A 72,089-nucleotide genomic window follows, 5' to 3' on the forward strand; every position below is an offset into this window, starting at 1 on the left:
TATTTATTTAACCCTGTGAATATTTCCAACGATTCACGAACCGTTGTTGTAAATAAGTGTGTGTGTGTGTATATATATATATATATATATATATATATATATATATATATATATATATATATATATATATATATATATATATATATATATATATATATATATGATTATAAGTGTGTAGATTAAATTACGTTAATATAATACAAATAAATCATTCAAATTGAATTAAAGATTTAAAGTGATGAATAAAATAATTAAATGAATATATTATATAATTAGAAAATATAAAATAAATAGTAATTATGTACAAGTTAAAATATAGTTGTTATAATTACTTTTAGTATTATTATAAAAATAAACATAATAATATTAACCTCAGTGTTAATAATTGTATGATATAAATATGAAACCAAATAGGTATGAATTATTAGATTATTGTTAGTATTATTATTATTATTATCATTCAATAATATCCATATTATTAAAATTAGTATTATTATTAGTGTTACTAATAATGTTATAATTATCCTTATTGTTATTATTAATATCATTACATTGTTATTATATTTACTTTTATTAGTTATATAAATATTTCTATATTTATTATTATGATTAATCTATTTCTATAATTAATAATAAATATTTTAAATATAATATTTATTAAAATAAGATTATTATTATTACTTATATATATAATTATTAATAATATTGCTCATATATTTTAGAAACACAGATACAAACCAATAATTACAGATAAACATATACAGATAAATACAGATAAACAGATAAATTAATTGAGCCAGATAAATAACAGATAAAGAATTAATTACGGTTATATTAGGTATATATATATAACAGATACATAAAATTATATAGCAGTTAAATAACTAAATCTAAAAAAATAAAAAATAAATATATATATACATACAGATATAAAGGTAAAGATATAAAGATATATATACAGATATATATATATATATATATATATATATATATATATATATATATATATATATATATACGTACAGATATATGCACGTACACATAATTACAGGAAATTAGTATTTTGTTTTCCATCGTTTTGAAAAACTGTAAGTGATTGATCTTTGTTAAAATTAATCGTACGAATCTGTGATTAAACACAAGTGTGATTCCAAAATCTGTTTAGCGTCAATGTCAGGTATTCTATTTTATATTTTTTTCTGTACGAAGGAATCAACCTGTCGAACCATTATCACTATAATTCAAAGGAGTTACTCAAGGATATGGACACATATAATTGACTTAACATCCTCATTCTCAATTATCACCATCATTCATTTTTATTTAATTGAATTAAACAGAAAAAGCACACCCACAGCTCGTTCATCTCTGTTCTTGAACACAAAAATCAAAAACTCAATTTCTGAATGTTTTTCAAAATCTATTAATACAAAAGTGTTAGGAATCTTATGCTCAATCTTTCTGAAAAGTTTCAAATTACAATTGTTAGAATCAAGTAAGAATTTCGAAGTCAAAGATTATTTTTCAAAAAGTCAAACCTGTGTTCTTGAATCAAATTGAGGTTTTGCAAATTGTTTCTGTTGAAATTGATAGTACGTGAAGTTTCTATAGATCTTTTAAAACCTTTTTCATGTTATGTTCGTAGCCTAAAACACCCTAGAATTCAAAATCAAATATTTAGTTGATTTATTTACGCGAACAGTTACAGGTATATATATATATTTATTTTTTTCTTTCTTCCTCATTTTTTTATTTTTAGTTCAACCAGTCAACTAAAACGTTTCTGTTTTATTTGTACACTCAAAAACCAAATCAAAGTCTTGTGGAAATAATGAGTTACCTCTGGTCGAATTATTTAGTGAAGAAGAAGGAAAAGAGAAACAGAACTAATTGGGTTAAATATTAATAAGGTGGGAATTAGAACAGAAAAGGGGTGGTAGCCCAGATGGTCTAGATGTTATGTCGGGTTTCAAGTGGTCTCGGGTTCAATCCTTGCTGAGGTCAATTCTTTTTAAGAGGTAGTTTAATTATAATTTATTATTTTTATTATTAATACTATTACTATTATAGTTATTATTATTATTGTTAATATTATTAGAATTATAATTATTATCATTATGATTTTAAATTATTATTATTATTATTATTAGTATCATAATTATATTATTATTATTACTAGTAGAAGTATTAGATATCAAATATTCTTATTATTATAAATATAGTTCAAATATAATTACTATTATGATTATTATTATTAGTAGTATAGTAATTATTATTAATATCATAGTTGCAAGTATTATAAGTATTACTAATGTTATTATTATTACGTTTATTATAAATTGTCACGAATATTATTATTATTATTATTAATACAATCATTAGGTATTAGAATTATAATTATTATTAGTATTATTATGATTATGTATTACGAATATTAGTTATTGTTATTAGTATTATCATTATTACTAATACAAGTATTAGTAACATTTATAAATTTTATTATTATTATTATTAACAAAAGTATTATTATTAAAATTACCACTAGTAATAAGATTATTATAATTTTTATTATTATCACTAAGTATTAGGTATTATTATCAAAATTATTATTTTCATCACCATTACTATTAAATTATTTATTTTATTAAAAAGTACTAATATTAATATTATTATGAAAATTATTATAAAAACTATTGTTAATATTATCATTTATAGAATTATTAATCTTATTATCATTATTATTAATATTAGTACTATCATTATTATTATTATTATCATTTAAAATATTATCTTAGCATTGATAAACAAATGATATTTATATATTAATACATATAACATAACAAATATTTAATATTTTTATGAACAAAATGAATATACGAAACATATATATATATATATATATATATATATATATATATATATATATATATATATATATATATATATATATATATATATATATATATATATATATATATATATATATATATATATATATATATATATATAAGTGTTCGATTACAATTATATGTGTTAATATATATACAAATGATATAGGTTCGTGAATCCAAGGCCAACCCTGCTTTATTCAGTTGTTTAATGTCGTCATATGTATTTTTACTACAAAATACATTAGGTGAGTTTCATTAATCCCTTTTTAAATGCTTTTGCAATATATATTTTTGGGACTGAGAATACATGCGCTGTTTTTATAACTGTTTTATGAAATAGACACAAGTAATCAAAACTACATTATATGGTTGAATGATCGAAATCGAATATGCCCCTTTTTATTAAGTCTGGTAATCTAAGAATTAGGGAACAGACACCCTAATTGACGCGAACTCTAAAGATAGATCTATCGGGCCCAACAAGCCCCATCCAAAGTACCGGATGCTTTAGTACTTTGAAATTTATATCATGTCCGAAGGAGGATACCGGAATGATGGGGATATTCTTATATGCATATTGTGAATGTCGGTTACTAGGTGTTCAATCCATATGAATGATATTTTTGTCTCTATGCATGGGACGTATATTTATGAGAAATGCAAATCTTGTGGTCTATTAAATGATGGAAATGATTATTTATGTTAAACTAATGAACTCACTAACCTTTTGGTTGACACTTTAAAGCATGTTTATTCTCAGGTATGAAAGAAATCTTCCGCTGTGCATTTGCTCATCTTAGAGATATTACTTGGAGTCATTTATGACATATTTCAAAAGACGTTGCATTCGAGTCGTTGAGTTCATCAAGGTTATTATTAAGTCAATTATAGTAGATATATTATGAAATGGTATGCATGCTGTCAACTTTCGATGTAATGAAAGATTGTCTTTTCAAAAACGAATGCAATGTTTGTAAAATGTATCATATAGAGGTCAAGTACCTCGCGATGTAATCAACTGTTGTGAATTGTTTATAATCGATATGGACTTCGGCCGGATGGATTAGGACGGGTCCATTCAGTTGGTATCAGAGCTGTGGTCTTAGTGAATCGGGTCTGCATTAGTGTGTCTAACTGATAAGTCGTTAGGATGCATTAGTGAGTCTAGACTTCGACCATGTCTGCATGTCAAAAGTTTTGCTTATCATTTTTGTCGAAAATCATTTGCTTATCATCCTTAGTAAATTACCTGCTTATTATTCTTAGTCTAGACACATCTTATTGCATTGACTGTATGAATAGTGTATAGGTAAAAATTCATATCTTAGCGTATTTGTTATTGTTATCTTTGTCTGATAGCTTCCGTAGATTTCTCTGTAACTTATGGGATTTTAGTAATATATATGCATATGTAAATTATGTATTGCAGGGTACTAATCTACATCCTATAATCTATTTCTTATTGAAAATCCTTCTTCCAATCGTACGAGATGAATCCCTCAACCAGTTTGAATTCCTCGAATTCTGACAGATATTCCGATATGGAGTTCCACCTATCAGCGTCACCAGAATGAATCAACCAATCAGTCATCCCCAATTCATTTGATGAGTTCGTAGTCGACTTAAATAATGGAGACGCGAATAAGGCGATCCCTTCCACCAACCGAATTCACCTCTTGACAAAGAACCTGAAGCGTTTACCGGCGAACCTGTTCGAGACACCATTTTCAGTCTCATTTCCAGGGCAACTCGACAAGATTATATTCTATCCATAATTCTGAACCTTATTCATCCGCTCGTTCTGACCGACAATCATCCTGGAGTAATAAGTCAACGAACTTCGCGATCGAAAAATCAATTCGGAGAATATGGGGCAAAATGTACCAGCTTCAGCAACATCGCCGGCACCAACAGTACCATCAGTAACAGCACCAGTACCATCAACAATCAATGTCTCAACATCTCATTCTATACCTTGAGTACAATTATCATTCTACATATCGTTCTACATCATTTATCTTCGTTCGACATGGCGATTATGTAATCTCTAATGTTTTAGAGATTATATATTCTTGTTCCAATGGTAAATCAAATGAGTTTAATATCATATTGACTCATTAAATCTGAAGAAAATATATATGTATATATATTTTCATAAAGATTGTAATTAAAAATTCTTGTGTACAAACTATTAATGGTGAAAATATTTTAACGGGTAGGTAATAACCGAAGAATATTTAGATTTTACATTAATAAGTTACACTGTACATTCTTCGAATCTGATTCAACAGTCATTTACTATCCTACTTACAACCACCGACATATGTATCCGTTCATCGCAGAATAACCATTTTCACACAATTTCATATTTGGATTTTGACCTATCAGAATCCAACAAGTGACATAATGAAGAAAACATTTGACGAAATAAAAATATGATAGAAACAAACAAATTAACTACGAAAAACTTTGTTAAGAATCCACGCTAACTGTTCCAGCTAACTGTTCCTAGTTAACTGATTACATTTATTTATCGCAATTTATTTATTTATCGCATTTTAATTATCGCAATTTACATTCTCGCAATTTTATTTATCGTCATTTAATTTCTGTTATTTACTTTACACACTTTATTTATCGTTATTTAATTCTGTTATTTATTTTACGCACTTTAAATATCGGGACATGTATACAAGGTTTTGACATATCATATCGATGCATTTATATATATTATTTGGAATAACCATAGACACTCTATATGCAGTAATGATCGAGATCTCTATACAGGGTTGAGGTTGATTCTACAATAATATATATACTTTGAGTTGTGATCGAGTCTGAGACATGTACACGGGTCACGATACATATTAATTAATTTGAATATTATATAATTATTGAACTGATAACTGTGGACTATCAACTATGGACTACCATTATTGGACAATTAAAATGAATTAAAATATTGATTATAACATATAAAACTAAATAATTCTTCAAGTTTGCCACTTGATTTCATCTTAAACCTCATTTATATCTTAACGATTACAATCTACGTTCAAACCTTTCATGATTCTTGAAAACACCTCAATCGAGAGGATGAACCAGCCGCACTTCATCTACGAAAGAAAAGATCGATGCATATAGTTACGCACCTGAAAGCATTCGGAACTTGAGTAAATGTTTAACACGTGTCTGTGTTAGCTCCTTTGGAATTGTTATTATCGAAAATAACATTGCAACTCTTTTTCAAATTAGCCAATTTTATCACAGCTTCAACAAATCAACTTCAACTTCTATTCGAATCAGCCTTATTATAACCACGATATATAAGTTTGCTTGTCGTCATCGTTACCAGAGAACCGTTTATATTTCACCACATTAGCAGTAAAATTACCAGCAACTTCAATGAATTTGGACTTTCCGAAAAATCATTATATTCATTGAAACCCCATCTTGAATTCATCTATACCCTGTAACAATAATTGCCATACTAATTACCGAGAATCAGCAATCAGTATCTCGAATCTCGTAGCATTTCTACATCAATAGTTATATGTATACATATAACAATTATCTCCTAGAATTACGATCTTCAATTCTGAAATTCTGAAAAGGCACTCAGTTTACGAATTGATACTCTGAATGTTGAAAAAGCTGAATGAAGCAGCAGAAACTGTAGGCAACCGTAAACGATCTTAGTCGTCGGAAGTTTGATGATAAAGAATAATATATTGGAAAAGCTCAGAAATGTTGGAACTGGAAAACGGATAGAGTTAACCATGAAGGAGACCAAAGACAAATACAAGGACCATACCCTATATTCAAAGAATCCAGATAACTCTGGATCCATTGAAATCTTTAGAGAATATCTTGCTCCGAAGTCATGTTAAAATTTTACGGAAAAATCTTTCTCTATCAACCATCGAACTTAGAAATTCCAAAATATCATCATCAATATCTTCGATATTTCTGAGGATATTTTCATAAATATTCTCGTCTGAAATTATATACCTCTTCGTGCTTCCTATGTATCATTATATTGGAAACATTCAATAGAAAATCTAGTACCGAAAAGCGGATTATGCGAAACTATGAAGGAAGCCGTGGACAAATCACAAAGAATAAGTTTGACTTCAAAGAATCCAAATGATTCTGTTTCTGATGAAATCTTTAGCGAATACCTTGCTTCTGAATCTAAACCCTTATGGATAAATCTTCTTCATCATCCTTCGATATTAGAAATTCCAATATATCATCGTATCTTTCATTATAAATATCCTCCATATTTCTGAAGATATTTTCATAACTATTCTTATTTGAAAACATTAATCTCTTCGTGCTATCAGTATTACATCATATAGAAAGTGTTAGTTTCTATATTCTGTAAACTTTCCAGCTTAAAATATGAATGTTATTGAAGTAATGTTGGGAACTGATGCATGAGTTAGTATAATATAATGACACTTGACCAACATGATTATATTACAGTAAGTCATGCTGAGTTTCTAAGGAAACGTGATGATGGTTCACAGTAGATCATACCATCATCATGTGCCATGTTACATAACTCTTTCATTATGTTTAACTTCTATACATATCAAGAAAGTATATTCTTGATAGTTCTATTCTCAGTGATTCTGGTAATTTGACGAATCAAATCGTGCTATTACGTTCTTTCTCGTTTAGAACATTAAGTTCATTCGAAACTCCATACCTATGAATTCTGGACCATTATTTGCAAAAAGAAAACAAAAGCATGAGGCTCCAAAATAGAAAGGGGGTATAAATTGCAGCAAAAAGAGAGAGCATTAACTGTGAATGACGATGATTATAGAAGACGGAAGGGGGGACATCGAAATAAAAGGGAAGATATAAAACCTAACAACAACGTAGAAATTACAAACCGTGTATATCAATGTTTATCACAACATAAAGACACGGGAAAATTAGAAACATTATAACCCCAAGGGCGAAGTTGAAGAAAGCAGATTCCTCTGGTGGAAGTTGGAAAAGGAGAATGATTGTTGCGATAGTAAGGATGTGGACAAGGATCAGACCTGGATTAAGCATTTTTTTTACAATCATTTGAATGTATGAACTAAGAAAGAAAGTATAGGAATGATGAGAATAATGGAACGGAAGAGTTTAAATTAATATGGAAATACCAGACAGAGTAATCAAGGCAGATCTCCGCATTTAATTAGAGAGATCCTGATTTCCTTATTTGCCGAAGAATCAAATCTTATAGATTCGAAGATTATCTTTAAATCCCTTGAATTCCGGAATTCAACCCTGACTCTGTCAAAAGTTAAGACGAATCTTTACTTTTCCTATTTCAATCTTTTGCGATAGCTTCTCTCATACGCTTCAAGTAATCGAATTATTTTATCATTATTATTCAATGATGATAAACCTCTAATTATCAACTCATATTGGTCATGAAAATATTTTTATTGTTAACCATGACCACCTCACTCAAATTTCGGGACGAAATTTCTTTAACGGGTAGGTACTGTGATGACCCGGGAATTTCCGACCAAATTTAAACTTTAATCTTTATATGTTTCCGACACAATAAGCAAAGTATGTAACGTTGAGTCTCAAAAACTTTGAACTGTGTACATGAAACCAATTTGACCTTTGAACTATTTATTTAACCCTGTGAATATTTCCAACGATTCACGAACCGTTGTTGTAAATAAGTGTGTGTATATATATATATATATATATATATATATATATATATATATATATATATATATATATATATATATATAAGTGTATAGATTAAATTACGTTAATATAATACAAATAAATCATTCAAATTGAATAAAAGATTTAAAGTGATGAATAAAATAATTAAATGAATATATTATATAATTAGAAAATATAAAATAAATAGTAATGTATAATATTATGTACAAGTTAAAATATAGTTGTTATATTTACTTTTAGTATTATTATAAAAATAAACATAATAATGTTAACCTCAGTGTTAATAATTGTATGATATAAATATGAAACCAAATAAGTATGAATTATTAGATTAATATTAGTATTATTATTATTATTATCATTCAATAATATCCATATTATTAAAAATAGTATTATTATTAGTGTTACTAATAATGTTATAATTATCCTTATTGTTATTATTAATATCATTACATTGTTATTATATTTACTTTTATTAGTTATATAAATATTTCTATAGTTATTATTATTATTAATCTATTTCTATAATTAATAATAAATATTGTAAATATAATCTTTATTAAAATAAGATTATTATTATTACTTATATATATAATTATTAATAATATTGCTAATATATTTTAGAAACACAGATACAAACCAATAATTACAGATAAATATATACAGATAAATACAGATAAACAGATAAACAGATAAATTAATTGAGCCAGATAAATAACAGATAAAGAATTAATTACGGTTATATTAGGTATATATATATAACAGATACATAAAATTATATAGCAGTTAAATAACTAAATCTAATATATATATATATATATATATATATATATATATATATATACAGATATAAAGGTAAAGATATAAAGATATATATACAGATATATATATATACGTACAGATATATACACGTACACATAATTACCGGAAATTAGTATTTTGTTTTCCATCGTTTTCAAAAACTGTAGGTGATTGATCTTTGTTAAATTGATCGTACGAATCTTTGATTAAACACAAGTGTGATTCCAAAATCTGTTTAGCGTCAATGTCAGGTATTCTATTTTATATTTTTTTCTGTACGAAGGAATCAACCTGTCGAACCATTATCACTATAATTCAAAGGAGTTACTCAAGGATATGGACACATATAATTGACTTAACATCCTCATTCTCAATTATCACCATCATTCGTTTTTATTTAATTGAATTAAACAGAAAAAGCACACCCACAGCTCGTTCATCTCTGTTCTTGAACACAAAAATCAAAAAACTCAATTTCTTAATGTTTTTCAAAATCTATTAATACAAAAGTGTTAGGAATCTTATGCTCAATCTTTCTGAAAAGTTTCAAATTACAATTGTTAGAATCAAGTAAGAATTTCAAAGTCAAAGATTATTTTTCAAAAAGTCAAACCTGTGTTCTTGAATCAAATTGAGGTTTTGCAAATTGTTTCTGTTGAAATTGATAGTACGTGAAGTTTCTATAGATCTTTTAAATCCTTTTTCATGTTATGTTCATAGCCTAAAACACCCTAGAATTCAAAATCAAATATTTAGTTGATTTATTTACGCGAACAGTTACAGGTATATATATATATATTTATTTTTTTTCTTTCTTCCTCGTTTTTTTATTTTTAGTTCAACCAGTCAACTAAAACGTTTCTGTTTTATTTGTACACTCAAAAACCAAATCAAAGTCTTGTGGAAATAATGAGTTACCTCTGGTCGAATTATTTAGTGAAGAAGAAGGAAAAGAGAAACAGAACTAATTGGGTTAAATATTAATAAGGTGGGAATTAGAACAGAAAAGGGGCAGTAGCCCAGATGGTCTAGATGTTATGTCGGGTTTCGAGTGGTCTCGGGTTCAATCCTTGCTGAGGTCAATTCTTTTTAAGAGGTAGTTTAATTATCATTTATTATTTTTATTATTAATACTATTACTATTATAGTTATTATTATTATTGTTAATATTATTAGAATTATAATTATTATCATTATGATTTTAAATTATTATTTTTATTATTATTAGTATCATAATTATATTATTATTATTACTAGTAGAAGTATTAGATATCAAATATTCTTATTATTATAAATATAGTTCAAATATAATTACTATTATGATTATTATTATTAGTAGTATAGTAATTATTATTAATATCATAGTTGCAAGTATTATAAGTATTACTAATGTTATTATTATTATTACGTTTATTATAAATTGTCACGAATATTATTATTATTATTATTATTAATACAATCATTAGGTATTAGAATTATAATTATTATTAGTATTATTATGATTATGTATTACGAATATTAGTTATTGGTATTAGTATTATCATTATTACTAATACAAGTATTAGTAACATTTATAAATTTTATTATTATTATTATTAACAAAAGTATTATTATTAAGATTACCACTAGTAATAAGATTATTATAATTTTTATTATTATCACTAAGTATTAGGTATTATTATCAAAATTATTATTTTCATCACCATTACTATTAAATTATTTATTTTATTAAAAAGTACTAATATTAATATTATTATGAAAATTATTATAAAAAATATTGTTAATATTATCATTTATAGAATTATTAATCTTATTATCATTATTATTAATATTAGTACTATCATTATTATTATTATTATCACTTAAAATATTATCTTAGCATTGATAAACAAATGATATTTATATATTAATACATATAACATAACAAATATTTAATATTTTTATGAACAAAATGAATATACGAAACATATATATATTATTAAAATAAAAATGATATAACTAATTAAGTTATATATATATATATATATATATATATATATATATATATATATATATATATATATATATATATATATATATATATATATATATATATATATATATATAAGTGTTCGATTACAATTATATGTGTTAATATATATACAAATGATATAGCTTCGTGAATCCAAGGCCAACCCTGCTTTATTCAGTTGTTTAATGTCGTCATATGTATTTTTACTACAAAATACATTAGGTGAGTTTCATTAATCCCTTTTTAAATGCTTTTGCAATATATATTTTTGGGACTGAGAATACATGCGCTGTTTTTATAACTGTTTTACGAAATAGACACAAGTAATCAAAACTACATTATATGGTTGAATGATCGAAATAGAATATGCCCCTTTTTATTAAGTCTGGTAATCTAAGAATTAGGGAACAGACACCCTAATTGACGCGAACTCTAAAGATAGATCTATCGGGCCAAACAAGCCCCATCCAAAGTACCGGATGCTTTAGTACTTCGAAATTTATATCATGTCCGAAGGAGGATCCCGGAATGATGGGGATATTCTTATATGCATATTGTGAATGTCGGTTACCAGGTGTTCAATCCATATGAATGATATTTTTGTCTCTATGCATGGGACGTATATTTATGAGAAATGCAAATCTTGTGGTCTATTAAATGATGAAAATGATTATTTATGTTAAACTAATGAACTCACCAACCTTTTGGTTGACACTTTAAAGCATGTTTATTCTCAGGTATGAAAGAAATCTTCTGCTGTGCATTTGCTCATCTTAGAGATATTACTTGGAGTCATTTATGACATATTTCAAAAGACGTTGCATTCGAGTCGTTGAGTTCATCAAGGTTATTATTAAGTCAATTATAGTAGATGTATTATGAAATGGTATGCATGCTGTCAACTTTCGATGTAATGAAAGATTGTCTTTTCAAAAACGAATGCAATGTTTGTAAAATGTATCATATAGAGGTCAAGTACCTCGCGATGTAATCAACTGTTGTGAATCGTTTATAATGGATATGGACTTCGTCCGGATGGATTAGGACGGGTCCTTTCATCATGTGATCGCATGGCCAGAAGGCACAAATGCCATGCGATCTCATGGAGCAAAAATGTTGGTGACATCTTATAAATTTCGCAGTTTTTGGTCGAATGTAACACATCTTTCTCTACTCTCTATCTCACGTAATATATATATATATATATATATATATATATATATATATATATATATATATATATATATATATATATATATATATATATATATATTATTAATCATTGTAAGTTATGTTCAACCTTTTTAAATTAATGTCTCGTAGCTAAGTTATTATTATGCTTATTTAAATTAAAGTAATCGTGATGTTGGGATAAAATATTAAAGACGGGGTTATTGGGCTTTGGACCATAATTGGGGTTTGAACAAAAGAATGACACTTGTGGAAATTAGACTATGGGCTATTAATGGGCTTTATATTCGTTTAATTGAATGATAGTTAGTTAATTTAATATAAAGATTTACAATTGGACGTACCTATAAATAACCATATACACTCGACCGGACACGATGGGCGGGATATTTATAAGTACTAATAATCGTTCATTTAACCGGACACGGGAATGGATTAATAGTCAATGGACTTATTAAAACAGGGGTAAATTACATACAAGAAAAATTGGTGTAATTATAGTTTAAGTCCCCAATTAGTTGAAATATTTAACTTCGGATATAAGGATAATTTGACGAGGACACTCGCACTTTATATTTATGACTGATGGACTGTTATGGACAAAAACCAGATGGACATATTGAATAATCCATGACAAAGGACAATTAACCCATGGTAATAAACTAAAATCAATACGTCGAACATCATGATTACGGAAGTTTAAATAAGCATAATTCCTTTATTTCATATTTCATCGCACTTTTATTTACTGTCATTTTATTTAATTGCACTTTTAATTATCGTACTTTTTAATTATCGCAATTTTATTTATTGTCATTTTATTTATCGCATTTTAATTTATCGCACTTTAATTATTGTCATTTACTTTACGCTTTAAATTAAGTTATTTTTATTTTTAATATTTTACATTAGGTTTTAACTGCGACTAAAGTTTTAAAATCGACAAAACGGTCATTAAACGGTAAAAACCCCCTTTTATAATAATAATACTACTTATATATTTATATTTATTTATTAAAATATAGTTTTAAAAATATAGCGTTAAACTTGGCTAGCTCCCTGTGGAACGAACCAGACTTACTAAAAACTACACTACTGTATGATTAGGTACACTGCCTATAATTATTGTAGCAAGGTTTAGGTATATCCACTCTATAAATAAATAAATTACTTGTGTAAAATTGTATCATTTTTAATAGTATTTCGTAACAAAAATATAACTATTTCGTATACACCTCTACGCACATCAGAGGTATTATTACTATAACATCAAAACACTAAATTGGTTTTATGTTTAAACAATTAGAGGAAAATAAATGAGGTTTTTCGAAATCAATAAAAACGAAGAAAAAATAAATAAATAAAGGAGATGAACTCCTCTGCCCATCGCTATTATATTTAAAAAAAATATTGATTCCACATTTTGATAACGTTATAGATAAAGATGATAACACGAAATAGTTTGCTAAACATGTATAGAAACTATTTGAATTGTCATTTGGTCTTGAAACACAAACACTAATCCGAATTTCCTCAAGAACACAACGGTTGACTTTTTGATTCAAAAGCTTTGACTCGAAAATTAAAATTAATTAGGAAGAATTGGAGTGTGAAAACTTACAAATAGATCAAACTGATAATTCCTAACACTCCTGCATTTATGGATTTTAATATTTGATTCGATTTTTAATTTTGGCCGAAAAGATGGACGTAAAGAGGATGAATGGGTTTTCTTTAAATTATGTGATTTATGAATATCAGTAGGTAAGTTTAAAGGCGTAATTAAAGGATTTAAGTAGTATAATATTAAATCCAGATTTGTTTGATAGCTATGATTTGCTCGACATGTTATCACGAGTAGAAGAAGAATAGGGAAGAAAAAGAAAGCAGACAAGAAATAAGGAATCTGATGATTGATATTAATTAAATCATAATTATCTGTATCTGCACTCTATATATCTGTATTTTATATATAAATCTTAATATTTAATAAATATATTAATAATATTAATACTTTTAATATTATGAATACTGATAATAAGATAATATTAATAATATTAAAATAACAATAGTACAACATTAATAATAATAATAATAATAATAATAATAATAATAATAATAATAATAATAATAATAATAATAATAAGTAACCATAATAATAATTATGAAATGATAATAATAATATTATTATTGATAATAATAGTAATACTAATTATATGATAATAATGATATAAGTAATAATAATATATCAATTTTATATCAAATTCCATATTTTTATGTTATGTTTTTAAAATAATAATATTAATAATATAAATGTTGATATTAATATTGGAAGTAAATAATAATACTACTATAGCAATTTTATTTTAACTTTTAATAAAATTTAATATATTAATTTTTACATATTATAAAGTATGTAATATTTACTATTATAATAATATATATTTAATATTTAATATTTATAAATTTTATATATATTACAACATACATATAATAATATTTATGTATTGAATTCATATACATATATTTTCAAATTACTATATCTATAATTATGTTTTATCAAATTTTATTACATAGATAAGTTTATTAATTATATATATTGAAACAAATAAATTTAAAATATACATTTATATTTTTCTACAAACAATTGTTCGTGAATCGTATGGTTAAGTTCAATGGACAAATTAAATGTAAGAAATCATTTTAATGTAAAACGTCAATTTACTTAACTTTTCGATATACATTTTCAAAGTTATCTATACTCCATAATTTCACTTTCACATTAAATAATATGAAATCTAAATAGTTATCTTATCAAAAGTCACGAGACAATTATTGTAAAGCATAAATTGAAAATCAAACGGGAATCTCCACTAACCCTTGTCTAGTTCCCGTTAATTGACACTTTTATTCTTTCTTGTAAATTACTTTACTAATTATTCCGAATACCGTTAAAAGGAACAGATTTCCTTAAATCATAGTGGACCTCATAACAGAGACTCATAATCATAAAATGTATCTGATAAATCAATCATTTGATATTATCTTCTAGTTCCATCGATAATCATATTGAAACAAATACGTTCATGTAAAGTAATATACGTTTAATACTTTGTTAATATTCTCAAGTTATAATATATAAATATACGTACATATACATATTCATATCCAATTAAATAATGGTTCGTGAATCGTCGGAACTTGGTCGAGGTTAAATGAATGTATGAAGATATTTTAAAATCCTTGAGATTCAACTTAACAAACTTTGCTTATCTATCGGAATAATATAAAGATAAAGTTTAAATTTGGTCGAAAATTTCCGAGTCGTCACAGTACCTACCCGTTAAAGAAATTTCGTCCTCGAAATTTGATAGAGGTCGTCATGGCTAACAATAAGAATGTTATTATGACGATTATAGAGTTTTATCATGTTTAAGAAGTATGGAAATAAATACTTCAATTACTCAAAGCGTATGAGAGGAGTTATCGTAAATGAATGAAATAAGATTATAGTAATTCGTCATATCTTTTGACGTAGATAGGATTGATTTCCAAGTTCAAGAGATTTGGAGGAAAATCTTCATAATGAGATTTGATTCTTTGATAATCAAGGAAATTAGAATCCGCTTTAAATGCGATCATCTATTTTGATTTCTCTGTCAAATATTTTACTATAAATCCACCTCATTCATTTCCTTACAATTCACACCTTCTATTCTTTCTTCTTTAATTCATACCTTGAATCATTCGTCAATATGCTCCATCCGGTTCTAATTATTGATATACTTCTAACTTTCATATCTGTCATTCTTCTTTTTCACCTACCTCCGGAAGAATCTATTTACTTCTACTATACACTTGGTTTTATAGTGTTTTTAGTTCTCCCGTGTCTTTATATTGCTATATGCATCAATATATATGGTTTATAGTTTCTGGGTTGTTGTTGGGTTTTATATCTTCTCTTATATTTTTATGTCCCTGCTTCTGTCTTCTATAATCATTGTCATCTCCAGTTAATGCTTTCTTTTATTTGCTGCGTTTTATACCCCAATTTCTGTTTCAGAGTTTTTTTCCTTTCGTTTCTTCTTCTTGTGAGTAAGTACCGCTTATAATGGTCCATAATTCGCAGATATGAATTTCGGAATGAACATTGTTAATGTTGTAAGAAGGAAATTGTAATGGCACGATCTTGACTTGTCAAATTACCAGAATACCTCGGAAAAAACCGAATCATCAAGAAATATTTTCTTGATATATTAGAGGTTAAAGAGAATATAAGAGTCGTGTAACATAACACATGATGATGTTATGATCTGTGAATCATCACGTTCCATTTAGAAACTCAGCATGAATTACTGTAATATAATCACGTTGATCAAGTGTCATTATATTATACTAATTCATGCTTCAGCTCCCAACACTACTTCAAAAGTATTCCTATTTTAAACTCGAATGTTTCAGAATTTAGATACAAAAATAGTTTCTTTTATGATGCAATACAGATAATGCGAAAGAGGTAAATGATTTCAGATAAGAATAATTATGAAAATATCTTCAGAAATATAGAAGATATTTATAATAAAAGATACGATGATATCTTAGAATTTCTAATATCAGAGGATGATGAAGAAAATTGTCCGTAGAGGTTAAGAGTCAGGAGCAAGGTATTCATTAATGACTTCAGCAGATACTGAATCATTTGGATTCTTTGAAGGCAGGTTCAGTCTTTGTGATTTGTCCACAGTCTCCTTCATACTTTGCTCAATCCGGTTTTCAGTTCCAAATCTTCCCTTTTCTGAGCTTTACCAACACACTGTTCTTTATCATCAAACTTTTTACTGTTAAGGTCGTTTATAGTTTTTGCTGCTTCATCAGCATTTCAAGAACTATTTCGTAGTTCAGGCTGTTTTTCAGAAACTTCACATTCAAAGTATGTAAGTCCAGAAGATAGACGTTATATGTACACATATAACTGTTGACGTAGACATGCTGTGAAATTTCAAAATACTGATTGCTAATTCTCGATGATTAGTATGGCAATCCTCGTTACAAGATGCAGATGAGTAAATGATGGGGTTTTGATAAATATAATGATTTTTCAGAAAAATCCTAGATCATTACGGTTGCTGATAAGTTTACTGCTAATGTGGTGGAATATAAATGGTTCCCCGGTAACAATGATGAATAGGTAATCATCATAGTAAGGCTTATTTGAATGAATAATTGAAGTTGATTTACTGGAGCTGTGACAAAACTGTCTACTTTGAAGAGGGATTGAAAAGTTATTTTTGCTAATAAATGACAAAGGGTCTGACACGGATACGTGTTAAACTATGACTTTGGTTTCGAGGGTTTTTCAGGTACATAACCGTGGGTAATATGTGGTTGGATCATTATCTCGATTGTTCATTATTTGAAGTGTCTTCAGGAATTTCAGAGGGTTTGAACACAGCTTGTAATCGTTAATATACACATACTGTTCTAACACAGTTTTGAAATCAAAGTATAGCTTGAAAGATGCAGGAATTTCAGAGTGACGATACTGGTTTTATCTCGAATTAAATTTTGTGATTTCAAACTCAGAATATGTAATTGAATTTGAATAAGTATGGTTGTTTTGATTTCTATGAAAAAAAATGTATATTATTGTGAAAAATAGGAAGTATAGTTGATGATTGCTGAATCAGATTTGAAGAATGTAACATATTAATTGTGAATTTATATATATCTCTCGGGTATTACCTACCCATTAAAAATTTTCACAATTAATATTTTGTACAAAAGAATTTTATTACAGTCTTTATGAAAATATACCTGTGTATATTTTCCTCAGATGTAATCATAGATTTAATGAGTTAGTATTAAATTAAACTCATTTGATTTATGGTTGAAACTAGAATTGAATAATCTCTAAAACTTTAGAAATCACATAAGTATTTCTTCAATGATATTGAAATTTTGAATCAATACTTTGTTATTTGTTGAAGCATGATGTTAGTTTTTGTGAAATTCTTGTGAACTTCGCAAGATACGAATGATGTTATCGAAAAAATTTCGAGTACATCGATGATGAAAGTGTAAAATCAAACATATATTTGATTAATGCACTTGTTTTGTTATGAGATGAAATTCATTGAATTAAAACAGAGATTGTAGTTAACGATGGTTAAGTTGCTGATGAAGGGCGTACATCATTGCATATTTGTAATATGAATTAACTGAGTAGTTAAGATTCACACACAATAGCTTAGTAAGGAAAGATTTATTTTTATCTCAAAATTTATATATATATATATATATATATATATATATATATATATATATATATATAATATACATATAATTTCTTCAGAGGGAATGAGTTAATTCTTCATAACTCGTTGATACAATAAACGCGTTATTGATTCGTAATGATGTCCACAGTGATTCTTGAACTGACAGAGTTTGTGATGTTATAGGTGCTGCTGATTCTGATGATGCTGACGGCACTGACTGTGCAGGTGATGTTAACGGTACTGTTGATGATGTTGGTAAAACAAGTCCAACTTGTAAATCACGCATCATTCTTGTCAGGGTTTCTACTCTTCCCTCTATCATTTTGGTTCACTCATCTGATTTCTGGTTAGGGTTAGAATATATAATTTCTAAGATTTTAGAGATTACATAATCGCCGTAGAACATTTCTCCAATGAAGTTATGAATCAATACTTCATCGGTTATTGTTGTTGGTACTCCTTGATATCTATGATGAGTATGATATTGATGCTCGTTGAATAGTTTATGATGTTAAAGCATGGGATGTGGATGTTGTTGGTGGTGTTAATGGTTCTGTTGGCGTTGTTGATGGTGGTACTTGTTATGCTGCTGGTGCTGCTGATGGTGTTTGTAACCTTTGTACCATATTCTCCAAAGCCACTACCCGAGCGCGAAGCTCGTTAACTTCTTCTATTACACCGGGGTGATTGTCGGTTCGGACGAGCGGATAAATAAAATCTAGAATTTGACGTAGTATATAATCGTGACGAGATACTCAGGAAATGAGAGAGAAAATGGTGTTTCGGATTGGTTCGCCGGTAAGTGCTTCAGGTTCATCGCCAAGAGGGTAATGCGGTGGATGAAAGGGATCACCTTCTTCTTGTCTCCAATAATTGAGGAGGCTACGAACCCATCCCCAATTCATCCAGAATAGATGATGGCTGATTGGTTGATCCATTCCGGTCACACTGCTTTTGGAGCTTGAGTGAGATTCCATTTCAGAATTCGAGGGACTTGAAATAATGACGAATTCCATTTCGTACGATTGAATAAAGGATTTTTCGATATGAAATGATTTTTGGCTATCGGATGGTATTCTACTTACATAGAATATCTATATATATAGAACAAAAGATTTCGTAGATTACGGAGGAATTTACGGAATATGTCAGGCAAGGTTTACAGTAACAGATACGCTAAGATATTAGCAGATACGCTAAGATATGAATTTTTTTCTGTACACTATTTATGCAATAAATGCAGGAAAACATGTATAAACTTAAGAATGATAAGCAGGTAATTTTTGATAAACATGATAAGCAAAACTTTTGACATGCAGACACGGTCGAAGTCCAGACTCATTAATGCATCCTAACAACTATCAGTTAGACACACTAATGCAAGACCTGGTTCGCTAAGACCACTGTTCTGATACCACATGAGACGACCCGTCCTAATCCATAAGGACGAATACAATAACATATGATTTCATCGCGAGGTATTTGACCTCTATATGATACATTTTACAAACATTGCATTCGTTTTTAAAAGACAACCTTTCATTACATCGAAAGTTGACAGGCATGCATACCATTTCATAATATCCAACCTATAAATGACCTAATCCGTCATTTAATTAATAATAATCTCTATTGAACTTCGACGACTCGAATGCAATGTATTTTGAAATATGTCATGAATGACTCCAAGTAATATCTTTAAAATGAGCAAATGCACAGCGAAAGATTTCTTTCAAACCTGAGAATAAACATGCTTCCAAGTGTCAACCAAAAAGTTGGTGAGTTCATTAGTTTATCATACCTAATCAATTCCATAATTTTAATAGACCACAAGATTTTCATTTCCACTTCTCATAAAAATCATTCATAGGGACTGAACACCTGGTAACCGACATTAACAAAATGCATCTAGAATATCCCCATATATAATCAACGAAGTACTAAAGCAGTTCAAATTCTCTAACTGGGGCGTGTCAAAGCCCATAGATCTATCTTTAGAATTCGCGTCAACTGGGGGCAATTATAATAAACCCCAATTCTTAGGTTACCAAGTTCAACAAGGGTGATATCCGGTATAACGATTCAACCATAGAATGTAGTTTCGATTACTTGTGTCTATTTCGTAAAACATTTATAAAAGCAGCGCATGTATTCTCAGTCCCAAAAATATATATTGCAAAAACATTTAAAAAGGGAGCAAATGAAACTCACAATACTGTATTTTGTAGTAAAAATACATATGACGACATTGAACAATGCAAGGTTGGCCTCGGATTCATGAACCTATATCATTCATATATATATTAACACATATACTTGTAATCAAATAAATTTATATATATATATGTAAATTTATTAGTTATATTGTTTTTACATTAATAATCTATATATTTCATATATTCATTTTTATATATAAATATAAATATTGTTAGGTTATAAATATTAAGTATATTTTGTGTATATATATATATATATATATATATATATATATATATATATATATATATATATATATATATATATATATATATATATATAATTTGTTTGTTAAGATAATTATTATAATAATACCAGAATAATAATTGATATGATAAAAATGATAATAAAGGTAATACTTGATATTAATGATAGTATCAATTTTAATGATTCTATTAATGATGTTATTAATGATAGTTTTATTAATAAATTTTTTTATATTAAAGATAATAACAGTAATCTTTAATAAGAATGAAAAATTTAATAATAATGAAAAATAATGATTTTCGATAATAATACATAATACTTAATAATAATTATTATTATTATTATTATAGCAATTTCACTACTAGTGATAATATTAATAATAATACTTATGTTAATCATAATCAAAATCGTCATGTTTAATTTGTAAACTCATAACTAAAGTTTCGTAATCCTAATCATAATAATAAGTGTAATACTTATTAATAATAATCATAATAATAATAATATTATTATAAATGTGACTATAATCATAATACTAATAATAAATGATAACTAATACATATTTTAATAGTAAAAATAGTAATAATACTAACATTTATAATACTTGTAATACTAACAATAATTATAATAACAATAATTAATAATATCAATATCAATAATAATAATAACAATTTTAACAATAATAATTAGTATTAGCAATAACAATAACAATCATAATAATAATAAAAATAATAATAATGATAAAAATAATAATAATCATTTTTGGTTTAGGAAACTACCTCCAAACGCTTTCTTAAAAAAAAAATGCCCCAAGCCGGGCTCGAACCCAAGACCTCTCGCTCACCCGCTCACCCCCTTTACCATCTAAGCTGCTGTTCTTTTCTATTTAATCTCTATAAATTTCTATTTAACCCGACATCTTTCCTGGCTCCTCCTTCTTCTTCTTCTTTATAAAACCCAGATCGAACCAGAGGTATTATTACTATAACATCAAAACACTAAATTGGTTTTATGTTTAAACAATCAGAGGAAAATAAATGAGGTTTTTCGAAATCAATAAAAACGAAGAAAAAATAAATAAATAAATAAATAAAGGAGATGAACTCCTCTGCCCGTCGCTGTTATATTTAAAAAAAAATATTGATTCCACATTTTGATAACGTTATAGATAAAGATGATAACACGAAATAGTTTGCTAAACATGTATAGAAACTATTTGAATCGTCATTTGGTCTTGAAACACAAACACTAATCCGAATTTTCTCAAGAACACAGCGGTTGACTTTTTGATTCAAAAGCTTTGACTCGAAAATTAAAATTAATTAGGAAGAATTGGAGTGTGAAAACTTACAACTAGATCAAACTGATAATTCCTAACACTCCTGCATTTATGGATTTTGATATTTGATTCGATTTTTAATTTTGGCCGAAAAGATGGACGTAAAGAGGATGAATGGGTTTTCTTTAAATTATGTGATTTATGAATATCAGTAGGTAAGTTTAAAGGCGTAATTGAAGGATTTAAGTAGTATAATATTAAATCTAGATTTTTTTGATAGCTATGATTTGCTCGACATGTTATCACGAGTAGAAGAAGAATAGGGAAGAAAAAGAAAGCAGACAAGAAATAAGGAATCTGATGATTGATATTAATTAAATCGTAATTATCTGTATCTGCACTCTATATATCTGTATTTTATATATATATCTTAATATTTAATAAATATATTAATAATATTAATACTTTTAATATTATAAATACTGATATTAAGATAATATTAATAATATAAAAATAACAATAGTACAACATTAATAATAATAGTAGAAATAATAATAATAATAATAATAATAATAATAATAATAATAATAAGTAACCATAATAATAATTATGAAATGATAATAATAATATTATTATTGATAATAATAGCAATACTAATTATATGATAATAATGATATAAGTAATAATAATATATCAATTTTATATCAAATTCCATATTTTTATGTTATGTTTTTTAAATAATAATATTAATAATATAAATGTTGATATTAATATTGGAAGTAAATAATAATACTACTATAGCAATTTTATTTTAACTTGTAATAAAATTTAATATATTAATTTTTACATATTATAAAGTATGTAATATTTACTATTATAATAATATATATTTAATATTTAATATTTATAAATTTTATATATATTACAACATACATATAATAATATTTATGTATAGAATTCATATACATATATTTTCAAATTACTATAACTATAATTATGTTTTATCAAATTTTATTACATAGATAAGTATATTAATTATATATATTGAAACAAATAAATTTAAAATATACATTTATATTTTTCTACAAACAATTGTTCGTGAATAGTAGGGTTAAGTTCAATGGACAAATTAAATGTAAGAAATCATTTTAATGTAAAACGTCAATTTACTTAACTTGTCAATATTCATTTTCAAAGTTATCTATACTCCATAATTTCACTTTCACATTAAATAATATGAAAGCTAAATAGTTATCTTATCAAAAGTCACGAGACAATTATCGTAAGGCATAAATTGAAAATCAAACGGGAATCTCCACTAACCCTTGTCTAGTTCCCGTTAATTGACACTTTTGTTCTTTCTTGTAAATTACTTTACTAATTATTCCGAATACCGTTAAAAGGAACAGATTTTCTTAAATCATAGTGGACCTCATAACAGAGACTCATAATCATAAAATGTATCTGATAAATCAATCATTTGATATTATCTTCTAGTTACATCGATAATCATATTGAAACAAATATGTTCATGTAAAGTATTATACGTTTGTTAATATTCTCAAGTTATAATATATAAATATACGTACATATACATATTCATATCCAATTAAATAATGGTTCGTGAATCGTCGGAACTTGGTCGAGGTTAAATGAATGTATGAACATATTTTAAAATCCTTGAGATTCAACTTAACAAACTTTGCTTATCTATCGGAATAATATAAAGATAAAGTTTAAATTTGGTCGGAAATTTTCGGGTCGTCACAAAACAGGGGTACGTATTATATATACGTTAAAGTTTAGCTACCATGGTGCTCAATTTCGTAGAATATTTTGATAAACGTTTCTGGATGAAATAACTGAAATCTTGTGCTCCACCTTTATATACAGATTATGCGAAACATTAAAACTATGAACTCACCAACCTTTGTGTTGACACTTGTTAGCATGTTTATTCTCAGGTTCCCTAGAAGTACTCCGCTGTTTGCTAATATGTTATACAAGCTATGTGCATGGAGTCATACATGATTTATTCGAGAAAACGTTGCATTCACAAAATCATCACCATGTATCTATTTTGACTGCATTGTCAACAGAAGTATTAGTGTAAACTATTATTTACGGTGATAGTCTATATGTAGAAATCATTAGATGTTGAAAACATTGGATTTAAATATTCATTTATGGTGTGTCTTTTCAAAAGAATGCAATGTTTGTAAAACGTATCATATAGAGGTCAAATACCTCGCAATGAAATCGATGAATGACGTATTCGTCCATATGGATTTGGAGCGATCGTCACACAAAACGACCGACATATCACTCTAAGGGACCACCTTCTTCATCTTTCCATTGATGGTCTCTCAGACAATTTTTTTTCTTGTTATGGTTAACAATCTTGTATGTCAAAACATTGGAGGAACTATCTCCAATTAGGATAGCTTCGGAAGGAGCAATAACTCCACGGTCTTATAAATCCTGGAAGAAACCTTTCGCGATTGGTTTGCACCCGCAAACTACTCCCCTAACCAAGGAACTCTCACCTAGCTCCCCGACATGATCATCAATGAATATCTTTTGAATCGCATCGCCAAAGTCGATATCATTTACATTATCGTGTAAATTAAACGAACGCGAAACAATCTCATCTTTCTTCATCTTCCTAAGTTTTGATTTAGCGAATATTTTATCTTGCGGTTTCTTCGAACGATCATTTAGAGTATACCAAAATAAATCAGAAGCCTAATTTGCTACATGTTAGATTTTGGTACGTGAAAAACTTTTGTTTCACATTTAGTTTCTACCAAAGAAAACAAAAAAAATTTCTATTGTTAGTCCTTCGGGCTATACTCAAGAAAAAATTTGAAGCTTTGATGATTGTACATTATATTAATAGTCCAGTATTTCATTTTGGGATGTCCCAAATTAATAGTCCACTTTAATAAATAGAAAGAATAAGAAGCTTAAGTTCTATTTTGCCCTTAGTGTATGTGGATATGATTAAAGGAGAAAGAAAAGATAAGGGTAAAACTGGAAAGTAAACAGAAAGTAACATTTTCTTAAACTGTGTGTTTTTTATCTGCGGACTATTAATATGGGATGGAGGGAGTAGTTATTTGAGATGGTACAACTATGCATGTCCAAGTTTCTTAAGCATAGTCCTAAGAGCTAAAAAAAAATAAGTCACCGCTCAATTGGGTAAATCACAAGGGTTTTGACTTTTGACTTACGATATTTAGAGGGATGTAAGGGTGCGTTTGATAAAACTGAATTATTTAGTGCTGAATGATTCAGAATCTGAATGGTCCAAATCCTCTGAATAAGGTTTGCTCTGAATGAAAATAAGCTGTTTGATAATCATTTAGAATGAACGATATGAAGTTATGAACTGAGAAAAACTACCTATTTAACGTGTGACATGAATAAAAAATTCAATTTACTTGTCAGGTGATCATGATATGATTTGAGGAGAATATTATAGAAAAATTAGGCTCTTAATGGTTAAGAGAGTGTTTCATCTCTGAATGGTTCAGAGCTGAATTCCGAACCATTCAGCACCATATGTTATTCAGATGTCAGAAACAAACGCACTGAATACTGAATGGTTCAGCATTCAGTGCTGAACCATTTCATTAAGAGGCAAAATAGATACAAGAATGATGAAATTCAGTGATCGATAGCATGTAGCATGCAGAAAGAAATAGCAAGGATGATGCAGCATGGATAGTACATATTTACATATTAACTAATAGACAAAAGTTATGAATAGTAACCATTTCATTAGATACAAAATAATTAAGTGCAATTTAAAATGAGTTTATATATAAATATATATGATTTCTATATATAATTAATATTATATGTAGTGAATTTAAAAGATATAAATATTATGTGTTAAAATTTATAAAATCTATTGTTATGATGAAACAACATACTATAGAAATCAATGTAATTTGTTTACCATGAACCATTCATTTACTTTTTAGGCAATATAAACATAAAACTAAAATATACAAGTGACAAAAATAATCACATTGGAAATTTGTAAATACTTTATACGAGTAATTAACAAATTTGATGAGCCCATCCAACCTACTAGAAGCACACCAGTCAAACACCCTACGTAACCCTTCCAAAACTCGGTCCAACCCGTCGTCTGCACTTTCAATCGGACCCGGCCCGACCCGATCGTAACAACCTCAATTCCATTTCAGAAACAATTCAAGTTTTCAGACAAAACAAATCCAACTTAATCGCTAATTACAATCCAATTCAGCGAAACTTGTCCATTAATTTCAAATTTTACAATATTTTCACACAAAAAAGAAAATTACTCGTAATAATAACTCTACGTAACAACAATACATGTTTAATTTCTTTTCTTCTTTTTTTTTTTTTTTTTTGTATTTTTTAATTAACGTGTAAATAAATTTTATATTCTAACAATTTTTGAAGCTTTAACAACTGGATTATCTTTTGCAATCATCTCACGTCCAGCAGTTTTATAATCATAACTACAATCATGTCGATCGGAGTACCGATGCTCCGAACAAAACAGATCACCGCACCGGCACCGGAATCCGGTCAAACCGACCTTTTTCCGGCAGCCGGAACACCGATTCACCTCCTTCTTCACAACAACCGTTTCATTCCTCTTATTCAATTCTTCATCTAAAACCTCTACCGTCCGGTTAATTACCAGATCTACCGATACCGGTGACCTAGATCTGCGATACGACGTCGTTGAGCTGGTGATTGTTGTAGCGTTAAAGCATTTCTGGCACATATTGTTCGTCATCGGATTAGCAACGACGCCGCAGTTGTTTATGCATAAAGTCAACGATTCTGGTACGGATTTGAATTCCGTTTCTTCTTTCTCTGTTCTCTGAGCCATCAAATTGAATTGAATTCAATTAAAATTGAAATTTAATTGTATGATGATAATTTATAAATTGGAGGAATAGGAAGATAATTAAGGAAATGAAATGTGAAATTTGGATGAAATTGGGAGGGGTGTGGGAGGGTGATTTAAGGGGAAAGAGGTCGGCCAACGCGTTATGATTATGATATTGAGGTGGTGAAATGTATGTTCAGATATGTGAATAGGGGTATTTTTGTAATTCTCAAAACAGTCTACATTTTGGGGAATTATTTTTATACGGGAAAAACATAATTTATAATTTATTTACGTTAAAATAAGTACTGTATATATTTAAGTAGATCTTATGATTTACTTGTACAAACTACATGAAAGTGTGAAACTTACATGTGATCGACAAACAAAGTTAAACATGATTCATCATGACATCATCTTTTTCGTAAGCACAAGTTGGAGAGTGATTTGTAGTTGTAATTTATGTACGTATATCACCTACAAAACTATAGTAGAGTTATTAAAAGGATAATTGTTAGATATTTATTAAAGGACTAGCAACAAGCTAACAATTAAAGCAAATCCTAGATTTATCTTAGATACTTATATCATGAATAATGTTTACGCTGACGTTGAGTGAATAAGTGGTACTTTTTGAATTATATCGTTGACATGACAATGATAGAAGAAGATGATAATTATAATGGGGGTGTTAGGATAGGATGACGTTAACGTGACATTTAATTTTGATTTCATGTTTAAATAAATGATTTATATTTATTTAAAATATTCATTTATAAAATAATTAAAACGTTACATAATTTCTATAAAAAAGCGTTACATAGTTTAAAATTCATAAATAATACTCCATCCGTCCCTATATTATTGTCCACTATTCCATTTTGAGATGTTCCAAATTAATTGTCCACTTCCATAAATGGAAAGGAAAGAAGATATTTCATTGGTGGATCTGGAGAGAGAAGATGTTTCATTGGTGGAGAAATGAAGTTAGTGGGATTTTCTTAAACTGTGTGTTTTTTGTCTGGTGACAATAAATATGGGACGGAGGGAGTAATTATTTAAAAAACTTAAAAATTAAAAATTACAATAACATAAACATCCTAATAATTAAAAATTACATTAATTAAAAAACATTAAACATAGATAACGGCTAGTTTGTAGCACGAAAGTTTGTTGGAAGCCTCCAGATATGCTCCGTTAGATATTTGAGTAGTTGATCGTGTACGTCTTTATCGCGAATTTCCTTTCTCTTGATCGACGATCCTCGACTCTTCTAATATTCCGACGATGCATGTTTTCTTTCTCGTTGTGTCAGTCTTCTTCCTAGTTACATAATGCAAAGCCGTTATCTTCTTCTATCATGTATTCATGTTTTGTGCATAACAATACAAGAATAAATTATCCTTTGCATTTTGATGACGCTCATAACTCGTGCCAGAGGTTTTAAAATAGCAAACCTTCTTTGTAGAACACCAAATTTATGTTCCACGTCCTTTTGAGCACTTGCTTGAAATCTGATAAATTTGATTCGTGGTTCCTCAATATGAGTCATATATCTTTTTGCTAATGTTGTCCAATCAGGATATTACCGTCTGCTAAATTGTAACCTAGTTCATTCGGACGTTGTTGGAAAAAGGAAAAATATTTTGGAACAGAATCACTAGAGTTGGATTAATCAAGAATACCTTCTGAGATACGGAGAAATAACTGAATCCGCATACGAAACCGTCTTTTAAATATATGGAGAGGACATGATGGCGTATGCAAATAATAATTGTTCCATAATGCATTACCCACAGTTTCACGATCTCTATTAATATAAAACCTTGGATTTCATTGCACACGTCGTCTTGATGTTTCGCCCATCTCCAGTTCTTCAAAATAAAAATCTTCATCATGGGACGAAGAAGAATCAAACAAAATACGAATACTTTGAGCTAAGAAGTTCATTTTTCATCAGATAAACGCCCCAACGAAAATTGCTCACAAACGTCCCATACAGGCGTTTGTGATGCTAAGTAGGCGAAGAACGAGCACGTTTTTTGTGGTCTTACTATAGCAATATAATTTTAACGACTTGACCCCACAACTTAACTCACCCAAATCATACGGCCTATTACCTATTAGAACAAAACCCTAGCTAACTACTACATAATACACAAACCTACAAAAGGAGAAACACAAATAATGACCATAAGAAGAATTCACTATTAAAACTTCCAATTATCTATGCCCAGCCATTCTACTATCAATTAAAAACTTTTTATAAGGTTTTATAACCATCAAATATTATATAACATAAAAAAAAAGTTAAGTAAAAGTTAAAAAAGACTTTTAAAAGCAAAACAAGACTATTTGTGATGGAGATAGTAATTAATAAAGAAAGGTTTGCGCTATAATTTAAAAAAATTATTTCATGGTTGGTCTCCAAAGTTTGTACCAAAATCAGAGAACTAAAGTTTAGCTCGATCATGTTTGGTCTCAAGTTTTAAACATTGTATACGGATGACCCCATAGTTAACTTCTCGTTAGTCCCAACAGTAAAGTGAAACACATGATGTACAAACATTTGTTTCCCCTAAGCCAATTGGTGATAAAAGGAATTTTCTCTAAGCTTATATACAAACATTTATTTCCTTTTCATTCTATGTGAGATACTCTAACCGATTAGCTCCAACACTATCATGTAACTTCGAACGGTAAAAGCTCCGACCATTGCATCTCCGTCGCGCCTCGATAGATTCAGCTCCGTTCGGTTAAAACCCCACCAAAATCATGTTATTTCATTCGTTGTACTCCGGTTGTAGATCTACAATTAATAAACAATACTTCTGGTATTTATTTACTCTATATCATTTTAATCAATCATCACTGTAAATCGATGTAATTGTTGGAAAGAAATGTTGGTGGTAGTTGCGTCCAACCATCTTAGTTGATCTCCATCTTGTGATTTTTTTATTTATTTTGAATTTCTGCCTTAATTAAATTCATTAGGTTTAGAATCTGATTTGTTTTATTTGAAACTGAAGTATCTTTTTGGGGTTGTTTTGGTGATTTAATAATTAGGGTTTGTGATTTTGAGGGGATGAATGGCTATGCTGAAGAAGAGATATGATGTCATGTGAGGTGCACATGGTGCAATTAACAGAACTTGACTAACGATTGTTAGTGTCAGAACTAACTATGTAATAACTATGTAACATATGCAAACTTCAAGGTTGGTCCCAAGCATGTGTACATCACGTGTTTCACTTAACTGGTGGAGAATAACGATGAGTTAACTGTGAGACCAATGATTAGTTAATTGTAGGATCATTCGTGTACATTGTTTATAATTTGAGACCAACCATGATCAATTAAAATTTTAGATCTCATCCTAATTTTTGATAGAAATTTTGGGGACTAACCATTTAGTTTTTTTTTTATAATTTATCTAAATGTTTTTTCACGGGAGAAAATCAACACTTGGTTGCATACAATTAAAGGAGAATTATTGCTTCCATTTTGTAGAAAAGACGACGCTTTTTCTCCATATTATGCGTACGATCTGTAAATGTTCAATCAATTGTAAAAAAGATTTATCTTAGGCTAAATCTAGTACTCCGTATTACAAAATTATTTCCACATAATGTTAATAAATTTACCTTAATATACACCAGATTAAAGAGAAGTAATCAACATGTTGGTTGCGTTCTGATTTTAAAGTTGTCGGTATACCTTATGCCAATAAGCCCCTCCTAACTCCTAATCTTTAATCATCATTGATGCACAAATATATAATCCACACATCAATATAATTGAATACAAAATTGTGAATCCATTAAAATTAAAATTCATAATATAATTGAATACAAAATTGTGAATCCATTAAAATTCATAGTCATAGGTTCCGTTTGTTTAAAACTTAATGGACTTAATTAGAGTTAATGATATAAAACCGAATAAGTAGTATGATGTTAGTTTTTGATTTAATAAAAATATAATATCTTAATATTTTAAGTCATGAAAATGTAAATTTTCATATTCGCCTCTACTTTTTTAAAACTGCTAATATAACTGTCTATAATTACCGTATGTACATGATTAAATTTGTAACTTTGATTATGCAGTCAATTATTCATTAGACAAAAAAAAAATATATTTATTCATCACGTACTCTTTAGAGTTATCATAAACCACAAAACTTAATAAAAATAAAAAAACAGTTATTCAGAGCACAAAACTTAATAAAAATAAAAAAGCAAACAAGATCATAATCCGGGATCATAATCCGTTTAACCGAGTCATTCTCGTTTAATCGTATAATTAAAGATATATTCTGTAAATATATATATATATATATATATATATATATATATATATATATATATATATATATATATATATATATATATATATATATATATATAACATCGTTTGATTTGTCTAATACTATAATTATATCATATGTTTGCTTTTTTGACCAGACAAATTTACGAATCAAATAGTTGTGATTTTTTTTTTTTTCACATGACCAAAAATGTCTCAAACAAGTGGCATGTGCTAGTTATTAAAAAAGAAACTGAATTGATAGATGTTTTCTCAATTTTTTCCAAATATTAACACTTGATACCAATTCGGGAAATGCTAATGACAATCACAACCCTAAGGGTTGTTATTAAGAGATTAGGACATGCAATAAATTTTGTACTTTTGATAAAAATTAACCACCTACATGAAAATAACTACTGCATGTACCACCAACTTTTGCAATGATTTAATTCTTAATGACAACCCTAAGGGTTGTCATTAGCCAAGTATGCAATTTTAAGCCTAATTCTTCTTGCGCTTGATATTGTTACTCTTTAATAATTATTTTAAGATGACACTTTAGTTTGAATTAATCAATTATGTTAGCCAAGTATGCAATTTCAAGCGTAATTACTTCTTGCGCTTGATATTGTTACTCTTAAATAATTATTTTAAGATTAAACTGTAGTTTGAATTAACCAATTCTTCTTCGAATTAATTTCAATCCTGAAAGTTCATAATTAATTTCAATCCTGGAAGTTATTTATGCATCTTAATAACAGCCTTAAAGACTGTCGTTAGCATTTTCCTATGTGAGATAAAAATAAAAATACAAGTTTTTCGTTGTCAGATGAAGATGGGATCACCTCTCCCTCACACTGTAGATGGTTTAAGAGCATAGCCTTCACATCATCATCAACATATTTCAAAATTAGTTTCTATTTGATTAACTAGAAAATAACTTGACAGCATATGTTAAGCTAGCAATTGTTTAATAGATTTTGAATAGGTACATAAACAAAGGATACTAAAAAGCTGTATAAGCATGTTGATCATATTGTCTACTACACTAAAATTAGTACAATCACGGTGCATTATAATCAAGTTGGCATCTTGCAACCTCACAAATGTATCACTTGGATCAACAGATCCTGTTATAAATATTCTATTACTATTTCCTCAAAAAATAAAATTTATTTTTCCGACAGCCATAAACATAAACATCGGATGAGGTTTACCTTGTTGGCAAATCCTGTCGACACCATATAGTGCGATTTGAAAAGTCTAACGATCATTTTGCAGGATTTAAGTCAAGCTTTTGTGAACCAATCGAAAAGGCTAGACATCTGGACGTGAATTGCTCGATCTAGAAACTAAGCAAAGAGCATGTGATGCACCAACGGCTACAGAAAGAACATTGTGGGGACCTAAACCATCATCATCATCCATAAGGAACTTAACTTCGATCGGAAATGGTTGTATCTCTGGCACACCTGGGACCCCTAATTGACCATCCTTAGCGTTCCCCCACATGTACAACTTACCACTATCTGCATATGCCAACAAAATTTAACTAAAATAATGCTTTATACCATTTAAATGATTTGAAATGGTTTATTAACCATTATGCACTTAATGATCTGTTTCTGTACAACTCTTAGTTCAGTAAGTAAAATTGTTGTTTCTTTGTCAATCTGAAAATTGGTCTGTTTCTATGAGATATAGAATCAGACACCCCTTCCCAAACACCCTTCCCCAACAGAGGCACATGGAAACATAACTTAATACAGAAAAAAAAGTAAACAACCCCTTAGTGATTCTATCCGTGCTTAATTCAAAGGATTAGGCTATTACCATAATACAATTACAATGTAGTAATATTTATTTAATCATAATTAAAGCACTAATGTTTACAAGTCAACCCAAACTTGTTTGACCTGGGTTACCTAGTCATCCCAACCCACCCATATTGTCATATTGTAAGAAGAATGGGATGCGACTTAGTTTACCAGTTACAGCGGCTGATGAAGATCCTCCACAAGCAATATACACAATTTTCTCAGAAGCTAGACTCTCGATAACTGTGGGAACGGGCTTATTTTGAGTTGAGAAGTGCCCTAACTGCCCATGTCCACCATATCCCCAAGATAGTACTCGACCTTCATCTTCAAGATTAGAGACCAAAATGACATCAGCATTCTATAATCTACACAAAAATTTACAATTCCACCCCTTCTAAAATCGGATAGTTCCACATTTGGCGTACCAGTTAAAGCAAGAGTGATATCCACCACTTGCTATTTGAATGATACGAACACCCTCCAAACTAGGAATAGGTTGAGGCTTCCAACCACCCACTCGATTACCTCTTCCAAGCTCATTGTTTGAATTTGCTGCATAAATATAATAATATTCACTTTTACTAAAATTACGATTACTATACATTTGAAAATTCATTAAAAAGGGACGAAGCATTGCTAAATTTCTTACCACCCCAGCTCCACAAATGGCCAGCATCGGTGATAACCGTTGTGAAAAAACCACCGCATGCAGCGGAAACAACAGGAACCGGTAACGCTTTGACTTTGGAAGGTATACTAAGTCCACCAACTTCATTTGGGCCACGACCCGGTCCAAGCCCAAGTCTACCTTCCCCTTCGTCACGTCCACAAGTGTATAATACACCTACATTCACCATGTGTTAAAAAATGTTACTGCAAATAACTTAATGGGATAGGAGAATTATAACTGTCAAGGTATTTATTTATATAAAAATAAAAAGTGAACGATTGTTATGTTACAACTTAGATATGAGAAAGTATTTGATGACCTTGTTGAGTAATAGCAGCAGTATGTGTGCCACTAGTTGCAATTTGAGAGATCTTTCCGTCCCAATTGGGTTGTATCTTTTTAGGAGAGAGTTCTCGTGTATACACAGAATGGCCAAGAGCACCAAACCCACCATAGCCCCTGTAAACTTCATTATAGACCCCCAAAAAGAACATTACTTTAAGTCAACACAAGTACACACAATATATTTATATAGTCACTGTCGAACTTAATCGAGCAGAAATGAAGGTCACAAGTAGTCATGTACTACATGATAAAAACGGTAAGCGTGTACATGGCCTAACCGGGTTATCTCATGATTGTTTCTGACCTAATATATGGCCACCCCAATATATTATGCTAGTGAGTTTTGAACCTAAGACCTCATGTAAGTATATCAGGACCTCAACCACTAAGAATTTGATATAAAAAATTCTATTTAACATTCACGATTAACGAGTTAGGCTTGGAAGCTAATATTACCATAAAACCAATGACCTAATAGCTCAGTGGTACAAGTTCCCTTAGAAGCGGGGTTCCGCCATATGGAAACCTTTGCCAAAAATGGGCGTAGATTCGAGTCCTACTTTTGGCAAAGATTTACAACCCTTGACAAAGTGGGATGATACTCGTTTATGATACATGGGGGTATTCGGTGGAGGTATATTACAGATATCCGACTTTTATGGGGTGGGTTCCCAAAGGAAATACCGGAAGTGTTTGTGCCGATCTACACCTTTTAGCCAACATTGTTAATAAAAGCAATTATGGACTCCAATGTGTAAGGTAACGAGTTATAGTACTTTAAAAAGATGACTACTTTTATGACTTCTCATCATCTCAACAATCACTCAAGTATGATATCTAAGGAACTTGCCACACAAAGGTTGTGAAACATTAGCTCACATCAACATTTAAAAGGCTAATTCAAATTAGTTTGATGGTTGAGCTTTAAGTTAAGTTCTTACATTAGGCAACAAACATCAAAAATAAAATGACCGTAAACGCAAATAAAAAGGCTAACTGACCATGAGAAGACGTCACCAACCGAATTAACGGCAAGAGAATGCAGTCCACCAAGAGCAACAGTTTTAACTGAATCAAGATTAGGGTTTAAAGTGGGTCGAAAAAGGGTGTTTTCATGACCAAAACCTAAGCGACCACCATCACCTTTACCCCAAATCCACAACTTACCATCAACAATTACACTTGAATGAAACAACCCACAAGCAACACTAATTCCTAATTGATCGTTATGACACGTGGCGGATGATGATACTGATGATGAAGAAGAAGGGAGATTGAGTGATGAAATTGGACAAGGATATAACTGGGATTCTTCTTTTCCGTTACCTAACTGGCCTGATGACCCTCGTCCCCATGAGTATAGCTGGAGTTTGTTGGTGTTGGCGGCGGCGGCGGTGGGGGCGGCGGCGGTGGTGATAGTACGGCGTAGTTGACGGATGGCCATTTGCACTGTTTGGTTGGTTTGAATTTGACCAATTGAGATTTATTGGCACAACTCAAACACAATTATTCAAGTCGTACACAAGCCAATTTTGTTATGTACACGACCATAGTACTTTACGGTATTGTACTATACAACACTATAAAACACCATAATTATATATATAACAAAAGTAGATCGTGTACATATCACCAGTGTTGTAAATCTCCCGAGATCTCCCCGAGATCTCCCTCGAGATCTCGTTTTTAGAAGGCAACCGAGACGAGATGTTCATCTCCCGAGATTTGTCAGTCAACGGGGTCAAACTTAGTCAAAGCCACTATTTCTCGGATTTTCTTGCTAATTTGTAAGATTTTCTTGTAAAATTAGTAATAACCTAGATTTTCTCGCTCATTTCTCGGATATTTTTGTAAAATTTTGTAAAAACGTATATAAATATACATATATTTATGTTTTTATGTATATTTTTATTAAAAAAACTATAAAGTCAACGTAAGTCAACGTCCGAGATCTCCCCGAGATTATTCCGAGATGCCGAGATCTCCCTAAAAAGTCCAAACGAGATCTCCCCGAGATCCGAATTATCCAACCTTGCATATCACCTTCCTTTACGTTTACACACCTATGTGACAACACGAGGTTATTGAGTTATCTAAATAAACTTGGTTTAGAAAAACACATTTGTGCATCGACTCAAAAATAAACGTCACCCACGTTTGTGATGCATGTTAGGGGTTTGAATAAATTTTAAAATGAGGTAACAATGTACGATAATCTTTTAACTTTTTTAAAACTATTTACAAAAGATCTAAATGCATTAGGTTATAAAACCAAAACATTAAAAAGTAAATTGAAGACTACAACCTTTCACGGTTAAATCTTGAGTATAAAATGGATACTAGTTCATCTCAAGTGTTAATGAGTGAAAGAACAATATGAACAATAATTCGTATTTTTACAACAATATTACTTTAGCTAGTAATACCTTTTTTTTAACGTCAAAATTTCATTACTCCACTAGCAAGACGTTAGGAGAACCATCACCGACAATTACGATGGCTTAATAAGTCAATCGTTTCACTTTACATTTGATTTACCTCTAGTATTACTTTTATATACTAGGAGTAGCGAAATCAGAATTTCAAATTATTGGAGACGAAAATATAATCTAATCTATTCTAATCTAATTGAATCTAATCTTCTAATCTATCTAATCTAATTATGAGATTAAAAATTAGAAGACATATATATGCATGTTAGACCACTCCTTATCAATCTCTTCTTTCACAGAACTTTTCTCTTTCACATCAATGCCACATTAGCACACACTTTTAACATTTCTTTCACTAATCTCTCCATATTATACACTCCACCATCTAGCTTTAACTCATTTAAATTATTATTTAAATATCTTCTATATTACTAATCCGGTAAGATGAGTATGACGTGTCCTCCTGTGATTCTTCCTTAAACTTCCTAATTTTCTAATTAAAAGTTGATTAAATCCACTAATTACAAGAAAATAACACGTGTCCTTCTTAACCACGGATTAAGAAACTGCAGCCTCACTGTTGAATTCGTATTTTGCACCCTCACTTTTTAGGGTTCCTCTAAAAAATTATCACAGGCCTATCTCTCTCATTTCTCTCATAAAACTCTGAAAAATTAATCTGTTAAATACAAATGCAATTTTGCAGATTTTTCTAAACTACGAGCTTCAATCGCCGTTTATCAATCATACGTTCGGAGAGACGTCGAAATTTGAACCAATACTAGCAATCCGCATATCTGATTAGTGTTTACTCTACCTGTTAATCAACGATTTGGAGTTAAATGACGTGATGCAAATTTGTAAGTCGAGGTATGCGAATTTAAATCGTTGTTTATCATCATCCGATTTAATGTTAATAATCATGAACTATTTTACAATTTGATTATTTGTAATTTGTTGATTACGCTTCTTCTATTTCATGTATGCGACTGATTTAAATCGTTTTTTTTTTCAACAACCGACCATGGTTTTTTCTATTAGGGTTTCATAATGCACAAATCAGATCCCATCAATCGTGAATCGTGTAAATGTTTGCGAATCGTGTAATTGTTTGAGAAAAGGTATGTCATTTGTATAAAATAAATTTACAAAAATTGTTTCAAAAATTGATTGTTAATATTTTTCTATTGTTCATTTATTATACTTATATTTTTCAGTTTTTCTCGAATTAAGTACAGTTACACAAATAGTTGTCGTTGTTATTATGCAGCAAGTCATATATTCTGTATATATGTCACTAAATGGGTTTGAATAGGGTCTAAATGGGTAAATCGTTGGTAGGAGTCGTCTCAAATAATTCATTCAATTCCATCTTCGAATTTGTCATTCAGTAGGCCATGGCTGAAAGGCATTGGGACAAATGGTTGGGTTATTTGCTTTGAAGTTGTTAATGAGTTACTTCCATTTATAATATTATAATTTTCAGTGATGGTGCATCGATATAATAAGTTAAATTATATAATGATTTCTTATAACCTTTAGGTAGTGATTTTTCAACAATTTGCAGGCTATCTCCAGCATTGTGAAGACGATAGCGGATGTTACTAATATGCTTTCTTAAATGCAGGCTTTTTCAGCAATTTGCTTTCTTAAAACAAGTGCTATTCTATGGCCTTAAATGTTACTAATATTTTTTTAGATAATTTGTAGTTGATCTTAATGCTTTCTTATGTGACTATTATACTTTCTTATGGTTCTAATTTATGTAGGACTGAACAAGCCACTGCCAAAGATGATGTTATTACAGCAAAAAAGGAAGAAGTGAGGACTCTGAATCTGATTGATTCTGATGACAGTCCAGAAGTGAGGACTATGAATCTTGTGGCGATTTCTCATCTTCTTCATCGTTGATCTTCAGGTTTGTAAGGTAATATGAATATGACGACCCTCAATTTTTCATTTCTGTTCAAATATTAGGACTATATGTACTCGTAAACTTTGTTTAACAACTTTGTTTAAATATTAACTTTTGATCAATATATCCGTTATATAAAGTTTATGTATTTGTGTGTATATGTATGTGTATAAATGTATGTGTATGTACGTGTGTATGTATGTATGGAGGTGTATTATTTAAGTAATAAGTATAGTAAAAATAATAAGAAAAGTAATAAGTATATGTATATGTACCATCTTACACTATTATATATGTAACACATACACCTACTATATATGTATCATATAGTATTGAATACATACATGAATAATAATAATAAAGAATATATATGTATGTATCACATAGATATAATTATATACGTAACATATAATGATAACTTACACAATAGTTGAATAATTAATGTAATCAATAATGCTATTATTAGTATAACATGTACACATACCTATATAGTAACACTTATAACACTAAGTATATTATCACTCATATAAATATAAATTTCTCGAAAACGGTCACTGTTAATATAGTTTATTATATTGATAAACAAACTTAATGTCTATTAGACATCAACTAATCGAACATTATATCTCTAGGTTGAGATCTTCGATTACACACTCCATTCATACTACTTGCGTGGATTTTGCTTGCTTGCTATTAAGGTGAACTTCATAGCCCCGCTTTTTAACTTTCTTTATTTACTTATTTTAAACTTTGGGGTGAGACACATGCTTGCTTTTAAACTGTTTTACGCTTAGACACAAGTACATGAAAACTTTCTTTTGATTAGTTCAAACTGTGCTGCATGCTTTGATTCATGCTAAATCCCTGCCATGATATCGTTAATTGCTACGTATAAATGCAAACTTAGTTATTGTGAGTAGGCCTATTGAGATCGACGTCTCTAACTATTTGACCACTGGTCTTTGGTTACATAATAATGATTTAACGACACGAACGAATAATGTGATCACGGGGTAACTTTGTTTAGTCTCGATATCATACACCTTAGCACTACTACCGAACTGATTGAACTTTATTAATAAATCTTGTGGTCTAAAACTATATATTAAACCTATGTTGTTCACTCAACCTTTTTGGTTGACACTTTAAGCATGTTTTGTCTCAGGTGAAGATTGTTAAAGACTTTGTGTGCTATTTGGGCTTTGCTGCTTTGGAGTCCGCATTTTATCATTTACATTATGCATTAAAACAATTTAGTTTACATTTACATTTTGGATTTACAAATTGTAATGATTTAATACATTCCACTGCGTTAATACATTGGTTTTTAATTAAAACGTCTCATATAGAGTCGTTCTCGCTTTACACTTGTGTTATGATATTGGTTAGTCACAGATTACCCCCGGTTCTATTTAGGGGGTGTGACAGATTGGTATCAGAGCCAGGTTGTTATAGAGAACCAGGATTGCATATTATGTGTGCCTTATGTGTTAGTTAGGTGCCTTAGCAATCCATAGGACTATAACATTTCCTGTTTTAGTTTCTGGTGTATTTTTACCTTACATTTTATTCGTGCTTTTGCGTCATCCTTAGAACCTACCTAATCATCTCTCTTTCTTTTCATTTAGGATGTCTCGCAATAGCCCGATCATCATCTCCAGCAACGAGTCCGATGGATCCTACTCCAAAAGATCTGTCCACACACCGGCTTATGGACCCGTTTCCCCGCCATTTTCACCAACTCACCCAAACTATGTCCCTCCTAGTCCACCACACTACCCTCATTTGGAAGAATCCCACACTAATGCTAACTATGATGGGGATGACGAAGAGGAAGAGTTTGTGGAGGAGATGATTGAAGAAGAAGAAGTTGAGGAAGAATCCAAGTCCGAGTCCTTTGTTCAAGGCAATGGCAACAATAGCGTACCGCGAAATCTTTTGACTATTCGTTCTCATCAAAGTTTTATAAGCTACCCGCCCCCTGCATACAAGAGTACTGAAAGACCTGGGCTCAGTAATATAGAAGTGGTGAATGCTGATCTCATGAGCTACACCAACTGATTTCAAGAGTTTGCTCTCATGGCTACTCACGAGTATCTAGGGATCCAATGCTACATCAATGGATTGCCTAATGAAGTCCGAAGAGATGTTATCTTGGAGAACCCGAGCACCATACAAGAAGCTGCTTGCATGGCAAGCTATTTCATCGACAAACATAAGGAGAAAGAAGGTGCAAAAAGGAAGAGAGAAGGAATGGAGCAAGAAAATTCAAAAAGCAAATTCAACAAATTGTATAAGGGAAAATGTCCTTATTGCAAAAGATGTGAGAAACATCATGAAGGATGGTGTAAGGCCAAATGCACCAAGTGCGAGAAGGTGGGTCACGTAGCCAAGACTTGTAGAGTTGTTATCCCATCAATCAAACCTCCAGCAAATGCAACCGTTCCTACTTGCTATAACTGCGGAGGAGTAGGGCATTTCAAAAATCAATGTTTGGATAAGAAAAAGAATGAAGAGGCACAATGAAGAGTTTTTGAAAACCACTAGACGCATTTAAATTTTCATAGTATTCTTTATGTTACCATTTAGTACTTATATAGTTTGGAAGATTTCGTTAAGTTTCTGTAATACTCTAGTTATTTTCTTTTAATGAATGATGTTACTTTCTTTTCTTTTATTTTCCATTGAATCATTCACCTCGATGAAGATGCATATTGACTAGATGACATAGTAGTAACCTTATGGAGTGATAAAAGTATGATTTAGAATAATATAATGACACTTGATCAACGTCATTATATTATGATAAGTCATACAGAAATCCTAATGGATCATGATGGGAATAAGATTTGATCAACCTTAGGACCACTGTGTACCATTACATACTCATTATCACTATATTATCGACTAAAAATATCAACCCTATATATTATAAATCCCTTACTTGTCAATTATCCACGCCCGGTGCTGTACCTATTGCATAGGTATCATACCGATTAGCTCCACCCGAAATGAAGGAATCATCCAGCCAACTCCAAGAGCTTTTGGAGAAAGGTTTCGTTCGTCTTAGCTTGCCTCTGTAAGGAGCACCCGTTCTATTTGTTAAAAAGAAAGATGGCACGTTGAGAATGTGTATTGATTACCGAGAACTCAACAAGCTAACCATCAAGAATCGTTATCCTCTGCCGTGCATTGATGACCTGTTTGAACAACTACAAGGGTCAAGTATTTATTCGAAGATTGATCTTAGGTCGGGTTATCATCAATTGAGAGTCAAGGAAACTGATGTTTCTTAGACTGCTTTCCGAACTCGCTATGGACATTATGAGTTTCTTCTCATTCCTTTTGGTTTAACCAACACTCCTGCTGTATTCATGGATCTTATGAACCGTGTATGCAAGCCTTATCTTGATAAATTCGTGATTTTTTTCGTCGACGATATTCTAATCTATTCCAAGAACGAGAAAGAGCATGAGCAACATTTGCGATTGATTCTAGAGCTCTTAAAGAAGGAACAACTGTATGCCAAGTTCTCTAAATGCGAATTTTGGTTGCGAACCGTACAATTTCTCGGACATGTAGTTGATAGTGAAGAAATACATGTCGATCCGGTGAAAATTACTGCTATTCGAAATTGGGAAGTACCTAAGAGTGCGAAACATATTCGCCAATTTTTAGGACTTGCTGGTTATTACCGAAGATTCATCAAAGATTTTTCTATTTTAGCCAAGCCTCTCACTAAGCTAACACACAAGGGGAAGAAGTTTGAGTGGTCCGAAGAACAAGAATCTGCTTTTAAGGTTCTAAAGGATAAATTGACCACAACCCCGATTCTATCATTACCCGATGGCAACGACGATTTTGTAGTCTATTGTGATGCCTCGAACCAAGGTTTCGAATGTGTCTTAATGCAACGTAACAAAGTTATAGCCTATGCATCTAGACAATTGAAGAAACATGAGAAGAACTATACCACGCATGACCTAGAGTTAGGAGCTGTGGTATTTGCATTGAAGATGTGGAGACATTATCTCTACGGAATTAAATTCACGGTATTTACCGATCATAAAAGTCTTCAACATATCTTTGATCAGAAGCAACTGAACATGAGACAAAGGCGTTGGGTTGAGTCATTAAATGACTACGACCGTGAGCTTAAATATCATCCTGGTAAGGCAAATGTAGTTGCCGATGCCTTTAGTAGAAAAGATCGTGTCAAACCGATCCGAGTTCGAGCTTTAAACATACGTATTCGTACGAATCTTACATCTCAAATCCGTGAAGCACAACTTGAAGCATTGAAGGAAGAGAATGTCCAACTTGAGGGACTTAAAGGTCTCGTAAAGCAACTTGAACTCAAGGGAAACGGAATAAAGTATTTCAATAACCGAATCTGGGTCCCAATTTTTGGAAATCTTCGAGAACTAGTTTTGGATGAAGCACATAAGACTAGGTATTCTATTCACCCGGGCTCTAGTAAAATGTATCACGATGTGAAAGAGTTTTATTGGTGGCCTAATCTTAAATCTGATATTGCCGATTATGTGAGCAAGTGCCTTACTTGTTTAAAAGTTAAGGCCGAGCATCAAAAGCCGTCTGGTTTACTTCAACAGCCGGATATTCCGCAGTGGAAGTGGGAATGTATCACTATGGATTTCATCACCAAGTTGCCTAAGACTTCAAACGGCAATGATACTATATGGGTCATAGTGGATCGTCTTACTAAATCTGCACACTTCTTACCAATCAAAGAAACCGACAAGATGGAGAAATTGTCACAGCTTTATATCAAAGAGATTGTCTCTCGTCATGGAGTCCCTATTTCAATCATTTCAGATCGCGACAGTCGATTTATCTCTAGATTTTGAAAAACTTTACAATCTGCTCTTGGAACTCAACTCGACATGAGTACTGCTTATCATCCGCAAACCGATGGTCAAAGTGAACGAACCATTCAAACATTGGAAGATATGCTCCGTGCTTGTGTTATCGATTTTGGCAAAGGTTGGGATAGACACTTGCCTTTAGCCGAATTTTCTTACAACAACAGTTATCACTCGAGTATTAAGGCTGCACCTTTTAAAGCCTTGTACGGACGAAAATGTAGATCTCCACTGTGCTGGGATGAACTAGAGGATAGACAAATAACTGGTCCGGAAATCATTCATGAAACAACCGAAAAGATCGTTCAGATTAAGAAACGATTAGAAACTGCCCGCAGCCGACAAAAGAGCTATGCTGATATTCGTCGGAAAGATTTAGAATTCCAAGTTGGTGATAAAGTCATGTTGAAAGTATCCCCTTGGAAAGGAGTAGTTCGTTTTAGTAAACGAAGCAAACTAGGTTCGCGTTTTGTTGGACCTTTCAAGGTTATCGAAAGAATTGGTCCCGTGGCATATCGATTAGAACTACCTGCCGAGCTTAGTAAGGTACACGACGTGTTTCAAGTCTCAAATCTGAAAAAGTGTCTTGCTGATGACACACTCGTTGTTCCTTTGGATGACATTCGCATTGATGATAAGATGCACTTCATTGAAGAACCAATTGAGGTCATTAATCAAACTGAGAAATGCTTGAAACAAAGTACTATACCTATTGTTAAAGTCCGTTGGAATTCACGACGAGGCCCCGAGTATACCTTGGAACGTGAACACCAAATGAGGCGAAAATATCCCCATCTCTTCTCAACCGCAGATGCATCCAAGAAGTCCACCTAAAACTTCGGGACGAAGTTTTTATTAACGGGGAGGTACTATGACGACCCTCAATTTTTCATTTCTGTTCAAATATTAGGACTATATGTACTCGTAAACTTTGTTTAACAACTTTGTTTAAATATTAACTTTTGATCAATATATCCGTTATATAAAGTTTATGTATTTGTATGTATATGTATGTGTATAAATGTATGTGTATGTACGTGTGTGTGTATGTATGGAGGTGTATTATATAAGTAATAAGTATAGTAAAAATAATAAGAAAAGTAATAAGTATATGTATATGTACCATCTTACACTATTATATATGTAACAGATACACCTACTATATATGTATCATATAGTATTGAATACATACATGAATAATAATAATAAAGAATATATATGTATGTATCACATAGATATAATTATATACGTAACATATAATGATAACTTACACAATAGTTGAATAATTAATGTAATCAATAATGCTATTATTAGTATAACATGTACACATACCTATATAGTAACACTTATAACACTAAGTATATTATCACTCATATAAATATAACTTTCTCGAAAACGGTCACTGTTAATATAGTTTACTATACTGATAAACAAACTTAATGTCTATTAGACATCAACTAATCGAACATTATATCTCTAGGTTGAGATCTTCGATTACACACTCCATTCATACTACTTGCGTGGATTTTGCTTGCTTGCTATTAAGGTGAACTTCATAGCCCCGCTTTTTAACTTTCTTTATTTACTTATTTTAAACTTTGAGGTGAGACACATGCTTGCTTTTAAACTATTTTACGCTTAGACACAAGTACATGAAAACTTTCTTTTGATTAGTTCAAACTGTACTGCATGCTTTGATTCATGCTAAATTCCTGCCATGATATCGTTAATTGCTACGTATAAATGCAAACTTAGTTATTGTGAGTAGGCCTATTGAGAGCGGCGTCTCTAACTATTTGACCACTGGTCTTTGGTTACATAATAATGATTTAACGACACGAACGAATAATGTGATCACGGGGTAACTTTGTTTAGTCTCGATATCATACACCTCAGCACTACTACCGAACTGATTGAACTTTATTAATAAATCGTGTGGTCTAAAACTATATATTAAACCTATGTTGTTCACTCAACCTTTTTGGTTGACACTTTAAGCATGTTTTGTCTCACGTGAAGATTGCTAAAGACTTTGTGTGCTATTTGGGCTTTGCTGCTTTGGAGTCAGCATTTTATCATTTACATTATGCATTAAAACAATTTAGTTTACATTTACATTTTGGATTTACAAATTGTAATGATTTAATACATTCCGCTGCGTTAATACATTGGTTTTTAATTAAAACGTCTCATATAGAGTCATTCTCGCTTTACACTTATGTTATGATATTGGTTAGTCACAGATTACCCCCGGTTCTATTTAGGGGTGTGACAATGAATATGTCCAAATGGGTAATTTTTAGTTAATTTAGTCGATTATATACTTATATCCACAAGGTTTTTTTCTCAATTGGTAATTACAATAATGCTTTTAAATTGGAGTTTTGATATATTTCTCAGTTAGATATTAAGCAATATAAAATAAACAGCTTCTAATTATGTTGTGTCATATTTTAAAAGTTGTTTTTTTGAGCAACAATATCATGTATGACTCAATAATTGTTTTACTTTTATCATTCTGTTGAATTTGTTCATAAATGTTTGTTCTTCTAATTGTATAAGAATAGGAATTAAATGTTTATAGTAGCAATGCATCATTTCTCTAACCTTATATTCATTAAACATAATTTACCTTTGTGTAGGTATCAATCCATAATATGATACTGTTACTCATATAAATATATATGTATTATTATATGAGGAATAGGATTATATGTGTGTATATGTAAATACGTGTAAATTTAGTGTTATGGATGGTACCATTATGAGGTGCGTCCATTGCCAAAAGCTACCATTATGAGGCCCCTTTGGATGGATTTGGTACGTTCTGATTCACTAATATTCCGAGCTACTAATATCAGTTATAACTTTTGAGTATTTGTTATTTTTAGTAGTTTCGTAATGCTATGTGAGTTTTTTGAAAACACAATGAAATCGACAGGTGAGCGGGTTTAGTTAGTAGGTCACAGAGTTGTCATTGATCATCGGGATCAGTAATCAATAACCCCGGTATAAATGTTAGTTGACAAATTATATTTTGCAGATTTGTAAAGTGACACTTTACGTGATGCTTATAGGAGCATGTCCTATTGAAGACCAAGAATATCTAAAGATTTTTAGGACGATGTCTATCGCTTTCACTTTCTTTATTATAAAATGGGTTAGTTTGGGTTAGGTAAATGGTGAAACGGGTCATAGGTCAAATTGGTCCAAACGGGTCATTTTTACATTGATTTTTAATTTTATTATTATGTTGTACAAATAAATTTGTAAACGGATGCTTATAGCTGACTGCATCTTTAGAGAAATATTTAAGTTATTGATTTGATCTTCACAGATGTCTGCTAATGTTAATGTATATGGTCCTGCTTTGAGGATAAATAATACAAAGTCATCAGATTTTGGTTTGTTCTCAGTTTCGAATCAGCAGTTACGTCATATTGGTAAGGTTATTTTATTTATGGTTTCGTGATTTTACTTTCATGATTTATGTTATTTTTAAAGTGAACTTTTTATTTTTTATTTTTTTATTGATTCATAACTGCAGTTGTAGTTTCTGAACCTTTATTGTAGTAGTCGAAGGTGGGGCCCATTTTGGTAATGATCTCATCATGATCATGTTTGATTTTAGTTTTTGGTTGCTGTTCTTTGTCAATATCTTTCAGCTGGTATTCCTATCATCACTGGTAAAGATCTTGCCCAGGTATATATTAATTTACGACCGAATCGATCTATGATTATAGTCTTATCATATTATGCGTTATAATAATTGATAAAGTTTTAATCTTTTTATTATTTTCTAAATCACGGGGTTAATAAAGTTTTAATCTTTATTTTTATTTTTTGAATTCTGTAGATATGCAGTACAGAGTACGATACAGTTTTGTGTTACCTTTTAGGGATTCACGCCGAAGTTTCCATGATTGATTTGGATATATCGCTGGTACCCTACCATTTTGGTAATGATCTCATCATGATCATGTTTATTTTTAGTTTTTGGCTGCTGTTCTTTGTCAATATCTTTCAGCTGGTATTCCTATCATCATTGGTAAAGATCTTGCCCAGGTATATATTAATTTACGGCCGCAATCGATCTATGATTATAGTTTTTATCATATTATGCATTATAATAATTGATAAGGTTTTAATCTTTTTTATTTTATGAATCACGGGGTTAATAAAGTTTTGATCTTTTTTTTTTTTTTTGAATTCTGTAGATATGCAGTACAGAGTACGACTCCGTTTTCAATTCTTTGTCAATAATTCAAAATAGGTCCAATTTTTAAACAAGTTTTTTACTGTAGCTTTGAGACAGATTGAGTTGCATTGAGCACAAGGTTTCATGTGTTTTTTGAAGTCTATATGATTAGTGTGTTAATAATCTAATTTAATAAATATCTTGATTTGGGAGGTTATATGCATTGAAAATACACTTGCATCTACTTAAACTATGTTTACCAAGCTCATAATATCTAAGTTTAACCATTTTACTCTCGGGTTGAAAATGACTTTTAGCGGTAATTCATGATTTACCTCATCACAGTTGGCTTGTGGCCTTGTGTCATCAGTATTTTAAAGCATAAAGGTTGATGCATGTTAGAACATTGTCAGCACACCGGACACCTGAACTTTGTTTTCTTATGCAACATATGGTCGTGGGTACAAATCATTTTCCAGGTTCATCATCTTTTAATTTTTGTTAAAATTCATTTGTTTGTAATTAATATTATTCGTTCTTTAGTTATTGATGATTTGTTGTTATATGATGTTGTGGATGTATATCAACGATCTACTATCATCAATAATTTTTGTTAATATTGAGCATGAAATGGCAACTAAGAAGAGACAAAAAAGGTAGACGATGTTGTATCTTCAGTTGATGCTAGTATTAGTGGTAATAAATTACTAAATTCTATTGAAAAATCGATCGATTTATGGTAAGCAAATTCGGTCTGAGGGTAGTAAGTGCGTCACTACATTTTGCGCACAAAGGTCTTCGAATAGTCACCAAAATGTGTGGTTTCTAAAGCTTCCGAGTTGAATGTGTATCTATGGTGGACAATCCATCAATGTTGCAACTTCTAATTGGGTAGGTACGTGTTTTTTTTACCTTTTTTATTTTAAACCTACACATAAATTGTCATTTATATATGATATTGAAGGAGTTTATTTCGTTGCAGTATCTGATGTTTCAGATGCCAAGACGATACATTCTTATCGCAATTCTTTACATCCTTCTTCGTCCTTATGTTCAACGGACGGGCTCATAATCTTTTTGTATCATAGAGCAAGTGCAGGAAATTTGGTGACAATTACTATTACTATACACAATTGATTGTAGCATTGTAATTGTATACACGGGCTCATATACATTTGCAGGAAATTTGGTGATAATGACTGTATAATATCGTTATTTTATATACATTTGCAAAAAACTAGATAATATTTTCGGATGAGTACCCGTGCAACGCACGGGCTCATAAATCTAGTAATAAATAAATAAAGATAACATTTTACTAAATCTACTATCTGTTATAAAAGTTAAATTGGATGTTAATTTTATTATTATTATAGATATTGTATAGTAGATTTTTTGAGTATAAATATGTGTGTTATGAGTTTATATATATTCTCTCATATTCTCTCATATTCTCTCTATATACTTATTAGTAGTCTACAGTCAAGAACTAGGCCACTAAAGGTAGTTATAAGCCTACAAAATTATAACACGTTATCAGCACGAAGTGCTCCGTATAATCAAGGTTTATCTAAGCAAGCACACGTCACTAATCAAGGTAAGAAATTATCTAACTTTTATTAACTTCACTAACATTTATATTTATGTTATTTAAGTTATATATGGTCGGTTATACCGCCTGAATTATATTTCTGTAATCTAACTTTTATTAACTTCACTAACATTTATATTTATGTTATTTAAGTTATATATGGTCGGTTATACCGCCTGAATTATATTTTCTGTAATCTAACTCCTATTAACTTCACTAACATTTATATTTATGTTAATAAGACCTCATGATTGTACGCAACACGTCATTTGACAACACGGTACTTTATGTACGCAACACGTCATTTGACAACACGGTATCATGGGTCGAGATTAATTCCGATCAATACGAATACGATGGGGTCTTTATATGTTATCTAACATTTATGATTACTTATGCAATTAATCATTATTTATTTCATGCATACTAATGTTTATTCTTAAATTTATAATCTTAAAAGTTAAAATAAGAAAAGGTAGTTTGTATTTTTATTAAAAGTAAATCTTAAAAGTTAAAATAAGAAAAAGTAGTTTGTATTTTTATTAAAAGTAAATCTTAAAAGTTAAAATAAGAAAAGTAGTTTGTATTTTTATTAAAAGTAAATCTTAAAAGTTAAAATAAAAAAAGTAGTTTGTGATTTTATTAAAAGTAAATCTTAAAAGTTAAAAAAAAAAGTAGTTTGTATTTTATTAAAAGTAAATCTTAAAAGTTAAAATAGAAAAACTAATTTGTATTTTTATTAAAAGTAAATCTTAAAAGTTAAAATAAGAAAGCAACATAAGTTCCGAATATATTTCTTTTTTTTGTTAACTGAATATGTAAACGATTAGTCAGCCTATAAAATTGGTATAATATGATTTATATTTTATTTGATAATATGAAGCAGGTTATGAAATCAAAAGTTGTGTATACCAAAACTCTACCTAAGTTGTTGAATATATTTTATTATTATAATATATATGTAGTCGTAAACTGGATATTTCTCGTTTGAGTTATTAACACATTAGATCTATGAAGTAATTAAATAGTTGTGAATATTATCCCAAAAAGAAGAAAATATATATATATATATATATATATATATATATATATATATATATATATATATATATATATATATATTTATTGCAATACTATGATCTGCTACTCTCATGTTATCATATTGTGGTATACTGTTTTAACTTGTATGATTGTATAAACCGACTACATATGAGCATGTTATAGAACATATTTGTGTCTAGTTATCTTCGGATAGAATAACTATTTTTGAGTCTTATGCATGATGAATATAATCATTGATTTACGTTTTGTATTGACTAGGAATATTCTATTTATGGAATGAATATTGATGAATCATAATCATGATTTTTTAAGACAAAGTATACTTGGTGTATTTGATGTATGCATCAAGTAATTATATACTTATATATGTATATATGTATATATTGTGATTATATATATGCTACATGGTTATGGTTGCTACCTTGTAAGTTTTTAATTGGTCTAACATGAAACTTGGAAAAAGTGATTATATTAATTTGTTATATCATGACCTATGCTATTATTAATCTAATTGATTAATAAGTTAGTGGATTAGATTGGCATATTATTTTGTAATCGGTGTACTCTTTTAAACTCTCGCCATACACATGATTATATGTGCTATACACTGATGCAATTTGATTTTTTTTTTAAATCACGATAAATTGCATGTTGGATTATTTTAATATTTAATGCATAATTGATAATCATCATGATCTTTTAAGATTAGAAATATATTTGATCTGTACATAAATTAGTTGTATACTTAATATGCATATCTTTCAAGTGAATACAATTCACAGACCTTTGATATATTAGATCGATTTACATGGTAATTTAATATTTGAAATGTTACCTTATATTTGATATATATTATTTTATGCAAAAAAAAATAATAAAAAAAAAATTAATAATAAAATAAATAAATTATGTGGAGTCCAGTTTTATGATGATTAATTGGGCTTATCATGACTATTGCTACTAGGTTACTAGTACAATTGTTGAGTCGCTTTCTAATGCGGTTCTTTCTCAGATTGTAACTTGTTTGCAGATAATGGTAACATACACACTATGATCAAATCTAAGAAATATTTCATTGATTTAAATCAAATGAAGGAATTATAAATACTATATCAGGTCTTGCAAACTTGATATAAGGAACGGAAAAGGCAAAAATTCATATTACCAAATGGTAAAAATTTTCTGATAAACAATGCCTTGTTTTCTCAAAATCAAAGAGAAATTAATTGAGTTTCTCTGATATATATATATATATCATAATGGATATGATTATCAGTAAATGATAACAGATAATGAGAAATATCTATGTAGCACCGAAAAGCGCATATGATGAAAAGCGCGTATATGATAAAAAGCGCATATGATAAAAAGCGCATATGATGAAAAGCGCATATGATGAAAAGCGCAGCGCATATGATTAAAAGTGCATATGGTGATTAATGAAAAGCACATTGAGAAAGAATCACCAATATTTCTTGAAAGAATTCAAGGGAATATATATGGACCAATTCATCCATCATGTGGACCATTTTGATATTTCATGATTCTAATAGACGCATCTAGCGGATGGTCTCATGTTTGTGTGTTATCAAGCCGTAATATGGCATTTGCAAAGTTTCTTGAACAAATTATTAAATTGAGAACACATTATTCTGATTACATCATTAAAAGGATGAGACTTGATAATGCTGGTGAGTTAACATCTCAAGTATTGAATGATTATTATATGTCTACAGGGATTGTTGTTGAACATCCAGTTACTCATGTGCATACACAAAATTGGTTTAGCTAAATCAATAGATAAACGCTTGCAGCTAATAACTAGACAATTGGAAATGAGTACAAAACTCTCAATATTTATATGGGGACATGTAAAATTACATGATGCGACATTAATTCGCATTAAACCAAGTGCAAGTCATAAATATTCTCCATTACCAACTTAATTTTGGTCGAGAGCCAAATATTTTCCATCTTAGAACATTTGGTTGTGCAGTGTATTTTTAATTGCACCACCACAATAAATGATTCCTCAAAGAAGGATGGAAATATGTGTTGGATATGAAACATCTTCAATCATAAGATATATTGAACCCATGACGGGTGATGTTTTACAGCACATTTTGCTGATTGTCACTTTAATGAAACATTATTCCCTATATTAGGGGGAGAAATGAAAAATAAATAAAAAGATGCTTCATTATGTGAACATCAATTAAGGTATATAGAACTCGCACAAAAGAATGCGAAACGAAAGTTCAAAAATAATGCATATGCAAGAACTTGCAAATTAATTACTTTATGCATTTAAAGATACAAAAAGAGTGACTAAATCATATATACCAGCAGTAAATGCTTAAGCTAGAATTGAAATTCCAAAAGCTGGCAATAATGTCACTCATGAGTCTTCGCCACGTCTGAAACGTGGAAGACAAATTGGTTCAAAAGATAAAAATCTTAGAAAAGAAAAATTAGCTGATAATGAGGTAAAAAAAAGTGTTCAAGAAGAACCACAAATCAATATTCCTTCTGCAGAGGATATTGATAAATGTAAATACATAAATTGCAATAAATTATGCAATATTATGGAACCGAAATGAAATGAAAAATCTTGATGAGATATTTTCATATAATGTTACAATGACATCATGAATAAAGATGATGATCTGGAACCAAAATCTGTCATTGAATATCAAAATAGACATGATTGAGCTCAACAGAAAGGAGCAATACGAGCTGAATTAGAATCACTCAATAAAAGAAAAGTTTTCGGATCAATCGTTATCACTTTTAAAGATGTGAAACGTATGGGATATAAATGAATTTTTATCCGAAAAAGAAATGTGCAAATGAAGATACAAGGCAAAACTAGACTTGTAACTCAAGGTTTCCCACAAAGACCAGAAATGAATTATGAGGAAAACTTATCCTTATGTAATGGATACAATTACTTATTAGATACTTAATCAACCTGGTAGTTACTTAAATGCATCTCATGGATGTTGTTACTACTTATCTATATGGATCACTTGATAGTGATATATATGAATATACCTGAAGGGTTTAAGGTATCAGAAACATCTAACGTAAAACCTAAAGAAATGTATTCCATTGAATCACAAAGATTTTTATATGGGTTGATACAATAGTATAACGGATTAAGTGATTACTTGATAAGAAAAGTGTATACATATAAACTTATTTGCACATGTGTTTTAATTATGAAAATAATGACCAGATATATATTGTAGTTATTTATGTCAATGGTCTTAATATCATAGGTACAAATAAAGAGATTCATGAAGCCATTCAACTTCTAAAGAAAGAATTTGAAATGAAAGATATCGGAAAAACCAAGTATTGCCTTGGTTTACAAATTGAACATATGCCTAATGGTTTACTTGTACATCAAACAACATATACTGAAAAGATTTTAAAACGTTTTAATATGGACAAGGCAAAACCATTAAGTACTCCTATGGTTGTTAGATCACTTAATGCTGACACTGATCCATTTCGTCCCTGTGAAGATCATGAAGATATCCTAGGACCAGAAGTACCATATCTTAGTGCAATTGGAGCTCTTATGTATCTTACAAATTGTACAAGACCTGACATTTCTTTTGCAGTTAATTTGTTGGCAAGGTTCAGCTCAGCTCCTACCAAAAGACACTGGAATGGGATCAAACACATATTTCGATACCTTCGAGGAACTACTGATTTAGGATTATTTTATTCTAACGAATCGAAACAAGATTTGGTTGGTTATGCAGATGCAGGTTATTTATCTGATCCACATAAAGCTAAATCTCAAAATGGATATGTATTCCTAAATGGAGGTACCGCAATATCATGGCGTTCTCAAAAACAAACACTTGTTGCAACATCATCAAATCATGCCGAAGTGATTGCATTACATGAAGCTACTCGAGAATGTTTTTGGTTGAGATCAATGACACAACTCATTACTGATTCTTGTGGACTAGAACGCGATAAAAGTCTAACAACTATCTATGAAGATAATGTAGCTTGCATAACACAGATGAAAGAAGGGTATATCAAAAGTGACCGAACAAAACACATACCTCCTAGATTCTTCTCATGCACTCAAAATCTCATTAAGGACAACCAGATTGAAATGAGATATGTTCAGTCCAGCAAAAACTCTGCTGATCTTTTCACCAAAGCACTTCCAACTGCTATTTTCAGAACACACATTCATAATATTGGCATGAGGCATGTTCAGAAGATGTAACAATTCAGGCGTTGCCTACTTGAGGGGGAGTCAACTCTATGCTGCACTCTTTTTCCCTTAGCTAAAGTTTTATCCCAATGGGTTTTCTTTAGCAAGGTTTTTAACGAGGCAGTACTAGTTATTCTCTAATAAAATTGTCATCCAAGGGGGAGTGTTATAAAAGTTAAATTGGATGTTAATTTTATTATTATTATAGATATTGTATAGTAGATTTTTTGAGTATAAATATGTGTGTTATGAGTTTATAAAACACACAATAAATATATTCTCTCATATTCTCTCATATTCTCTCTATATACTTATTAGTAGTCTACAGTCAAGAACTAAACCACTAAAGGTAGTTATAAGCCTACAAAATTATAACACTGTCTACTATATTAAAAAAAAAAATAGACAAATCTCCGGAGTATATTGATAAAAATAAAGGTGTACTACATGCTATACAATAAAAGGTGTACTACACTTAAATCACACGCGGGACCTACATAAATTCGTGAAGGGTTTGCAGGAACAACTGACAACACCTGTGGTGGATTGTTGCTCTGGCGGCGATTGATGGAGCCATTCACGATTGATAGGGAATGGCCTAAAATATCAATTCTAGGTTATTAACTATTAATTGTTTGTAATTTAGTTACAAACAACAACAACATTACCCAATCCAACGAAAGTGGGGTATGGGGGGGGGTGAGTGTAGACAATCATTCCTCGTACCCTAGATTAGAAGGAAGTCACTACTCCACCCGCGGGTATAGAACCCGCGCCTAGATAAGGTCGTCCCTCCCTCTACTCTAGCTCAAAAGAGATTGCTTCCTAAAGGACCTCCGGCCCGAAGAGCTCATAAGAACGAAATAGACAGGGCAAATGATACGTACCTGTACGAGTAATGAGCGCCTAGCAAGAAGCAACCATACACAGTAACCATAAAGGGGACACATATAGCAGTAATGCACAACAGTAGGGCAAAGAGCATGAATAAAATAGTGCACATAACCATTTAATTTCAGGTAGACATACAGACAAACAAGATATATACATATACATATACATATACATATACGCACCCACACAGACACACACATCGATGTATATATACCACACGAAAGCATTGAAAAAAAAAAAGAAAAAAACAACTCATGCTTAAACATAAATACATATAGATACATTCGTAGATATATATACCTAGGTACAGATACAAGACAGACAAACCTACATACACCAATACATGCACTTAGATACATAGATACATATATATAGAGATACAAACATATACATCGGTACATATATATAGCCTAAAAACATATACATAGATACAAAGGCATATAAACCATGTAGAGGGGTATAAATAGTGTGGTTATTGAATATCTGGTTATAGTTATATATGTAGTTGTATAATAAAAGTAACTAACACAATGAAAAAAAAAAAACCTACTCAATAATTCTAATTCTACTCCTCCACAGGCTCCTATCAGAAGTCATGACCTCCGTCAGTAGGAGCTCTTTCATGTCAAGCTTCAATCTATCCTCCATCCTACGTCTAGGTCTACCCCTTCTCCTTACGCCGCCAACGGCGAGGGTCTCGACTCTCCTAACTGGGGCTAAAAGTGGGCGCCTCCTAACATGCCCAAACCATCTAAGTCGTCCTTCCCTAAGTTTGTTGATGATGTTCCCAACTTCCAATTTCTCTCTAAAAACTCCATTTGGTATCATATCTAGCATGGTCTTACCACACGTCCATCTAAGCATCCTCATTTCTGCCACCTCCATCCTCCTCTCTTGGGCCTTCGTCATTGGCCAACACTCTAATCCGTACAACATGGCTGGTCTAATTGCCACCTTAAAGAATTTACCTTTCAGTTTAAGTGGGGCCTTCTTGTCGCACAACACCCCTTTCGCAGCCCTCCACTTCAACCATCCTACTCGTATACGATGCGTCACATCCTCATCTATCCTTCCCGAAATGTGAAGCATCGAGCCTAAATATCTAAAGGACTCTTGCGGGGGTAGAATCTGATCCCCAATTCTGATATCCACTATATCGTCGTGTTCCTCTTCGCCCCCCTTGAAATCGCATCTAAGGTACTCCGATTTAAGTCTGCTAATCCGTAGGCCATTTGATTCTAAGGCGATCCTCCATTGCTCTAGCCTCCTGTTAAGCTCATCCTGAGAATCCGAAACTAATACAATATCATCGGCGAAAATCAGGCACCATGGGATGTTGTCTTGTATCCTATGAGTCAACTCGTCTAGGATCAAAGCGAAAAGATAAGGGCTAAGGGCAGATCCCTGATGTAAACCAACCTCTACCGGGAAAAACTCTGTGTTTCCTACCATCGTACGTACACGAGTCTTCGCCCCCTCGTACATATCTCTAATAGATCTTATATATCTACTTGGGACTCCCCTAGCATTAAGAGTCTTCCAAATCAGCTCACGCGGGACACAGTCATAAGCTTTTTCCAAGTCTAAGAACGCCATGTGTAGGTTCTTTTGCTTTTCCCTATACTTCTCCATAAGGCTTCTAAGTATGTGAATCGCTTCCATCGACGAGCGTCCTGGCATGAAGCCGAATTGGTTCTCTGAAACCTTTGTCTCGCGTCTGAGCCTCGTCTCGATCACTCTTTCCCAAAGCTTCATAGTATGACTGAGTAACTTTATGCCTCTATAGTTACTACATAATTGCGCATCTCCCTTGTTCTTGTAAATGGGAATAACCTCACTGAGTCTCCATTCCATAGGCATATTTGCGCTTCTAAACGTCGTGTTGAAAAGGTTTGTCAACCATCTAACCCCGTCACCTCCTAGGCACTTCCACGCCTCAATCAGAATTTGGTCTGGTCCTACTGCTTTGTTTCTCCCCATCTTTCGTAGGGCCAATCTAACTTCCTCCTGATTAATCCTCGTGCAGAAACAGTTGTTTTGAAACTCCTGAACCTCGTGGGGTTCACCGTTCCGCTCTGGTCTTCCCCTACTGAAAAGGGATGCAAAATATTCTTCCCATCTTTTCCTAATAAGGTCTTCTCTCACTATACTTTGCCCTGCTACATCCTTGATATATTTGATGTTACCTAAGTCCCTCCTTCCCCGCTCCCTAGCTTTGGCTATCCTATATATGTCATTAGCTCCCTCTTTAGAGTCTAGTTTTCTATACAAGTCTTCATATGCTTTGTCTTTTGCAATTGCTACGGCCTTCTTAGCTTCTCTTTTAGCTTCTTTATATCTTTCTTCTACCCTAGTTCTCTCTTCAGGTGTCCCTTCTCCAAGAGTAAAGAGCTCCCTAAACCTCGTCTGCTTTAACGCGACTTTCGATTGGACATCGTCACTAAGCCACCACGACTCTCTTCTACTCTTATGGGCTCTCGATGTCCCTATAGCCACTCCTAAGGTCTCTTTTGCCACATCTCTGATAGTGGACGCCATGCGATTCCATATCTGGTCTGCGTCCGTAGGGGCAACGTAATCCTCTTCTACACTCAATCTATTAACAACAATCGCTCTAAAAGTCTCCGCATTCGCTCCATAGTTCTAATATATAAATCACGTATGTAATGTAATAATAAGTTGAGTCCTGGAATATTAAATGTGATTTACATCTTAATAAATCATGATAAAAACAATAAAAAGGGTTGGTAAAACAAGTTTATAAAAAAAGTTGGTAAAAAATTTTCATACTCCTGCGTCCCATCTTAAGTGTCCACTGTTGACTTTTTAAAGTGTTTCTTTAGCAACTTTGACCGTAAATATTTTGATTTGTGCAATATAATATTTGATAAAAATTATATGAATGAATTAAGTTTTAAATGTATTTTCATTCCATGTAATTTTCATCAAATATTATATAACACAAACAAAAATATTGATGGTCAAAGTTGATAAAGAAAGATATTGAAAAGTCAACAGTGGACACTTAAGATGGGACGGAGGGAGTACTTAATAAATGACGGTAAATAAATAATTATGAGTTTTTAAGAATTATTAAAGTTATTAATTGTGATTTACTTCTTAATAAATCATGGTAAAAATAATAAAAAAAAAGTTTGTAAAAAAGTTTCATACTTAATAAATGATGGCAAATAAATAATTATATGAGTTTAAGATTTAGAAGACATATACATGTTAAATATCAAATTGATTCCTAGATTATTAATTGTTTTTTAAAAAAAGTTCTAAAAGCATTATCTTATTCCCTCCGCTCTTTATTCCCTCGTTTGTTTGCTCTGGAACAATTAAAAACTGTTACGGTTGCTGCTAGAGTCTTTAATTCTGAGTTGGGTGTTGTAGGAAATTGGGAATGGGCAAACATTGGGAATGGGCGAACACAGTTAGAGGACATGCAAACGGTGATTTACAAGAGCTGAATGATCTGTTGGCAGGCTGCTCTCTTTTGACCTCTGAAGATGACAACTGGAAGTGGAGTTTGCATTCAAATGGTGTTTTTAAAGTTAAAACTTTATTTGACGCTCTCGATAAACATCTTCTTGGGGTTAGTCCAAATTTGAATTCCTTCTACTGGTTGTCTTCGATCTCTAAAAAAATAAATGTGTTCGATTGGAGACTTTCGTTAGACAAAATTGCTACCCGGGTCAACTTGTTAAAACTTGGAGTATCTTTGGACAACAACAAATGTCCATTTTGTGACAGAATTCAAGAAGACCGAGATCATTTGTTTGTGACATGCAGTTATATAGTTCCGCTTTGGAGGAGTTATTTAGCTTGGTGGGGGTTATCGTGCCCATTACCAAATGGTCTAAACAATATTCTTAATGGCGCAAATTTTAATACGGGTTCGGCCAACTCTAATAAGGCAGCGTTTGCATCGAGATATGTTCTTCTTTGGCTTATATGGAAGTGGAGGAATAAGTTGGTTCATTGCCAACCGGAGAGACGACAATCAATTTTAAAAGAAGACGTGATGATTAGCCTTGGAATTATGATCCATTTATGGTTTAAGAGTAGATCCAAATGGTTTGATGGCGACTTCGAAACTTGGAAGACTTGTCCGAGAGCTTTGATTTTGTAAGGAGAGTTTAGTTTGTTTGGTGTTCTTGGAGTTTTGTTTTTTTTCTTTTTCATCCGTTCTGATGTAATCTGATGTTGTTTGTTCTTGGTGGGTTTGCACGTTTCTTGCGTGTTGTATGAATTGATAGCTTTTCAAAAAAAAAAAAAAAAAAACTTATCTTATTTTGAATCGGGTATTTAGTACTATAATTAGCTCAAACCCTAAGAAACACTCAAGTTTATTAAAGTAGATAAGTATTTCTCTATTTGGAAAAATATTTATGAATAAAACTAACAAAAAATTGTACAAATGTATAATGTCATAAACGCTAATAACATCCAAATCATATAGTGAAATGAAGGCTACATAAGCTTAAACCCTTAAAAGTTATAGCAAACTCTTTGGCGAATGGGTAACCTGATATATGCTTTGGAGGAATAGAAACCAAATGGTGTTTAAAAAGAAAAAAGAGAGCGGTCCCATGTTACTAAACGAGATTCAAATTAAATCCTTCGAGTGGATCTCAAAATGTTCAAGGAAGTTGTCGCTCGTTTGGTCCCAATGGCTTCTAAATCCTAGCTTCTTCGATAATCACGGATAGCGTAGTATTTGCGAATGTATTTGGATTGTTTCTCATTTTTTCCTTTCTTAGAATTTCTTGTGATCTTCTAGTTGTATGTCTCCTTTCCAAGGCATTCACTCATATGCCTCTTGTATCATTCTCTTATTCTTAATAAAATTGTTTGGCCTTTAGAAAAAAAAAAAAACATAACCTATCAATTTTGTTCAATCAAATTTACACAAATACACCTCGTACACAAATTTACGTGAGATACCGGTAGAATTCTCTAAACTGAAATCATAACAATGAAGACATAATAAACCTTAATCAGATGAACGCAGGTATCAATAATGTAATCAATCAATTACTTGCTTTGAAATTGTAAAACCCAAATAATTATTGTACATAGAGTAAAAATGATGCACATTAAGTGTGTGAAGCGTGGAGGAAATTTAAAAGCTGACAGACTGTTTGGACCATCGTGCGCGCCGCGCATGGCTAGGGGTGCGCGCCGCGCACTACACCTGGCGACAGTTTTCTGTTTTCTGTTAATTAGAGTTAAATGAAGGGCAATTGTGTCTTTTCACTTGGGGTCGGATCTGTAGCCTTAACACCAGAATTGGATCTAGTTTTGGATCATTTTCACATCCACTAAACACTCTCATCCATTCTTAGAGAGAGAGAGAGAGTTCTAGAGAGAGATTTGGGGTTTTGGAGAAGAAGAAGCTTGAATCGATCAAAAGCTCGAGTGTTAAAGTTGTTCAACTCGTTCTTGGCTACGTTTTGGTAGTGTTGGTAAGCTTTAACTTCGAATTTAATTGTTAAGATTCTTGTTCATGTTTAGGGTTTGAGTTTGTTGGAGTTCTAAACCCCATTTCTCATGAAATTGGGGGTTTTGTTGTATGTATTGTGTAAGTAAACCCGTTTATTGTGGATTTAGGGTTTGAGGACGAATTTGTTCATGGTTTGGATGTTAAATCACTAGCTTGTAAGTGTGTTAGTGTTTAGATGTTCATAAGAACATGTTTGTATGACAAAATGGGTGTTAACCTTGATTTGGTGTCAAACTAAGTTTTGAGTCAAGATTTGAAGAATCAAGTATGTAAATGCTTGGTTCATGCGTTAAATGGTGTTTTGGAAAGTTAATCACTAGCCGTTAGTGATTAAGGATGTTTTCGGGACTTATGTCAAATGGGTGAATTGAATTGGGTCAAATTTAGTAATGACACTAATTTTGAATTAATTGGATGATAAGCACTTTTGTTAAGTATTAAATGGCGTTTGAAATGATTACTACCTAAGTAGTAATTTAGTGTTAAGACCTAGGTTGGTTTAAATGGTGCCAAGTATAATTTAAGTTAAATTGTACTTGTTTGATGGGTCGAAATTACCACCCGTAGTGGTAATTGGTGAAGTCCCCTTTAGTTGTCTAAATGGGCGGTTCGTAGAGGTCGGTATAAACCCTTGGTTAAGGGTGTTGGAGTCAAATTCTCTTGTAGAGAATGTATGTTGATTGTTTGTATACCTATATGCGTACTATAGGTAAAAGGTTTGCTCGGTTGCGTTTGGAGGCGATTTGCACACATGACTTGTGCGGGCATTTCGAGGTGAGTGGAATAATTATACATGTGTGTATGTAATGTATTTACTTGTGTGAAATGCGATGTGGGTTTTAAGTTCTGGTATGCGATACCACATCGTGTTGGCATGGGATGAGGGTTTAAAGTTCGGGTATGCGATACCTCATCACCATCGTGTGTGTGTGCGGGCGTGAAGTGTGGGTTTTAAAGTTCGGGTATGCGATACCACATTTCACGTGACGGGTGGGTTTTAAGTTCAGGTATGCGATACCAACCAAGGGACTAGTGATGCATACTAGTGGCGTCTGCGTGTCTAACGGTTCATTTCCGAGAATCGTTCCCTTTATATGATTGGTTAACCATGGTTATGTGTTGTAGTATAGCATATTATATTGTTCGTGTTATATGCTATCGTTTGTGCTAGCTCGTGATATCGTGAATTTAGCATTGTGCGTTGAAATGGTATGCTAATTTAAATTGCTAGCGTGTATGAGGTAGTTGTGTAAGTGGTTGCAAGTAAGTATGTTATATATGTATATGTATAACTATTGCATTCACTAAGCGTTAGCTTATCCCTCTCGTTGTTTACCTTTTTCAGATATTGTGTTATGAGGCTAGCTAGTTGTTAGACTAGTTGCGTAGGAGCGCTTGGGCTCGATGGGGTAGCTTTTGGATATGCGGACGCGGATTGGGGATTTGGTAGTCCCCATGATTATGCTCTTGGTATCGGGTTGGGTTATAGAGTCCTAAATCGTCTAAATGTAAATTGGGATTGAAACTTATATTTTGTACGAAAGTCGTAAAACGGCCGATGTGGGCCCGGTGTTGTAAAACTCGTTTTATTATTGGAACATGTTAGTTTTATCTAATATTATATGTTGTGAAAAGCGTTTCGTCTAAAAGTGTCGGGAAGTGGGAGATCTTTAATTAAAAATTGGAAATTTCGGACAGAAGCTGACCAGGCCTTGTGCGCGCCGAGCACAGGCAGTGGAGCGCGCCACGCACCCTTCTGTCATATATATATATATATATATATATATATATATATATATATATATATATATATATATATATATATATATATATATATATATATATATATATATATAATTGCTGTGTATTCGGTTGGATAACGGGTTGAGTCGTTACAGAAATATGCAAATCAATAACAATACCTTAAAATTAGAGTTATGAAGTAACAAATCGTATATAACTGAAGCAAATCAATAAGTTATAAACGATCAAAGAGCAATATGCATTGTTTCAGTTTATTACGCCAATTTATTAATACAACAGTATTCGTATTGATATACATCTACGCATGTGGTATTCAATCTAATATGTTATTAACGCACCATTTTGAAGGACCATTGATAACATTCTTTCTCTGCGATATCTTTAAACCCTAGGTTCAGTATAGCGTATTTCTAAATTCTAATCGCGATTTGTTTTGATTGAAATTGCTTTGCTAACTGCTTTGCCGCCCACCTCTTAACGTCACATGTTAAGTCTAAAAGTCACGTGACTTGAGTGGCGGACTCAAATATCAGAATAGGTTTTCATGAGCTCGTGTTCGAAATCATTGAACTTAATACCCAAAGAAAAGTGGTGGCGGCGACCATGGGTAACCAAGAGGAAACCAACAACAGCATCCACCACCAACCACCAAAAGATAACGACATGTCCATGGTGTCAAAACCGTGGGGTATATAGTAGCAAAAGATGATAGTTTTTTGACTCTATTATACGCTTCACTTAGAACATGTATCCGACATTGATTACCATGACAATGAACATGCCATTTCCCTTCTTTAATTTCTCTGTCCTATGAATGATGAATCCAACATATAGTCACTGGATCACTGTGCATATTACTCCTCCAGTCAATTAAGAAAGTTTCCAATAAAAATGCGCGGAACATACTGGTCGTCACATTGTATAGATGTAAGCCTTTTGTATTATGTTTCACATCCCCCAAAATAGTAAAATCATTTCATATTATTCCATAAGACACTACTTACCTAATTTCATCATATATGAAGGGCATGCTTATCTTGCAGGAAGAGTGTCATAATCTGTTGCTTGAATACTGAAGCGAATCATGCCTCAAGTAATGATGACTTAGAATGAACGGATCTTTGGTGACTTCATTACCTGTAAAGCTATTTTGGATGATGATGATTATCTGGTTGGTTTTCTTTTTAATGCTTCTTATTTGCTTTATCATATTCATATTCCTAGAGCTGTTTTCCTACAAATTCTTCATGTTATAATGTTATAGATGGTAGCCAAACTTCAAGCAGAAGACCTTTGAGAGTCCATGAGCCTCAAGACGACACTGATTGATATGGTAAGACTCAACAAAACAATAGTTTGACATGTATTGATTCACACACAAGTATTAGTCAAATGAGAACTTTCGTAGCTTTTGTAATACCATTACAATTTTGTTTAGTAGGAGTGTTGGCAGTCGGGATAGAAGATGTATATGAAATTTTCATGTCATTGAAATTATGACAAAACCTGTTATTGATGCTCTTATTTCTATGAAAAAAAATCCAAAGCGTTTTTTCTCTTTATAAATATTTCTTTTAATAATCTAAGATACATATTCAACTGAGTTTTGTTTGGCATACTCCGATTCTTACGCCCGTGCAGTTCTTTCTAAATCGAATATTAATCTATTGTTATTTTGAACAACACATGGTAATTTAGATGTCGTGTTGTTCATATATAACCATATAACTACAATTAAGACATTCATGAACTTTATGACATCTAGAAGAATACAATCAAATGCACTAAAGATATTTTTATATTCGTACAGAACTGAATAGATCTAAAAACACAAAAAGACATTATTCCTTATATGTGCACTAAAAATATCCTAGAATAGAACCAAGCGACGAATCAAAATTACTACTACATTTGCTTGATCAAAATAACCTAACGTTGATAAGATGAGTATTGACATATTGAATCATGAGGTTCATGAGTGTGAAAATGAAATGTAGTATTTATAGACAACAAACACACGATATTCATTATACATATGAAAAAGATGATAATTTATAATGTACAGTGTCATTTAAAATGCATGAGTTATGAGTTGTTTTATATTCTTACTTGAAATTGGAAAACTTCTAAAGTTTCTCATCTTATATTAGGAAAACTTTTGAAGTTTCTCAATATATATATATATATATATATATATATATATATATATATATATATATATATATATATATATATATATATATATATATATATATATGTCATCTCTACAATTATTCAGAAAAAATTATTTGGAACATCACCTAATTATATATGGAAAAAATCGTATCAGTTTTATACAATAGACATTTATATTTGTAGAAACTTGAGGTTCCTTTTTCTTCAATGAAACCTGATAAGAACTTCCGGATTGATTCTGATTTCCTGAAGAACCATGATTTGGGTTAACTTGGGTATTAAATGGAAGAGTACACAGTGGCCTCTCCGATAACAACTGACAAATCCTACTCACTTCCCTCTCAAGAATTTGAATCGAATATTGCTGATTCTACATTTGCTGTTTCATGAGTTCCTCGTTCTCTGATTGCTTTAACCATGTATCCTTTGATCAAATCCCCTAACCCGTAGTTGTTCACAGCTTGAGGTTGGTTGGGTTGAAAACTTTGCTGTTGAGATTCATTCTGATTAATGAACCCAGGTGGTCCATTCCTCTTATATGCATAAGTCCTCGGATTATTTTGACATCCACCTTGATAGTTATTGGAACCTGAAACTCCACCTCTTTGAAAACCTACACTACCCAAATAATTCACATGCTCCTCCATAGTAATTTTATCCTTTGGTAATATGCGGCCCTTGACACACTTAACAACCTACTCGCATGGCATGAAGATCCTTAGTAAGTTTCTCTATTTGTCTCCCAAAAGTAGCCAACTGAGCTTTAACCGATGCAACATCATCACTACCATCAACACTCGCTACTCTAGATGACCTTAAAAATTCTTGCTCTTGGTGTCAGTCATGTGAATGTGAAGCCAATTCCGCTATGATAGTATTCGCATCATCCTGTGTCTTCTTCATAATAGAACCACCTACAACTGTATCAATTTCCTTTCGTGTAGCCACATTAGTACCCTTATAAAAAAATTGGACCTTATTAAATGTGCTCAACCCGTGTTGAGGGCACATCCTTAGCATCTTTCTGAACCGAGTCCAAGCTTCATACAATGTTTCCGACGATTTTTGCATGAAATGATTAATATCACTTTGTAACTTTGCAGCTTTAGACGCTGGGAAAAACCGCTGTAAGAACTTATCAACCATAACATCCCAACTGTCGATTTCCCCTTCGCAATCCTTTGCCTCATCTTTTAACGACCATGGAAAAATCCTAAAATACACAACTGCCGGTTGAACCCCTTTCATCCTGAATAAGTTGCAGATTCCTTTGAAAGACCGAAGATGCTCGTTAGCATTCTCATTAGGTGTACCACCGAACTAACACTAATTAGAAATCATATGAAGAAACTTTCCCTTGATCTCAAAATCTTCCGGAACCGTGGGTTGTGTAATAGCATGATCTTAGCCAGTCCGTGTGGCTTTCATCAATGCTTCCATAGTCTGATTCTCGTCACCCATCTCGTTAAAATCAGACTTCACACTAGCAGAATCATAATTGGAAAAATAATAGGGGAATACCGCGAAACCTTCAAGTATTGACTTCTCTTCTATAACTTTACTGCACGTATTGTAACGTATTGCAGTCTTAGAATATGGAGTCACAAATTCAGGTTTTATGAGAACTTTTCATACACTTCCAGATATTCTGGCAATCAAACCACAACAAACACCAACGTGTAAAACCAAACAAAATAACAAAAATTAACTTATGTGAAAACGAATTCCCACAAAAAGATCGAATAACTAAAAGTAACAAAGATTCCTAAACAAACACCACTCTTTGGCAGCGACGCCAAAAAGTTGATGTGTGATTTCTACACCTATTTTAATTAAACTAAACCTAGTAATTAACTTCACACAAATGAGAATTCTCGTGGATGTAATACACTTGACTTTGGGTCTTATTTTTGATTCATTGTTTGAAAAATTTGTGAATTTTTAAAAATTTTTAAAGATTTCAAAAGCCAAGTGCAGCTATTTTATTGAGCAAATGTTATCACTCTTATGAGTTAAATTATGCAGGTACCTCAATAAATTTGGTGTTTTGTAATTCTTTTACTTCCATGTGCGCGTGTGTGTTTAAAAGTAAAGTCTTCCTAGTAAAAAGTGGTTTCATTTAAAACTTGAAAGTAAAGTCTTTCAAGTTTCGTTATACTTGGTATAACATCTTCCTAAACTATACCATTTCATACTGATGTCATTTTAAGATATAAAAGTACTGTAGGAAGAGAAAGTCTTGAACTTTCAAAATCATCCTGTATCATTTTCATCTTACTCCATAAACACCAGAGTGATTTTGTTTGGGTTTGTTTCTTGTTGCGTGTCGCTGATCATTACCAGATTGGTTGTGGATGACACTTACACACTCACAATTGGCAAGCGCTACCCCATCGCTTTTCTCTATTACCGAAAAGGTTTGTCCACGGCGGTAGTACGTTGTCCGTGCGTTTGTTCAATACAAGAATGACTTTGAGTGCACATGACCTTGTATGCTAAAATTTCGGAAAACTTTTTTAGTTTAAAAGCTAGCTTGTTTATTCTTTTCAAATGATAAATTGTTTTTATAAGGTTCGTGTTCCCCAGGATCAAATTTTTTGGCAAAACCATTATCTCATTATAAGTCATGTGGGACTTAAATTCCACGACCTTCCTTCAAGTGTTCACCCTGCTCGGAGAGTCACCAGAGGGGTTGTTGAGGCACTTGATGAGTGTCGTTGTCCTGATCCAGGGGATAACCATCTTGGCATGTAACATCCTATAATCGAGCCCAAGTGAAATGACCATTTTACCCTTGGGTATGGCGTAATTAGTGATTTTAATAATTACATGTTTATAATTAATTGTGTATTTGGTTAAGATCAGTTTGTGAAAAGGGTCACAGAACAGGTTTGTTTATTTAATTTGGACCTCGTTAGGGCCGCTTATTGATGTACGAAAGATATCAGATAACTGATAAATACCCGTGTTTTATGAGGTATGAGATTTCAACCCATTTTATACTATATGGCTGCTCATTTCTATCATTTTCTAGAAAAATTCCAAAACATCCCGTACTTACCTTTCTCTCTCAAATCCAAACCCTAACCTTCAATTCTTGTTCTTGGGTCTAATTAAGTGTTAAATTCTTGTTCTTCATGTTCTAATGAATCTATCAAGGTAAGAATCAAGTGTTTTCATGTTCAATTCATGTCAAAATTGGGGTTTTTGGTTAAGTTTAGAAAAAGTGTGATTTTGGGTCAAAAATTGCTTGAGTTGATATTGTTTGTGCTAAAATCTTGTGGGTTTATGTTCCTAAATGTTTTATGAACAAGATGTGGTAAGTTTTGAGGTAAAAAATGAGTCCTGAAGCAAGAATTAGTCGAGAATGGCTCAAACCCGTCACTTTTTCAAGTTTCAGCAGCTCCAGAACACACTCGGTAGTGTGTCTTTTGGAAGTGGGCCGTGTGTCTACACACTCGGCCGTGTGTCTTTTGAATTGGTCCGTGTGTCTACACACTCAGTAGTGTGTCTTTTGAAAAGTCATTCGGTCGAGTGTCTCTACTCATTCGGCCATGTGTCTACACACTCAACCGAGTGTCTATGACACACACTACCGAGTTGGGTAGTGTGTCTTTTCAGCATTTTGAGAAATTTGTTTTGGTCGTAACTTTTAAACCGTAACTCTGTTTTTGATGAATCAAATATCGTTGGAATCGTATTGACGAGTACTTTTCAATAGTAAACTTTTAAGAAGCTTGAACAAACTATTTTGGGGCGGGAAAATAGGTTTTGTCGTGTATGTCCCGTTTTTCACGCACTTGTATGACGATATTGAATGGAGTTATCCTGTAGACTTATAGAATGATGAATATATGATGATATGACCTAGTTTATAGTATTATTTGACTATAATATTGATTTGTATATGTATATTGACTTTATTTGTGTTGTTCTCAGGTGATAAGAACACGGAAGAAGCTCAGAGTTAGATAATTGAGCTGTTGCTGGTAATCGGTGAGTGAAATTATCTCCTGGTGTAGTATAGAGTAGAAAGTTGTGCTACTATATTTATATCATTGTTAGTTGCCATGTTTAGTAGTTATGTTGTACAGTTGATCGCAGTTAGGGTTGCCATGCTTTTAGTAGTATTAGTTGCCTATAATAGTAGTAGTAGTAGTTGACTGGTTGCATGTGCACAAGTTGTTGTTATTTTTGTTATTGGAACCTTGATCTGTTAGGTTCAGCTCAGAGAGGTTAACCTAGTTGTGGTTGGGACCAGTTGCCTACTGTGTGTTGAGTATAGTTCTGAACGACGCATCACCTACGTGCGGATGACTATACTGGGGATTTAGTAGTAAGGACTATCGGTAGACTCTAGCCTGATCAGCTAGTGGTCGTATGCCTGTACAAGCCACCGGTCCTCTAGTTGGAGCATAGTTGCCAGTTGTTGTTTGTTGTATGTGATTGTATAAGTTGTTGTTATGAGAGTACAAGTTGGTACTGTATGCTAGACATATTGATAGTTCCATTCACTTAGCCTAGTGCTAACCCCTCACCTTCCCCTTGCAGGTTTTGGATCTTAGTGCTGGTAGGGATGGGGAGTCGGGCTGACGATATGTTTGACAAGACGAATTCTGATGTCTTAACTTTTGTAAATATGTACCTAGTCGTTTAACGTAAAAACTATGGTTTGTAATGAAGTAATTAACTAAGCATATGTGATAATCATGTTTGAAATTAACTAAGGGTATATATATGTAAATTTAGTCTTCTGCTGTATAAAAAAATCAGGGTGTTACATGGCACACCCAGCGGTGTAACTGAGTTTCACCCAAGAATTAATGATAACACTTCTAATTATACAGCTAGAGTGTAATTTGTAATTTGTATCAGGTTATCTTGTCATGTGCTCATTGATGATTATTCACTTGAAGAACTTGAAGACTTCAACCTTGCATATGTGACGCCCCGTACAAAATCAACGTGTACAGATCATCAACAACAGGATCATTACAAGGTCAAACACTATATGCTGTTTTAAAAGAAGTTTGCATTCATAAGAAAAGGTGATGTCTTAACCATCATCAAATGTTTTACAACGAAAGTATGCTTCTACGAATAAAAGGCAATAATAATAGTACGTGACCCATAGGTCGTTACAAATTCATTGTTCAAAAGTAATAGAGTTTGAATGCAAAATAAATGTTTCATGCGAAGACATCTCTAATAAGCGCAGCGGGAGTCTACAAAGCATGATAACTACAGCGGAAGCAATCAAACCTTAAGCACCTGAGAAAAACATGCTTAAAAACGTCAACACAAAGGTTGGTGAGATATAGTTTAACGTAACAGTAATGTAAGGTAGGCCACGAGATTTTAGTGTTTCAAAACAGTATGAAAAGTATATGTATAACCGTGGGAACTTGGTAACTAACTTAATGTAAATAACACCCCCTAAAAGTACACTTGGTGAGTGCGTAAGTTTACGAAGTATTAAACACCCGTTAAATGCTAGCGCTACTAGCCTGAGTGGGGATGTCAAATCCTATGGATCCATATCTAAGATTCGCGTTCACCGGTTCAAAGACCAATGACTAAACGTTACCGAGCTAAGGGGAAAGTTTATGCCGTTGTATAACCCACACATATATAAAGTTTAATTACTCGTGCATAGTATGTAAAACGTAAAATGCGCATGTATTCTCAGTCCCAAAATAGTTAAAGTAAAAAGGGATGTTATAACTCACAGTGGAAAGTAGTAAAAGTCGATACGCAGGAATAGTAAGCAAGTGGTTGGTCCGGAAGGTCCTCAACCTAAGTCAAAAGTTACTAAGTCAGTAAATTGTTCCCAAAGGTTTAAAAGTATATAAATTAGGTCTTAAGTATCATCATCATTCATCATTAATCAAAAAGTGTAAAGTAAGTTTCAATCAAGAATAGAGTTTGAAATAAAGGCTGACTTCGTTCAGTCGCCACGACCTCTATAACTGAAATGAGGTGAGACCAGTGGCCATGGTTCCGTGTATGAGTCCCTAGAGGTCGACCAATTTCCAGAATCAAACTCGTCTTCGTTTGACCGTGGTGACGGTTTAAGTGCGAGTAGGTCAGAAATTTCAGCACAACGTTAAAAGGGTGTAGTGACTTTCGGATGGCCATAAATCCTAAATCGTAACTCGGATTAAGACGAGGTATAAACAGAAAATCATCTACTCGAACCGAACTAGCTGGAAATCAACTTTTCCAGTAGCCCAGGTTACTGATCAGACCCGGAAAACAGTAGGTAAGGTGCTCCGGTGGGTTCTTGGTGCTTGATGCTCATCACGGTTCTCATCCTTGATGCTTATAGCTTCAAGTGTACAACTCGTTGATGTGTTTGCATCATTTTAACCAAGTTTTGACCATCATAACACTAGTGTAAGTCTAAGATATGTAGCACAACTCAATTAAGGGTTGTAAGTAGTTTGATGAACCAAAGTTACATCAAGATCTTAGATCCGACACATACATGAGTTCTAATAGTAATATTAAGCTACAAACTTGAAAGTAAACTAAATAAACAAGATCTTAAGTTGTAGAACTTAGATCTTAAAGATCCTAGACTAGAAAGTCTAGATCTAGTGTTCTTAAGTAAGATCCTAAGTTATAGAACTTGGATCTTCACTTTGATGAAACCATAAGTTATGAAACTTAGATTTTCATCTTGTAAATTGTATATAAGCTTATAAGCTCTTGTTTACAATAAAATTAGAAGACCATAAGCTATAAAAAC

At 31.4% G+C, this 72,089-nt stretch overlaps 4 protein-coding genes and 1 long non-coding RNA gene across 6 annotated transcripts; 2 read left to right on the forward strand and 3 right to left on the reverse strand.

Moving 5' to 3' along the window:
- Positions 1-26,889: 26,889 nt before the first annotated feature.
- Positions 26,890-27,675, reverse strand: LOC139862337 (zinc finger A20 and AN1 domain-containing stress-associated protein 5-like). Its single transcript, XM_071850931.1, has one exon. It carries the CDS (start codon positions 27,521-27,523, stop codon positions 27,062-27,064), a length of 462 nt encoding a protein of 153 aa, XP_071707032.1. The 5' UTR covers positions 27,524-27,675; the 3' UTR covers positions 26,890-27,061.
- Positions 27,676-32,801: 5,126 nt separating this feature from the next.
- LOC139862253 (RCC1 domain-containing protein RUG3, mitochondrial-like) lies at positions 32,802-36,151 on the reverse strand. Its single transcript, XM_071850825.1, is given in 7 exon segments — positions 32,802-33,363; positions 33,823-33,978; positions 34,080-34,093; positions 34,095-34,206; positions 34,304-34,498; positions 34,644-34,783; positions 35,671-36,151. Coding segments are annotated over 7 exon segments (1,272 nt in total). The 5' UTR covers positions 36,114-36,151; the 3' UTR covers positions 32,802-33,151.
- An 11,081-nt stretch (positions 36,152-47,232) lies between these two features.
- Positions 47,233-49,310, forward strand: LOC139864791 (uncharacterized). 2 transcript variants are annotated; one of them, XR_011764492.1, is made up of 5 exons: positions 47,233-47,342; positions 47,531-47,602; positions 47,756-47,964; positions 48,443-48,992; positions 49,080-49,310. It is a non-coding gene; the product is annotated as an uncharacterized lncRNA (long non-coding RNA). The 2 variants fall into 2 exon arrangements; XR_011764491.1 differs by lacking the exon at positions 47,233-47,342 and having other exon boundaries at positions 47,458-47,602.
- A 6,026-nt stretch (positions 49,311-55,336) lies between these two features.
- LOC139864387 (uncharacterized) lies at positions 55,337-58,425 on the reverse strand. Its single transcript, XM_071852964.1, has 2 exons — positions 57,796-58,425; positions 55,337-55,354 (listed from the first exon to the last, which is right to left on the reverse strand). Exons 1-2 carry the CDS (start codon positions 58,423-58,425, stop codon positions 55,337-55,339), a joined length of 648 nt encoding a protein of 215 aa, XP_071709065.1.
- Positions 58,426-59,296: 871 nt separating this feature from the next.
- Positions 59,297-60,025, forward strand: LOC139864388 (uncharacterized). The gene has a single exon (XM_071852965.1). The coding sequence runs from the start codon at positions 59,297-59,299 to the stop codon at positions 60,023-60,025; it is 729 nt and encodes a 242-aa protein (XP_071709066.1).
- The last annotated feature ends 12,064 nt before the right edge of the window (positions 60,026-72,089 follow it).

This window comes from Rutidosis leptorrhynchoides, chromosome 8 (genome assembly GCF_046630445.1).
Source record: "Rutidosis leptorrhynchoides isolate AG116_Rl617_1_P2 chromosome 8, CSIRO_AGI_Rlap_v1, whole genome shotgun sequence".
Classification (NCBI taxonomy): domain Eukaryota; kingdom Viridiplantae; phylum Streptophyta; class Magnoliopsida; order Asterales; family Asteraceae; genus Rutidosis; species Rutidosis leptorrhynchoides.

Excerpts from the sequence above, each read along its gene's own strand:
- LOC139864388 (XM_071852965.1), top strand. The coding sequence starts at position 59,297 with ATGGGCAAACATTGGGAATGGGCGAACACAGTTAGAGGACATGCAAAC.
- LOC139864387 (XM_071852964.1), bottom strand. The coding sequence starts at position 58,425 with ATGGCGTCCACTATCAGAGATGTGGCAAAAGAGACCTTAGGAGTGGCT.
- LOC139862337 (XM_071850931.1), bottom strand. The coding sequence starts at position 27,523 with ATGGCTCAGAGAACAGAGAAAGAAGAAACGGAATTCAAATCCGTACCA.